We start from the raw sequence: 72089 nt of genomic DNA on the forward strand, positions 1-72089 counted from the left end.
TGATACCTGATATAAGGTCTGATTGCACAAACGAAGCGTTATCGCAAATCTTGTCGAGTTTGCGTGCTAATGGGAAGATCACACAAGCAAAAATAACGGAATGAATCCTTTGTATATCATCATTTAATCAATAATTTAATATAAAGGTCTAGTATGCTGTATTACAAACCTTACCACGGACCAGCAGCTTCTTAAGCAGGTGTGACCTTGTGGGCCTGTATTTGTTATGTTTTATGCGCACCTCAAAAATATAAGTCGGTCCAAACCAACATTGTACGTAAAATCAGTCGGACAAATAAATACACATAAGACATGAACATCATTGGATATAACAAAACACTATTTAGTTAATGCAAAACTGTTCATGATTGACGATAAGGTGTGAAATATGTTGCGCTTCAAAAATATCCACAAAGCATACGCATACATTGCAAAGGTTTAACACATAAACTACGCGTAAACAAGATTTATTTCAGTATGTATAAGATTAAATCTTAAATTGTTCAAAATTCCTTGAATAAAATATATATTTATAACCACTATTTTAAATTTGTACTAGGTTCAATACCTAAAAAGGCATTTTTAGTTCATTATTTTTAATAAATAATAGAGAAGATCGAGATATGGTAACCTAATCCGTTGTTCTTCTTTACCTATACATAAACTGTTTATTAATAGATATTTTAGCCAGGTTATCTACAGGCTAACCCCATACCAAATGGTAAGATGGTTTTACCTTTGCCTGTCCATACAGCGTTACTCCTTTAACCTACGACCTCATGAACAGTATAACTCATGTCGTTTGGGGTGCATAACATGAATATATGCTATTATTTAAAAAAACGGTTAACACACAATAAGTAAAAGGCAGTTGTTTTCACTAGTGCTCCTATATAATTACATAAACAAATGTATAAACGTAAAGATTATATAAGATTAAACCTTCAACACCGAATGTGCGCTAAATTCTCTGTGCTGGATAACCTTTTTACCAAACAATTCATATTTTGACACGAACCTCGCACTTAATAGCTACAGATATTGATATCGCACAGATGTAATCTCACTGAGCAATATGAATGCTATTGTATATCATGGCTTAGATCCAGTCCATGTGCAAATGAAATAAGCTTTACATCAAGTTATAAAACAAGTTTTACAAACAATATCCTTTAAAATAAAGAAGTGAAACTATAAACCTTATCAAAACGGCGTTTCGATTGTCAAATATCAACTGTAAGAAATAAATGTGGCGACAACTTAAATTATAATAACAAATGCGTATCACTGAAAAGATTGGCAATGATAGCATATTGTATTGTTATTGGTGTCTTCTTAAATTGCCTAATCTGGTATTCAGCAATTTAATAACGGTATACGCAAGTCAATAATTGGATGATTTGATTAAATTTCAATCATTTTACCAACACTAGGAGTTTGACAAACATTCTTTGATGAAGTGATTTTCAATTAAATGGTATTTTATATCACAATACACGTATCGCAATATATTCCTTGAGGATGGTAGTTATCCAGTATTGTTATTTGTTGTTACGAAAATAGAACGTGGAAAGTTGAAATACTTTGTTAATCTTGTTTAACACAACAGTGGCTTAATGTATATACAAGGTCAACACATTTTCCCATCTTAAGGGACTTGCTCATACATTTCCATTTGTTTTTATTGTCATTGAATATGTTAGCAAACACATATTTAACTTCTAACATATTTGTGAATGCTTTCGTGAAATATTTACTCTATCTTAGAACTCAACTTTTTTCCAAATTATCAAGCAAAAGCGTTTCAAACGCTCTATTTGTTAACGATTCCGAATGATGACCAACCATTCATTAACCAATTATTTCAAGATTTCACTTAGTCAATAGGGTGTGCTTGTTTAAACATTATATGCAAACTCTTGTTTGAATTTATGACATTTTTATTTGTAATCGTCATTTTACCTAACTTTGAACAGGTCCCTTTAAACCATGGTGTTCGAAATTTTAAACACGTTCGTTATATGCTCGTCATATCAATTTTTCTGGGCAAGACAAGTGTTAGACATGCCGTAACTAATAATAGCCCCGCTTGAACTAGATCAAGTGGATGAATGGCCGTAGAAATAATTGTATGATAAACTCCCACACATACTTAGAGATCTGGCTAAAAATCGCCCTAATGATATGCATAGTACGTTACGCATCTACCAACTTAGCTAGCGGAGTCCAGTGAATAAATACAGCATAATAATTGTTACAATAAGTCTTTACATTTGGACGAGCTGACTAATATCGGCTACGAGCGATTTGCAATAGATGATTCATTACCGGTATCAAGTGACTGCTTACACTGCTCTATGACTCAAATTATCAGTAGGGTTTATAAGGAAAAGTGGTTTGAAGAAATGCTCAGATGGATGCTTCCATTTGAATTATTTTATTGTTGACAAGCGCCTATGCATTGCATTTGTTTGATCATTCTAAACGCCTAAGCGTTGTTGATGCATGGTGTTGTTACATAATGGCTAATCTGTGCGTGACGTTGCACAATTGGCATTACATAACATTCACTGGGTGGACATCCAATATTCTGTTAACTTAGGATTTCTTGGAGTGTTGCTATTAATATATTGGATGGTATGATTTAGTCAATAAAATATAAAATAAAAAGGGGTTTATCACGGATTTCAGAACTTGACATTCTATGATTTTTCTTTATATGTCAGAGGAGACCTCTAATAACGACCGTTTAAATACCATCCTCCAGCGAAGATATTTCATATGAAGGGTATGTTTTAAGAAATGAGAATTTAAAACGCACTGTCAATGCACAGTTTTAAGTGTTTTGGAAGATAAGTATTTGAATATTTGCGTTAGAATTTGATTTTTGTTGTGTTCTTTCATTTCTCGAGGGAGAGTTGTCAACACATTAGAATTAATAAACACGCATATATCTTATTATCCAAATCACCTGAACGATCCGTTAGTGGCATTTTCTTTGTCTTGTGTTTTGTTTTTTTAACTCACAACCATGGAAACGACAGTATTTATTAAACCAACAGGACGCATGAACCTTTAATCTTATACATTTGGTAACGATGTATCATTCTTCAATGTCAGTGCTTGCAAATCATTCATGCAAATCTGCTTTAAAGTAACGTGTGCAGGTTTCGTAATGCAGGGCAGCAATTTCGAGGTCATTGGAAATGAACTTAGTGTAGTTCGTATTTTATACTATTCATATGCAAATACAAGATGCTAATTTAACCCGGAATAGGAAATTGGATCCAGAAACATGAAGACTTATGTGGCTTTAAACGTAAGATAGTTTTATAATGATTGTTTTATTATACACCCACGGTAGATTTGCGGCTTAATTGGAGACCCTCTTCCCCCTTAGACCGTATATAAAATAACTGTTTATCACTGTAACCCCCATCCCACAATAACAATTAAGACACAATAATGCATATTATTGCAAACAAAATGTTTGTCTACCCTATACATGAATCTCCACCATGTACTTAACGATTTCCAAAAACATTGCCCACGTATATACGTTGTTTTGTTACGCATGTAGTTGCCATATAATTCATTGTCAACATATGGATTTTTTATCTGCAAATTGACTTTACATGAGATTGTTGTTAAAACATTAACTTCGTATAAAATTGTTTCTCCATCAGACGGAGACAAACGCTTAATAATCACGCGTGTGCAATCTCGGACAAGCTTTGTTGGATCACAATACAGCATGTTTTATTAAAATAATCATGTGTTTCGCTCTATTTTCCGACCATGTTTTGACGGATCTTAAAAAAAACTTACCTTAAAAGGTCATTAAATAAGGCGGCGTGAAGCGCGTGATAAAAGTAAGAATATTGCTTTCTTGAATGAAGAAAGCCTTATTTAAAGATGATTGTAAAATCAAAAACATAAACGTTAATGCAATTTTGTCAAATTAACGCACGTCCGCGCCATAACTGATCATGCATTCAAGTAGTTCAACATATTCTGGCAGGTATCCAATATAAGTCGGCGTGCTGCTTGCACAAACCATGTGGCTACCTTCAATGTCATGGTCAAACTTTCATGTCAAGTAAGGCACTCTAGTGTTAAAAACTTTGCAATAATGTTCACATATATGAGACGGTGTGAATCGAATAAGAACCATATGCCTAAATCTAAGCTCAAATATTAAGGAAATGTTAAAATACAGCAGATTGTGTCAAAATGAGGATAATTCAGTGTATTTGACTTTGATTTGATTTAAATAGAATATGCCCAGATATTCTTAATGTATGTTGCGCACACGAATAATGGAGTTTCCTTGAATGAAATATGCCAACGTTGATGCCATTGTTCACCCACGGAAACCCGATATGCTGTGAGAAGTAAGATGTGCTAGGAGAAGTTGCCGATAGATTTCGATGAATTTCGGTAGGGTACGTAAATCCAGCTCTATAATTGCATTTTTGACTTAAAATATATTTTGGTGTATGCAAAGGAGGTATTACCATGTATGTTAGAAAAATCCTGGTTATTCAGGATTTATTGAAATATGGCTATTTAAAGTCGACAATGCAGGGATTTGTTCCATATTTAACACTTTATTTACGAATTTCTTTAAATGTATGCCAGTGAGAAAGTTTTTGCACCTACCATTATATTAACCAATGTCCCCGAGTAACATATCCGCCAATGTTTTTTAAAAAAAATTCGTATTGGTGGAAACATTTGACTTTACATTCAACATGTTGATGAAAAAATGATATGACATGGTGCTGTACAAAGATGTCGAGATATGACATGAGTGCAGTTCATTTATAAACTTAAAAGCTCACTATTACAGCTGATTTATGCCAACTCTGATGCATTGAAGATCATTTTCATTGAACTTTGAGGTTTTATAATTACATTGTTGAAATGTTCATATTTTATTTGTAACCGGATGGTGAATTGCCGTTTTTACATACGTATATCCTTTGAAATGAACTTTGGTTTGAATCAAATAAGCCTTTAAGCATCTATACCTGACCTCTACAAATGATACCCCACCTAATGAAGCAATTAGCAACCCAATGCATCACACTATCATGTGTTCATAATAATTTTCCCCCAAATGTAGACGCTGATGTTAATTGACATTTTATTATTACAAAATGTTTCTAATATTATTATTTGTGTACTTTTCTTACACGAAATATAAATGAATATAAACCTTGTTTATTTATTGACTTGTAGATATGAACGAAAGGCTGGACACATTTGAGAACCTCACGAACATTGAGGTTGTAAGAAGATATCGGTTAGATAATGATGGCATCGATCGCCTTAATCAAGAATATGGTGAACGTTTATCACCTAAAACACTTGGGCCAAGGAATGTCTCTTCTTTAGAAAAAGTCATTATAACCCTACGCTATTTGCGTCCGGTGATTTCCATGTATTCTTTATACATATAGAAGCCTAACTGCCTACATTCATACATAGTTATCCAAATTTCATTATGCACCCATGTGTTTGTATACAGGATTTCATTTAAAAACTATGATTATGTTTATCTTATGTAAATGATGCATTTGACATTGACGTACATAGTTCCAATGGTAAACAAGAGCTGTCTCCAGAGGATGACATATGCCTCCAGCAAAACGCTTTTATATAAGTTATTAGCATTTTTCGAGACCTAAACGCAGATTTCGAAACCTAAACGCGGACCCTAATTTCAAGGTCAAAGGAGTCAAAATATTGTGCCTATATGATCACTCGTGAAATAAAATCGATATTCCATCTAATCCAACAAATATCCTCTATATATTGTGAAATAAAACAATAACATGTAATGGTGATTGTTTTGTATGTATGTTTACAACTCAAACCATGGCAAAATATAAGACTTTTAGTTAATGAGGTAATTCAATACAAGAAATAATAAATACAGTATTTATATAGTGCAATAATATCACACAATGATTGTAATTTAAAAATTATAATCAGAAAAATGAGACGCGTTCTGAGAAAACTGGGCTTAATGCCTGTGTGTAAAGTGTCATCTCAGATTAGCCTGTGCAGTCCGCACAGGCTAATCAGGGACGACACTTTCCGCCTTAACTGAATTTTCGTGTAGAAAATCGAGTAGACATCCTTCAAAGTAACAATACCATAAAAGCGGAAAGTGTCATCCCTGATTAGCCTGTGCGGACTGCACAGGCTAATCTTGGATGACACTTTACGCACATGCATTAAGCCCAGTTTTCTCAGAATGCGTCTCAAATAATTTTGCTGGATTTTATTAAATGTATATTTGATATCACAGAGCTCACAAAATAACAAGATCAAAAGTCGAAAGGGGAATAGGCCAACTGAACAAGACGGGGAGTGCTGCATGGCGATATTCGTTTGAAACCTGTAAAAGCTTTCCAGTTAGTAATTAATTTATTTCCAAAAAACAAAACATTATTTTTAGTTTCAAGGAAGTCCCTCATTACCGAAAATCAAGTTAAGGCGGAAACTGTTTGTCCCTGATTAGTCTGTGCGGACTGCACAGGCTAATCTGGGACGACACTTTACGTTCATGCATTATGCCCAGTTTTCTCAGAACAAAACACATATAATTGTATGTGTTAGGAAGTGTTTTCAAACAAAATGCATATATTTCATGTTAACAAAATTGATTTCATTGTAAAAAATGCATTAAATTTTCATTACAACAAATGCCATTTTGAAAAGTTTTGAATTTTTCTATAGACTAAGGATTTTGATATTAACTAAAATAACAGCTTACTATCAAAATGAAAATTACACATGTATGGTGATTGTAGCTTTTTTCAACAATCGATTTTCAAGCATTATCTTCTTTCTCTTCAGCTCTGCTAATGACATCACCTCGAGTTGGTCATTGTCGTGACAGCTGCAGTGACACCTGACAAAGGCAATTCATTTGTCATACTTTAACATATGTACAAAACTGAGCAAATAAATGTACTTTGGATTATAGAGTTAATTTATTATCAATAAGCGGAAAAGTGTTAATCTTTTTGATAGCCTTTGTTGTATAAAAATATTTTGTACAAAGTAACAATGGTATTTACTCTTTTTTTTATCAATGAGTTATTCTTTTGTTTGATTGGTAGGGGTGGAGTGGGAACGGGTACCTGTAAGACTGGTTGGCGTACAGTAGGGTCTCAGTACTTGTAATTGCTGGTTGGGGTAGAGTTGGGTCTTAGTACCTGTAAGTGCTGGTTGGGGTATAGTAGGGTCTTAGCACCTGTAAGTGCTGGTTGGGGTATAGTAGGGTCTTAGTATCTGTAAGTGCTGGTTGTGGTATAGTGGGGTCTCAGTATCTTAAAGACTGGTTGGGGTCGAGTGGGGTTGACTTAAATAATGTTTGTTTAATTATAATATCATTCACATATTGAAAGGCATTGTCAAAAACTACTTGACTGCAAACGAGAATTTATATACACCAAACATATGATGATATTATGTATTTATCTGTTTTGTTTTTGTTGTCTTTCATTATGAAAATAATAATAATACCATAATCCACCGATTCACTTGGCCCTGCAACCACTTAATGAATAGTGTATAGGAAGGTATTGCTCTGAAAATAGTTTGTTTCAAGAAGCGTATATTTAAGCAAACAAATAATTTTGGTACTAAAAAAATCAATGAAGCATTTTAGATAATTTTTGGTTATGCAGTTCTGCATGATTGTTTGCACTTATTTTCGTATGATGTTTTTAATCAGGAAATAGATGCAACTGAACTTGTTGTATGATTGTGCTTGTGTTTTCGGTAGTTTGTCTTGAATATTACATTAATGCATATAAACATTAAATGCCTCATCAGATATAAAAAAAAGATAAAACAGTAATATACCGCTGATCAACATTCAAATTAAAAGATGATAAATAAGTGTCTTACACAGCTGAAAGCGACTCAACTTGAGTGAAGCTCGTGTCAAGTGCAGCTGTCGCAGCCCCAGCGATTGAAGTCGACTCTGTACTGACCACATTCATGACAGTCTCTGTCAAAATGTGTTGATTTTTGTTTAAACAACCTCCTCCTAAAATAAACATTTTCATTATGTATAAGACTAAATGGATGTGTGGTTAAAATTATGTAACCACATTAATGAATTCTTTTTCAAACATAAATGAGTTTTACTTTTGATTTATTTTAAACTTGTTACCCTAGTGTAATGACTTCATTCAAACAACTGAATTTTTTAAGGTGTATTGTTACACCATTGCAAATAGGTTTTTACTTGACAACAAAATTAAACAAAAGCAACATTGTTAAAAATGACTTGATAGTCTCAATTTTTTTGATACTTTACATAAAAGGACTTGCATTTTCAAAGCGATATATCAGGCATATGAACAAAAAAAAAGAGTACATATTTTAGAGGTATTAAAGCATTAAAATTTATAATATTCTTTTCCTTATTATATATATTTTTTTATTTCTATTCTCATTTTGCAATTAATTGATGACTACCTGAGGCCGTTTGCTATAAACATTGTGTATGTTTTATGCAATGAAGAATATGGTATGGTATGGTACCTGTCAATGCACGGTCTCTTATGTAATCTGTTTAAATGAGACGTTGCTTGGCTACCATGTTAAGCTACTTTTTTTCAAGCTTTTCTGCCGTCCTGTTTTTAGTTGCTTTTTGATTAAACTTTGTTTCAACTCTCGCCCACATCTGCTTGTTTGTTTGACTTGTTATTCCTGTTATTAAATACATAACTTGTGTTACGATTTCAATAGTTGTTTTATTATTATATTTATAATTCAAAAAAATATATATGATGAGATTATCATGCATTTTTATCAGATGTGTTCATACAGAGACTCAATGAGAGTATGGGAACAAGCATATTTTCGCATCAAACTATACTTTCCATTACTCCAACAAACTCATGTTTTTTAAGATCTTTTAGCTTTGTTCTTTTGAATGCGTAATAGCTTTTATGAGTAGACATACAGCTCAGGCTCAGAAGCTGGGAGTTTGATTATTGCAAATTCTTTTACCTAGGATGAAATATTTTTATACAGTTTAGTGTCAAAAAATGTACAGAAACAACTGTATGTTCAATCATCAATGGTGAAATTGCAACGTCTGCTAGACACAAAACAACATTCACTATAATTTGGTAACCTTCAGTGAATCTATGTCGCATCAGATCATAGTTACTCAATCCATGCAAAAAAGCAACACCACAGTCTTCCCCCATTAAATTGCATAAGATAATGCAGTTGTCTAGCGAAAAATTATGTTCCCTCTCATTCTTATTTGACGCCATTTTATTTGTCTAACACGTCGCCTGTTTACATTCCGTGGGAAATTTTCTATTTTTAGAAACGGGAATTCCTATTCTTGACGAAGGTGAATGGTTACAAAATGACATAATTATGAAATAAATATAGAATCACATTATTCCAAACATACCATTATGCAACCATCCGTTTTCTGTTCAGACTTGACACATTTTATTGCTTTCGATTGAAGATTGTTTAGACACGTAAAATTCTAACAATCGTTCCACATTCGCGCAAATATAATTTGTTGCACATTATAACTGTTACTCTACTCTGAACGTTTGAGCGATTTCATTATTATCGGCTTTAACGCAAAGTAGATGGAATTACGTCCTATATACAATTAAAATAATGTGTTTGAAGCCTTAAAACACATTACACTCGCGTATTTGAATGACACACTTTGTTCATCGAAGTTGCCAGATTGTTTTGCTTTGCAGTATTAACGCGCATGCGCACAACTGTCGATAATACATTTTTTTACGAACGAAAATAGTTTTATTTTCTAAGAACGTTTTTTCTCTAAGAGTGGTCTTAGAAAAATTCTAAGATGAAAATCTTAGATAAAAAACTTTCTTAGTGAAAAACATTAAGAATTAGAAAATTCTATGTAAAATATCTAAGAAATGTTCAGAATACCGCCCCTGGACATCGTTCGTCCAAAAGCGAGGTTATCAAGTCAAATTTTGAAAGCAACAGCATTTTACTCATTCTGGAACCACATTTGTATTCTCACTCTCTATGGAACTTCAAAATAATCTTACTATTAGATTTATTAAAAATGTCCTGGTATGTTTCGAACCTTAGGCAGATGGATCGAAGTAATAGGTCTACAAGATGAAATCTTGCAGAAAAACAACTGCCATTCTAGAAGACACATTTTCACATTAAATCCGATGAAACCTAGTCATAATGGTTACTTTGACGATTTCAAGATTGCATTCAAATTTTTGTTTAATTATAATGGTGTTTGCTAATGTATGCCGATATGGCCTGACTTTCTAATTGTGCAACTGTTATAAGCTAACGTATTGTGTTGATTCGAGCTATTGATCCCTTGTTATTTCATATGCAGCATACACGGTTGGAAAATGAGTGTTATTTTTTTTTTTTTTTTATTCAATATAATACATACAATGTATACATGTATATGATCATACAACATAGTGATTGTACAAAGCAATAAATTCAGACATGTTATACAAGATATGCTAATATATATATTTTTTTTAAAGAGAAAAGAAAAGAACAACTGAAGAATAGTTATGAAAAATGATGAGTTGTATAAAGTCGGAAGAAAGCATACTGGACTTGTGTGTTTTGTTGAACATTCACAATGATCTTATAAGATTGAAAATATATATATATATATATATATATATATATATATATATATATATATATATATATATATATATATATATATATATATGTGTGTGTTTTAGAAAGATAAACTAACATTAAGAGTGAAATGTATGTAAGTGGACAAACATTATGAGAATCAATCCGATTCCATTTTTGTTCAAAGATTTGTAATCTGTCATTACTGAGGGCTATTTCTTTCTCAATTTGGAATTTCAGTTTAAGACTATGGACAAAACAGTTAAAAGTTGGTACTTGTTTTTTGTACTTCATAATAAAGATAAAATATTTCATCATTATAAGAATAAAATTCACAATATTATTACAGTCTATTGATTTCAATGAGTTAATTCCGAAACTTACATTTAAGAAAGATAGTTTAACGTTTAGTTGCTGATGTTCAAGAAAAGATGCTAATTGATTCCAAATAGGCTGGATGTGTTTGCACTCCCCAAAAAGATGTTCTATAGTTTCGATGTATCACTGCAGAAATCACACAGATTTGAATTATATAATTTGCATTTAAAGAGATATTTATTTGTAGCTATAATTATATGGATGTATTTATATTGAAAATTTCTCAGTGTGCTTTCAACAGTTGCTTTATATGGCATGGTAAATATGTGTTTCCAATTAAGTTCATGTTCTCCGAAAAGGACTTGCCATTTATTTTGGATTTTGGAGTTTTCTGTAGGGTTTTTAATTTGTAGTGTGTACAATATTTTATTTGTTGTGTTTTTTCTTCCAAGTATGTTTTCTACGAATTTTGTTTGAGTACATGGTGTATTATTTGTATTGATTTCAGATTTAATATGTATGGGTATGCTTTTGATTAGTGTGTAATACTTCAGGAAATTATTTGAAGGTATTCCGTATATGTAGCATATATCATCAAAAGAGTAAAAATCCTTAATTCTGAAGTCATATAATTGGTCGACATATTTAATGCTTCGTTCAAACCAATCTTTATAGGAAAACGTCTTATTGTTTGAAGTTATATCTTAATTGTTCCATAAAATAGGTTTACTGCTGGTTTTGGTTTCTAGTTTATGAGTGCCATCACTCCATGCTGATAGAACATCAGACAGAAATATGTTTTCGTTTGCAATTTCATGTAAGATAGTATTGCTGATGTTACATTCAAAGAGTAAGGAGTCACCATATTTTTTTAGGATTTTCTGGTAGAATAATTTCCATTTACTCGTATTGGTATTATCTAGGTATCTTTTAACCCAGCTGCATTTGATTGCCTTCAAGAATGAGTCAATGTTCGTTAATTGGATACCTCCATTTTCTACGGATTGAATTAACTGAGTTCGTTTTATTTTATCAGGCCTACCGTCCCATATGAAATTAAATATTACTGATTTTATATCGTTAATAACATCATTTGGTGGATTTGGGAGAACTGTTAATACATAAATTAATTTAGGAAGTGCAAACGTTTTCAATACTGTGTTTTTTCCGATTAGTTTAAGTTTACGGTGATGCCATGATTTTAAGCAGTTTTTAAAATTCTGTAATTTAGGAAGTATGTTTTTAAGAACTGTATCATTTTCATTATTTGTGAAAGTAATTCCTAACGGTGTGGCTTCATCGGATGTCCAATTAAATTTCATTTCTTTTTTATATTGGACATTACTTTGTTTTAATTTACCTATTCGTAGCACAGTACATTTACTTTTGTTTAGTTTAAGACCCGATGTCACACCGTAAAGGGTTAACGACTCTATTAGGTTATGGAAAGAATCGTAATTGTCGTTTAAAAAATAAGTTGCATCGTCAGCAAATTGGGACTGTTTGATTTCTTCGTCAGGTTCTAGTGATATGCCTTTTATGTGTTTATTTGATTGAATGTGATGTGATAGATACTCGATGAAAATAATAAATAGAGATGATGAGAGTGGACATCCTTGTAGAACCCCTCGTTCGATGTTAAAACTGTTTGAAAAGGAGCCATTGTTAATGATTATACTGTTAATATCGGTATAGAATAGTTTGACCCATTGAATGAGACTTTCACCAAAGTTCATATTTTCTAAGCAAGAGAACATAAATGAGTGATCAAACGAATCGAATGCCTTTTCAAAGTCTGCAAAGAATATTAGACCAGGATTATTTGAATTGTTGAAATAGTTTATGCATTCTTGGATAAGACGAACGTTTTCACCAATGTAACGTCCTTTTATGAAACCAGATTGAGATTTTGAAATGATTGATGGTAATATTTTTTTAATTCTGTTTGCTATACTTTTAGTTGCAATTTTATAATCATTGTTTAGTAAACTAATTGGGCGCCAGTTCGATAAGGATTCTATGTTTTTTCCAGGTTTTGGAATGAGTGATATTATACCTTGTTTTTGAAGCGTAGTTAAGTTTTCATTATTATATGAATAGTTTAGTGATTTAATTAAATGTGTTTTGATATCATTCCAAAATATTTTATAAAACTCAATGGTGATACCATCAGAACCTGGACTTTTGTTATTTTGCATTTCTTTTAGTGCTAATCCACATTCATATTCATTTAGTAATCCGTCACACAAAAGTTTTTCTTCTTGATTTAAAGCGTGTTGTGTATTTTTAAAAAGGGTGCTATTTTCAACATTTTTTCGTTTATAGAGGGTTTCGAAAAATAAACGTTGTTCTTCTAGTATTTCAGTTCTGTTTGTTATATCTTTGCCATTGACTACTAATTTGTGTACAGTTTTTTGTTCACTTCTACGTTTTTCAATGTTTGCGAAGTATTTTTTTTTTTTTTCATTGTGTTCAACATGCTGTGCACGCGCTCTTAGTAGTATTCCATTGAGTTGTGTATGATATATTCCATCTAATATTTGTGTTTTTAATGTTATTTCATTTTCAATGTCGGTGGTATCATTTGTGTTTGTTTGATGCAATTGTTTTTCAAGTGTTTCAATGGTTTTGATGGTTTCAGTTTCAAGTTTATGTGTTTCTTTTTGTTTAAATGATGTGTATCTAATTGTTGTGTTACGTATATTTCCTTTAATTACTTCCCATAAGGTGTTTGGGTTTGCATCTTTATTTTTTTTAACTGTATTTAATATTTCCTGTTTTATTCGTGTTTGATATTGTGTGTCTAATAAGATGCTGTTGTTAATTTTAAAGTATCCTGGGCCTCTTTCAGGTTGTATATTGTGCAGTTTAAGTTCAACTAGAGAGTGGTCAGTCATAAATCCTGGTTTTATGTTACATGTGTCAATAATGTTGCAAAGAGACTCAGAAGTTAAACAATAGTCTAATCTACAAAATATTGTTGGTTTTGTGTTTGAGTGCCAGGTGAATTTGCTTTCGTTTGGATATACTGTGCGCCAGATGTCTATCATATTGTAGTTTTCAATTATGTTATTTAAAATGATTCTATTTTTAGGATGGGTATAAAGGTTTCCTTTCTTGTTATCTAATAATGGGTTCAGGACAGTATTGAAATCACCACCGATTATAATATTTTTATCTTGGTTATTAATTATAAAGGATTGTAATGTTTCGTAAAATGTGGAATCATCTATGTTAGGACCATAGATGTTGATTAATGTTAATTGTGTTTCATGTATTTTGATATCTATACTTGCTAGTCTGCCAATTATTATTTCGTTAAAATTATCGACTGTGATCCATATATTGTTTTTAATTAGAACGGCAATGCCTTGTTTATTAGTATGTTGTCCACTGAGATAGATATCTCCGTCCCATTCATCTTTTAAGGTTTGTGCTAAAGTATGTGTCAAGTGACATTCTTGTAGTAGGCATACACTATATTTGTTTCGTCTAACCATTTGAATATTTTTATTCGTTTATTTGTGTTATTACGCCCCTTTACATTCAAAGTACATATTTTTATCATTTTAAGAGGTGGTGGGTGATTTAAATGATAGTGTATGTGTGATTGTCCAGTTAGTTTCTATTTTTAAATATGTCCAGTTGCTTTCCATTATAAGACATAAGATGTACATACATACAAGCAGAAAAAGAAAACAAAAAATATGGAAACATGAAGATGAATGTTCCATAGAAATGAAGAAGTATGAAAAATAATGGCAAAAGTGAGAGAGAAAAAAAAAATAAACAACTAGTCCCAAATGAGTGTTAATATTGGTTCGATATAAGGCCAAAGTATAACATTCAAACGGCAGAATCGCAACAAAATTTATTGTGTTTGCTGCGTGCAATCCAGTAAGTTTGTGCCTGTTTATGTCGCTCCTAACTTTTAAATATAAATCATTCGCATTTCATTGTAATCCTTTGTATTTCATTGAAGTAGCATTTCGGCTGTACCTAGTCGTGTGTCAATGGTATTTATGTTTATTAAAGTTGTCAACAATTAACTATTCCGCCCGCTTTAACCCGATATCCTTTTTACCTCGCCTCATTAGCTGAGCGAAAACTAAAAAGTGACATAAAATAAAGCATATTAAATTAACCGCATACCAGATGTAATCGACCTCGTTTTATGTTGTGATTGCACTATTAATACGTAATGCGAGCAATTATTACTAACGGCTTTAATTACGAGCGTGCATAGAGGTATTAATGGCATAATGAGACATACTAACCATTTATTAAAATTCTTAAGTATTCAATCACTTCTGTTTACAAATACATAATTAATTCATTGCTATAAAATTATGCGTTATTGAAATTAAATACAGGTAAATAGCGCGTCATGGGTAATACTTATTTGATTGAGCTTTTGTTGTAAATAATTTGTTGTAAAAATAATAAAACTTTCACATTTAGCCAAATAACTCTTAACTAAAAATGTAATTACCATTGGAATCAATTATTTACATATTTTAATTTAAAAAAACAACACAAAAATATGTGTTTTCCTTACATCTGATTCGCAAGTACTTAAATGATTGATTCGATACTTGTGCATGCCTCTCATTAGCATGAATACACTTCCTGTAATAACGAATTTGCTTGTACATGTAATGAGCCACTTGCAAATGAAAGATATTTCGTCATTTACCTTATGATTCAATGAGTGTTTGATAATAACATACACTTAAATAGGTTAATTGAAACACAAGATAAAATATTAATTTTGCAGTGTTAAAGATCGTGCCAAGGTAATACACATGTATGTCAACGTCTTTTAATGGATATAGGTATTAGTTGAAAATGAAGTGCTCTCGGCTTATTAACTTATAAATGGCAATATCGACATAACTTAACTAAGTATTAAATATTATACACGTTTATTTCCTTGTACAAATAATAATTTTGGTAATTTGAATGTATTTCTTTATTTAAATTATTTTCACAAAATGTCTAAATTTCATCTACACCCTTAAAAATTTCATGTTCCTGTTTCAATTGTTTAATTCTATGATTTTGTAAAGACGATGCAAATGCTAGTTTCATTTGTTATATTCTCAAAGGCCTTTCTTAATAACTACCAGTTTCTATCATATTGATACAAATTGATTTGTAAAATATCCGACAATTATATGGATAATATTAATAATTTGAATCATCTGCAATACACAATAATTCATAAGACAATGTACTTGAATCGTTTCCCATTTTGATATATAATCAGACAAAAATATCATGATATAACGATTATAAATACATATTTGAAGTGAACGGTATGTAAAAATATCTGAGGTTTAGGTAAATGTATTCTTTAAATTTCAAAAAGGTGTTATTTCGACACACTAGCGACATGATTAGAATCGGCAGGTGACCTTTTATTTTGACATCGAAGACAAATGTGACGTTTCAAATTTATACATCTAGGAGATAAAGAGATGCGTACTTGTTTTACGCAAACCTTAACCGAAATTTTCAAAGACCAATGGGGTATGCATCTATAAAATTTCAAGTAAACGTCATTGTGCATTTATGGTCAGTAATCCACACATACTGACCACAAGGACAAGTGTTAAGTTTCAATTGAATAGTATTAGACATTGAAGAAATACGAAGAGGTTAAGATAAATTTTGTTTAAATTTACGTCGCATGATAGGTCTCGGTTAGTGACTGTCATGACAATGACATTATATTTAAAGTTTAGGTCATGCATCTGTATGTTTCATCATAATCATCATCACTCCCCTGACACGTCTGGCCGTTGGTTGGGAGGGGATAAATGGGGGACGAATAAATATATCGTCCGAATTCAGGCCTGTTTTAGGCTGCAAAGAGTACACCATCCATGGAGAGTGACGTCAACTCATAGATTGAGTCCATCGATTGTCTTCTGATTGCCTCGAGCGCGACCTCCCTCTAGCGTGCCCGAGAGCACAATAAAGCACAGAAATTCGTGCTTGGTGACTTGTCCAAACCACGCAAGCTTTCTTCGTTTGAACATAAGACGTGATTATCATAAACATAACCTAGACACAACATGTACAGCCAACGGTGATTGCGACACGACAATAAATCCTAACACCGTGAACTGGAAACGTTGGATCCAAAACATGCACCTGTAAATCAGGCTACATCAAGCAAGGAATGGAGTGCAAAGCGAGCAAGAAGATTAAGTCATACGCATATTGACAATTATATACTTGTTTCGAATAATCCGGATTTAAAAGTGATCTACGTCGTGATTTGATATTATAATTATAATTATGTTGTCAACATTTTTATATCACCGCAAACCCACGTTATGGTCAACGCTCAGCATATGCACGGTGTATAACCGTATCGGTCCCCGCAAACCCATGTTATAGTCAACGCTCAGCATATAGTCACAATACGGAAATGGTCATAAAGTAGTTGTAAATCCCCTCAAACAAATGTTATGGTCAACGCTCAGTATATAATCACAATACGGGCTTGACCATCTATTAGTTGTGTATCCCCGCAACATCATGTTATTTTCAACACTAAGCGTTTAGTCACCATACGGGCGTGATCATCTAGTAGTTTGATACCACATCAACCCCATATTATGGTCAACACTAAGCATTTAGTCACAATACGGATATCATTATCGAGTAGTTGTTTATCCCCACAAAAGCATGCTATTGTCAACACTAAGAATATAGTCACTGTACTGGCATATTTATTTAGTAGTTAGATACATCCATACACCCGTGTTATTGTCAACGCTAAGCAAGTAGCCCATATACGGACATGATAATCTAGTACTAAGCCCCCCCCCCCCCCGCAACACCATGTTATTGTCAACGCTACATATGTATTCAATATACGGACATGGTCATTCAGCAGTTAGATCCCGCCGCATCCCGTGTTATTATCAACGAATTACATGCAGTCACTGTATGCGCATGTTCAAAATAGTGAAATACCGGCGCAGCCCCATTTTTTTTGTCAAGCTATGCATGTAGTAACTATACGGGCATCATCAGTTTAAGTTGGGTACTCACCTAAATGACCTACCAGGTGTGTGTTTCGTTCCTGTCCGTTGATTTTTGGTGAAATTATGGGCCTTGGGTTTAACAATTTTATTTAAAATAGCTGCGGTGCGGCTTCAAAATGCAAACGGGGGCATTGTGTTTCACAAACACCGGTCTTGTGGGCCGTGCACATTTTAATCAACCTCACTGTATATGTTTTGTTTCGTGTGTTTTCTTTCATGGCTATATCACACAACACATAAGTTTTTATTTGTGAGCGAAGCTCACAAATAATGCAGACATAATTTTGCAAATCAGTATGCCTTAGCTACTTTTTCTTATTTTAACATATTACTGCCTGTGTGGATAACTCCAGTCAAATTGAGTAGACAATAAATGCCAGCAGACGACAGCCTATACTTATGTAAACAATAGGTTTAAGAGCTTGTTTGACATATTGGCAAGTGGCCAGTCTACTGTTTAAAACAGCTTGTGCGATGACATTGGTAAGTTTATCATTGAAATCTGTACATATTGGCTGGGGCTTAATGCTGCATTTAAAGTCTGTCATGTGGGCAAAATTGTTTCTCAATAATTTAAAGAAAATAGATAAAGTATTAGATTACACAACATGTACATGCTTATAGGCTTGTTATTCTTTAGCAAGGCAACCACTGAATTCTGAAGATGGTTGCCAGTGCAGCGACCAATTGTGAAAAAAGACATATCGTTGTTATTTTGTCTCTATAACATAAATATGTGGATAAACAGGCACACACATCTCGACTTGTGCTTTAATACACACTCTTTAACATTTAAATGGGTTTTGTTCATTTCAAACTTGCGATATAAAAAGCTTTAACATAAGTTTGAAAACTGAGTTCCTTCTAAAATTATGCAATAGCGAACAAAGTCATTGCCTTCAGCGCTTTCATTAACGCTTGCACTCGACAAGTTGCAAAACATGTATATTGCTTATAAAGCATTAAAGATTTGAAGCCTGAATACCGCAACAGTAATTGTTTTACATTTAAATCCCAAAGGTCCAGGATTCCAAACCCAGCAAAAGCTTTGCGTTTTGTTTCCAATATTATCTTTATTTAATATTATTTCAAATACTACAGATTTAGATATAAAATGCATTATATAGACACTGTTAATGCAGACAGGTATGAACACGTTTATTAGTATACATTTTACATTTAAATGCTCTCATTTCTTGTCAACGAATCAAAGTGAAACGCATTTGACTAGTGCAAAGCATGTTTTTTTAAATACGTTTACAATTAATTTGCTTACGGGAACGTGTACACAATACGAATTATTTGACATTTCATTACATTATTTATAAGAAAACAGCTAAACTAGAAGCATGGGACCATAAACACTAATTAAAGGGAGGGCAATTTAGAATTTCAGTGATTATTCAATATCCAAATTGCGTCCCATAAACTGCATACATATTAAAGGGATATAACTCCCACCTGCTTCATCGGCGTACACATAGTACAACTTGCAGATTATTTTGATCTCGTGAACATTTCTTATGGTAACAGAAGTGTAGAATAGGATTCGATTAATCAACAAAAGCAACATATATTGTCTATTTATTTCCAAATAAAAACATCATTATTATTAAAAGAGAATAGCATAAGCAAGCAGCTTAATTAGAACTACACATGCCTAATTAAGGTAGATGAGTATTGTATTTCAATGTTTAATCAGTAATCAGATTGTGTCCTCTTTACTTCAAACGTATTGAAGGGAAATATGTAGTGCGTTCCTAATGTACGAACATTTATGTTATGGCATTTACATTAGGTATTGCTATTTACAACGTTTAAAGTCCAAGGATGTGACGAATGGTCGCGTTCTGTCAATAATAACACACCCCGATACAAAGAACTAGAGCGTTGCCGCAGACGTGACGAATACCCCCACATGCCGCATTGACCCATAATATTTTGCATGTCGTCTTCAAAAAAAACAGCGGACACCATGCTCAATTTTTAAAACGCACTAAGTGACCCATTGACCTAGTTTTTGACCCAGAAATGTTCTAACTTGGCCTTAAGATCATCTCCATAAAACTTCTGACCAAGTTTGGTGAAGATCAGATGTAAACTACATGAATTAGAGAGCGGACACCATGCTGAATGTTAAAAAACGCACTAAGTGACCCCGTGACCTAGTTTTAGGCCCGGAATGGCCCATGTTCAAACTTGTCCTAGATATCATTTAGATAACACTTGTGACCAAGTTTGGTGAGGATTGGATGAAAACTACTTGAATTAGAGAGCGGACAACATGGTGATGTTTAAAACGCACTAAGATACCCCGTGACCTAGTTTTTCACCCGGCATGACCCATATTAAAACTTGACCTAGACATCATCTAGATACAACTTCTGACCAAGTTTGGTGAAGATTGGATGAAAACTACTTGAATTAGAGAGCGGACAACATTGTGATGTTTAAAACGCACTAAGTGACCCCGTGACCTTGTTTTTGACCCGGCATGACCCATATTCAAACTCGCCCTAGACATTATAAAGATACAACTTCTGACCAATTTTGGTGAAGATTGGATAAAAACTACTCGAATTAGAGAGCGGACAACATGGTGAGGTTTAAAACACACTAAGTGACCCCGTGACCTAGTTTTGGACCCGGCATGGCCCATGTTCGAACTTGACCTACACATCATCATCTAGTTACAACTTCTGACCAAGTGTGGTGAAGATCGGATTTAAACTACTTGAAATAGAGAGCGGACACCATGCTCAATGTGTAAAACGTATAAAGTGACCCTGTGACCTAGTTTTTGATCCGGCATGGCCCATGTTCGAACTTGGCCTTCAGATCATCTAGATAATTCTTCTGACCAAGTTGGGTAAAGATTGGATGAAAACTACTTGAATAAGAGAGAGGACACCATGCTGAATGTTTAAAAACCCACTAAATGACCCCGTTACCTAGTTTTTAACCCGACAAGGCCCATGTTCGAACATTGTCCTTTAGATTATCTGGATACAACTTCTGACCAAGTTTGGTGAAGATCGGATGAAAACAACTTGAATTAGAGAGCGGACAACATGCTGAATGTTTAAAACGCACTAAGTGACCCCCGTGACCTAGTTTTTGACCCGGCAAGGCCCATGTTCGAACTTGTCCTAGACATCATGTAGATACAACTTCTTACCAAGTTTGGTGAAGATCGGATGAAAACTACTTGAATTAGAGAGCGGACACTTAATACGGACCGACAGACGGACCGACCGACCGACCAACAAGTTCACTCCTATATACCCCCCTAAACTTCGTTTGTGGGGGTATAATAACAAGTGTTTAGTATTTGAATGTATATTAATACCAAACAAATAATCTGTGATTTTCATAGATTGCGGTACCGTTTACTGGCAAAAACAATAAGGTTTAATTATTAAAAAATAAACTCGGTTATGTTGTTGACATTTCTACATAATGTTTGGTCTTTATCGTTATGATGCCGATTGGTATCACCAATATGTTTGGTTATTGTGGTGTTTCGTTGGGCGCATTGTAGCAGTTTCTAGACTGTGCCACAATAGCATTTCGATATAAACGCATTTTCTTAGATACGAATATGCACCATTCAATTTAACTGAGCATCCGGTTTCATTTATCTTTCCGCAGCTTTTCTCGCATAAGACAAGTACGTTAATTTGCCCACTCACCACACCCTGAGGAATAGCCCTATTATTGTTGTTGCTTGTTCTGCCTCTCATGTACATTTCAAGTGCCAAAACATATTATGGAGCATATATACTGTTGCTTGATCTGCCTCTCATGTATATTTCAAATGCCAAACCATTTTATGGAGCTTCACTGACAGTGTGCACCATGCTTGCGAAGTACCAGGTCCTTGCCATGCCATCTTCCAGGAAAACTGGGACCAACTGTGCCTGCGGAGCTTTTCGAGCCATTAGCCAGGCTGAATTTTCTCCGAACTGTTGGTCAAACCATTGGTAATTTATTAACATAGTGAAAATGAAACTGATGTGGGAATTTCAAAATAACACTGTGCAAGTATTGTTTTACGTGAACATGTACACGAGGTTTTTAAGTGCATTTAAATCATAACATTATTAATATTGACTGAACGGTTGTTATATTGCGGGACCTGGAGACTATGTACTTATTATAATTGCATGGCATTGGATAAGTTTTTTTTTTGTTATTTTGTTTAACTAATAGCATTTACATGCATATATTTATTATAGCAGCTTTTTAATATCGCAACATCACTTTTAAGTCGTAGTTTAATCGTCTGCAGAAACATTTGCATTGAGGAAAAATTCAAGTAGCTGGCAGTTTGTTTTTATAGGCACATTAATTTTAACGTACAAATTATTTAATAATCTAGGAGTACTACTTTGTATGGCCGGCTCTCTTGTGATGGATGGTGTTATCCGTATCGGGAAGTTACCATCTGGATTACAAAAAAGAAGTTTTATATTTTCGGATTTGCTGGATTTGCTCATTATTGCGGATTTGCTGGATTTGCTCATTATTGCGGATTTGCTGGATTTGCTCATTATTGCGGATTTGCTTGATTTGCTCATTATTGCGGATTTGCTCATTATTGCGGATTTTCTCATTATTGCGAATTTGCTGGATTTGCTCATTATTGCGGATTTTCTCATTATTGCGAATTTGCTGGATTAGCTCATTATTGCGGATTTGCTGGATTTGCTCATTATTGCGCAGCATAAACGTTTGCATTAGATTTGCTTATTATTGCGACTCATTAAATTTCGCATAGACTGTCAGCTAATTAAGATCATGGTAGGCCATTTGGAGGCATCCTTCCTTGATATTTAATATTTCTCATATTCTAAGTAGGCCAATAAGGAGTTATCCTACATAGAATGGTGATGTTGTGGATCAATCTCTCCAACTTGTTTTCATTTGTATGTTTTAGTTTAGGCATAATATTAATACTTTTATTGAGCAAAACTTGTTTATTGTTGGTTTGCCGTTTCATGATGCAAATTGATTATTAAAGTTTATCGTTAGTTCAAAAGATTAAATAAATGAAAAACAATTTTCATAGTTATTGGTGGTTATTTGAAATTCATACCAAAATAATGACTACAATTCCAATCGGTTACAAGCACTTAAGTTTGACATTGTTACAGCATCTCGATTGTTAGCCATTGTATTTACTATTTTAGCCAAGACAAACTTATTGCATATCGAAGGGCGGAGCATCAGTGCGACACTATACCACGCTTATCTCACTCAAAATCATGCATTGACAAGTCAAAACAAGTTATGACATTTTATCTTACTTCAAGTACCGTATTCACGAATACAAGTCGCAGTTATGTCGTCGGTAGACACGAACGGATCTTATTGAAGGTTTATTTGTGTCATTACATGTACAACATGTACTTAATATTTCCCATCATCGTTCCGTATTATAGGTATAATATTGAAACATGATCAGAAGTAGTGACATTGTAGGCATTTCAAGTAAATCAAAACACACGGAATGCAAATTCAGAAACGTTCACTTTCTTGGAAAACCATAATTGTATATATATGTTATAAAAGCACAGCTGCAAATAATATTTGGAATTTCTCACTCTAGGCCGTTTCTATGATTGTGGGAAATAAACTCTGATGAACTTTGTTATACTCATTAACAACGTATGTGTTTAAATATTGTCAACAAAAAAACTACTCATAAACAGTGCAAAAACGAAGTCCCAAAGACGTGGACTATTGTTCGCAGTTCAATTCGAACGTATAAACCAAATCATACCTAATCAAAATGTGTCCTTCTGTGCAATATATTTTCTGGGCGTGCTTAAAAATAAATTTCCAAAGTAGATCTTCTTCTTGAAGTTAAATTTATCGGATTAAGTTGCCTCTACATGTTTTCCACAGAGAGTTATAACAAGTATACATTCCTAACAAGCTTTTTATGACATTTAACAATACATGACAAGTGAAAATGACATTAAAAGCATTAGTATCTGAATACAGCAGGTCATTAAATAAGGAGGCGTGAAGCGCGTGATAAAAGTAAGCATATTGATTCCTTGAATGAAGCAGGCCTAATTCGAAGATGAATGTTAAAAAAAAACATAAACGTTAATGCAATCATGTCAAAATAACGTACGTCCGCTCAATAACTGATCATGCATTCAAGTAGTTCAACATAATTTGGCAGGTATCCAATATACGACGGCGTGCTGCTTGCACAAACCATGTGGCTACCTTCAATGTCACAGTAAACCTTTCATGTCAAGTAAGGCACTTAAGTGTTAAAGAAGAATTGTTCGTTCATGAACCTCGAGTAAGCAGTTGATATTTAGCATTTACCTTTTCGGAGTTTTACGTGCGCCAGAACCACGTGCACTTTTTAAAGGTCGAAGTAACACGTTGAGGTCAAAAAGTCAAAATACCGTACGCTATTTCCCGCTTAATAAATTTACGGAGCAATCGAGGAATTAACAATAACTCTGCAATAATATTCACATATATGAGAAAGTGTGAATCAGATAAGAACCATATTTCTAAATCTTAGCGCAAATATTGAGGGAAATATTAAAATACAGCATATTGTTTCAAAATAAGGCTAAGACGGTGTATTATATGACTTTGATTTAAATTAAATATATGTGCCCAGATATTCACAACTTATGTTGCGCACAGGTATAATGCATTTTTCTTCAATGAAATGGGCCAACGTTGATGATATTGTTCAAAACACGGCATCTTACACAATAGAGATTGTCCGTTGTATAAATGTAACATGAACTGTGGGGTTATAATAATTATATAGTATATGTTTCTCTATACCAGATGTTGTGAGGCACTTAAAACAAAAGTGGCTACCTTAAAGAGACTTTCAACCACGACGACAAAGAAAAGAAAAGTTGTAAAATACCGTATTTCTTTACAATTAATAGTTTATATTGATTTAAATATCACGAATGGTATATTACATTACTTGAAACAAGTAGTTAAGTTTTCATATTTTCAGTATATTCGGTAATAAATTTTACTGGGTATGTCTACCAGGTAACTACCAGTTAACAATAAATAACGCCAGTTGATTGATCATCATCGTCACGTGGTAAACCCAGGAATACAAATGGTGCATGCGTAGTGAATTGTATATATTTTATACTGTATATAAAATGACCTTGCGTTATTTATTGTGTGTATATCGTTATGTCACTTATGTTCGCGATGCACTTTCGATTTCAGATCGCGAAATTTTATTACCGAATATACTGAAATATGAATTTTTGTCAAGTAATGCAATATACAAGTCGTACAATTTTAATCAATATAAACTAATAATTTAAAAAAATACGGTATTTTAGAGATTTTTGTTTTACGTCATTTGTGGTTGACAGTCCCTTTAATGGTAAATGTTAAAATAGAAGATCAAAATAATGAATTATCTAATAGGGCTTGTCTGCCCTAAGATTTGATGAGCTTAGATGTGCTTTCATATGTTAATGTTTTACTAGAATATTGGACAATTGTATTGCAAAGGATGTGATAGGGTAAAGAACGTAAAGTGCATGCATACGATTGACCACTAGACTATAGAACGTAAGAAACTCACAAAAAAAAGATGAATTATAGACTAATATGTGTTTTAGTTTTAAGTGTGAACACACATATTTAACAATTGCTGTATTTTCTTTTCATGTTTAGAATTTAATAGTTATTTAAAATTGTTGAGTGGGTGTAAAAATGGAGAAAGAAACAAAATAGTTTTCATAAAATAAGAAACTCGTATCAAGGCATATCTGTCTACAGTTTGGGAAAATAACTGTATATGATTTACTGCAAAGTATAAACTAAACATGTAACCAATTTCATTTTTTGTCGCGTAATCAAAATGTTGTTTTTAATTTATCAAACTATAGCATTCGTCACAAATTAAAACTGTGTTTCTGATAAGCACATTGCAATTGCTCTTCTTTGTTTAAGGTGACGTCCATATAAATGCATATGTGAACCTTGCAGTCGCTGCAATACACCAGTATATTACAACACCAGAATATAGGCGTTTGTATTTATGAACGGACTAACGGTCATGTCAGTTTTATTACATATACAGTTCACGTTTCGTGGCCGTATTTAATGGTTGTCTTATCTTTTGATGTATCGCTGGTTATTGTGCATATGTGTTATTTAACAGTTATGTGGATATTTGTTTGCACGTGAACCCAATAATGGGGATGTCCGTAGAAAAGTCATTTTTAAGATCGAAACACCTGCAAAGTCGATTGAAAAAAAGTAGTGCTAATGCATGAGAAAGTATTCAATATTTGTTTGAATATAGATGTACACAACTGAGCAGTTAACCGGCGTTTGAAGCTCATTTCCGGCTCCGGTTTGGTAAAAACGTTTATCAGATCTGAGTTCTTAATTTGATGTTTAAGAAGTGTTTGTGTGGAATAAACGGATAATATTTGGATAACTGTTATAACTGTGAGTTGATAAACAGTTTTACAAAGTTTCATAACTTTTAATCAAAGAAATATTGACTTAGCAGATACCTCATTGTATTCATTGTTTAAAAGCAAATATATTTGCGAGGTCAAAGTTGAACATTATATTGTGAGCGACGTAAACGCTTCGGTCGGCCAAAACTTCGTCACGCTTGATTAGCCGCTAGACTGGATTAGCGAGGATAAATGAAGAGACCGTATAACGGAATATAGGATAATGGATAACGGCTCACCTGGTCAGGTGGTCATAAACGGGTCCTCACGAAGAGGTGACCCTAATGACGACGAAGGGACACTTAACATCGACGATCTCGAAGCTGACGACATCCGGGCATTTGAGCAGTTTCTGAAACTTTCACAGTTTTTTTCACGAGCTTCCTACAGATATGTGTGTTTTGCAAATTGTGGGATAATTTTCTTCTAGTGAATTTGACCTTGAACGGATACGCAATTTATACTTTGAACACTTAAAGCAAACGTTTAGCGATGATGTTGTGCTCAATAAAAGAATGTTTACACGGAACGGCGAGCCACTTCCGGTTCGGCTCGCACAAGGTATTTACGCTATTATTGAGGTTGCTGAAGATGGAGACACGTACATGCTGAAGTCGATGATCAGCACGGCAAAGGCTAGGAAAACAACAGTAGCGCGGGAGTATCCCGTTATAGAGACTGAAAATCAGCTTGGTAATGGTCGAAAACCTGGGAAGTGTATGTGTTCTAGTGATATCTGTATACTGAAAGACCAGATGTCTACCCTTCAGGCGGATCATCTGATTCTCAAACAGGCTATGTATGCAAGTAACGAGCTGTGCACGAAGGAAACGCAAGCTACAAAGGACTCACTTCGGTCAATCAAGGTACAAATTTGTATGTGTAATGAGGCTATAAAAGACTGTTCCGACAGCACTGTATCAACCATAATGTTATAGAATGGTAAAAAAACCTAGAGTTATTGCTATGTATACCGCGTGAGAAATTATGTGTAAATACAGTTGATAAAGAAATCTCGAAAATGGACATTGAAGTTGAACTTCTCGAATTGATCACACGAGGAAGCAAGAATAAATATGAAAGATTTACTTGTATATGTGCGGTCGCAAATCATGCAGAACGATTTAATCTGTCATTCCAAAAAGTACCAGACGGGAATAAACCTATTACTTTACTTTTAAACCATTAATTTATTTTGATAACGACGCATATATATCGGATAGGCAAATAAGCCGTGTTTACATGTATACGATCCATTATAAAAATGGTACTGAATTTCTCTGTTTATCTACACTTATTTCAAATTTAGGCAGCACTTTTTTACCCGTGTTAAGTAAAGAAACGGGGCATTTTTGTATAACTACTATTACGCAAGAACAGAACAAGAGACCAGATAACAGGCAGGTGATGCATATTTGTAAGTTTAATTGCATTCATTCAATCATGATATAGTGTCATTTAGTCATTCGAAGAGTCAATTATATTTAGAAGAATGCAGATATGAATATTCTTAGTTTATATCAAGTCCAAAAAGTAACGTAGTAGACTGTGGAAGCCAACTGCTCAGCTTTTAAACATGATTTGAAGTAATATAGCAAGGGACTTTACCTAACACTTGAGTAGTTCATTTATTAGATTTGGGTGACCTACCCTAGCAGATGTATTCTGGCGTTAAATTCCTTTTAAAGGATCACGTCAGTTAAAAGGGCCTCAAAGGGGCAACTTCGTAGGAATGAGTACAATATTTTAATATTGTTTAATCTGTTCAATCATTGAACTCGTGTTAAGTTTCCGTGATCAGCAGCTTTAGACGCAATTCAACTAATTTGAAACGGCTCTTAAACTAGTGCTAACATTTCACCGTATGGTTAATTATATTAATTGTATAAAAGCAAAAAAGTAAACGACACGCTCACCGTAATGAAAACTTTAATCCGATGCTTAGTACTAAAACACGATATGCACTTCCATAGTCCGTTGTTCCATCCTTTCTAATAATCCAATTTTATTTTTAACCACACTATTTTATTGAAACATTTGTATCGAAACTATATACTAACACTTTCTGCCCAACTGTTTACGAAATCGAATGACCGGTCGGAGCGATTTATTGTATTCCTATTGCTGCATGCAAGTATACATGACAAACACACACACTCAGAAATACGTTTTGGATGCTTTAAAAAAAACATTTTATTGTTAAATTAACCAACACGCCCGACTTGTCGTCCTTAAAATCCGAAGAGTCATGCTTAAAAAGGTGGGTTTCGTCACTGAAATAACGTCACACCAAAAACGTCATATATTGCGTCATCAATTGAATGAAAATAAAAGAACGGAAAGCTGGTTTGTGAATAATTTTAAGTTAAGGAGAAAAATAGTATGATATTTTATATAAACGATAACACACGACAGAGCTGGACCGGACGTGTATAGTCGGCTCAAGCCGCATAATGGTCGTTATTTTAGAGATTTATTCATGTAACGTTCAGAAACACTACATTTTAACAAATTATGAACAATTCTCGCGATTTTAATGCGTTAAATCGTGTTTGAAAAAAATCATATAGGATTTTTCCCTTGGGATTTTATTCCAGTGGGATTTTTTTCCATGGGATTTTTTTCCAATGAAATTTTTTAAAAATAAATTCGGATACGAGTTAGCAAAAATCTATAAAACTAATAACAACAATAATTATAATAATAATAATAATAATAATAACACTAATAATAATAATAATAATAATAAAATAATAATAATAATGATAGTAATAATAATAATAATAATAATAATAATAATAACAAGAGATTGCCAAGCACTGCCGGTGAAACTCCACCATTGTCAGTAAAAAAAAATGTTTTAAATAAATTTGTTGCCATAGCAATCAGAATTATTGACGTAGGAACAAAATAAAATGACCTGCATAATCTCCATATTGCCATCTATTCATGATTCAAGTTTGATATAAAAATATGAAGAACTTTTAAAGTTATCGCAGGGTCCAGAAAAGTGTGACGGACAGAGAGACAGACAGACTGGCAGACTGGCAGACTGACAGACTGACAGACTGGCAAACTGGCAAACTGACAGACGGAGCGCAAACCATAAGACCCCTCTGGTTTCACCGGTAGGTAGGGGACAATATTACTAATCATAATTACAACAAAAATAACTCGTGCTCAATATGATAAATTTGTACTTTTAAGCAACTGACATTTTTATTCTAGCCGATCGTCGAGTCCGGTTGGTGAGTATGATATAAATTTACCAGTACAAATGAATCGCACTTGTGTAGAGAACGCTGCCGTACTATACACATAATCTTGATAACATATCATTTCTCGACAGAAAATTAAAACAGTATGGGTATTGATGTCAGAAATGTCCTCTGCTATGAATACATTGATAATGTGGAACACCTTGACAATAATTCCGTGTCGAACACATTTTTGATTATAGCAATCAAATTCATATAAGCATTGATAAGATAATATGCGAAAATGGGTCTTATGTCATATACGGCCAGCGTAGCTCCAGTCTGTAATGCGCATTCGCATTATCCGGTATAAAGTCACGCCAAGTTTCGTGGTCAAATTATAGCATTATAATTATTTTACTGTTCGCGAATCATATGATTTGCCTATATATATTGTATTGAAATTTATGTTCCACTATTGTGCAATGAAAAAATTTATTTGGATTTTTCAAATCACGCTTTCCTGATTGTGTTAATATAAGCTATGCATTACCGAATGCAGTTGACGGCTAACAACGATCAAAACAGAATGATATAACCTTTTATGACAGAACACACACAATGCAAGAGCGCCCAATATATATACATCGGCCATCTTCATATGCTTTCACAGTTTTTTTTACAGACGTCATCGTATTCAATTTTGCGTCAACTTCACGAACTAAGAGAATGTTAAGGTGTATATTGGTAGACGGTTTTATTCCACACGTAATACACAGTTGCAGTATTTCATTGTCTGGTGAATGCAATTTGTCCTCTCAATATTTAAATCACATATGCTGTCGATTTGATTTCAGCAGAATAAGCCAGCGAAAACTCAGAAAAACCCTGAAACAGTGCAAATAATCCACCAAACTAGAATGTTTAAAAACAATGTGTACACTCCTAAAGAAACCCAACTGGGTAAGATAATTATAAAATCATGAGATTTTGTGCATATACTTCTGACACCGATTTTGCACTGTACGACCATAAATCGTCTTCTTTAACAGCGACTGCTTATAAAGACTGCACTGAAGATGGCACGTGGTGGGTAAACCCAGAGGCAAACTCAGAGTGGAAGAATTACTAAACTTGTGTACAGAAACAGGTGATTTTAAGATATACATTAATGCATTGTTGTATTTTTTTTAATAATTAAAGTATAAACAAGCATTACAATTTTAAATGACCGTCGTGAAGGATATAACGACATACATGTTTGAAATCACAACGCAATTTATAATTTGGATTCAATTACTTGCTATATCGACGGAGCAGAAATCCCGTTATGTTTTCGACTTAATCGAAATGTGTCCGTTTTTAACTTAACTTGTAGCCATTTAAATACCTTCGTCAGACCGTTTACGTCTGAAACGGCCACCGGAAAAACTTTGCGAAACCAAAATTTAGGAAAAATTAATAACCCTTTTTAAAGTGTGGCTTCTTTTGTGATAAAGTATGATAATAACCGTAAAATAATGATCGCTTGGTCAGCAATTCACTTGTAGATCTTAAAAGATTTTGTTTAAATATTGTGATAACAACAAGAAAACATTCAGTGATTTTATTATGTTCATTGTGAAATGAGAAATAATTATTATTCCAGGCGAAACAGTACACGACATATACATTACACAATTGCTGCAGTTAACAATAGTTCGTAAACATAATTAATACCATGCGAAAATATAAAATAATTTAACATTTTGCATTTTATATCGTTCATATATGTATATCTAATAAGTGTGCACAGTGAATGTTGTAAGATTTTTGCTACAAAAAAGGTGTATTATTTTCAAGATTTGCACTAACCTTAAAGAGATTAAATTCAATGCAATTCAATAAACGATGACAAATTAAATAGTGATACGTCTGGATAACAACTTAATCGAATTAACAAATCGAATATCTTGGTTAACAAATGTGTCTTTTTTGCAAATACGCGTTTATATTTAACCCATATTATATTTACAGCCACCAATAACCTCTTCCAGACGCGGCACGTCTACGGTACATATTTCACGGCTTGACACTGTGAATATGATGATAATGCACTCATTTATCGAAGTACCTGCCCAGGCATGAGAATAATTACACCAAAAATGTATCCACAATGGAGACACTACAATCATTAAAATAAAAAAGTGACTATCTATAAAACCGTTTGTGTATCCCACTTGTTTTCTCAAACTTGCCAAACATGTTCGGATTTTAACGACATCTCTTCAACTGCATATTTTGCCTTTAAAAAGACTTCATATATAATCATATACAATCTATAGATACACAATAATGGTTATATTAATAGTATGTTCAGTATATTTATAGAGTATTGTTTTTTGTGTCTATACAAATGATTCAGGTGTGTCATTATTTGGAAACAGTGGCTATTAAGTCACGCAAGTCTCATGAACGGACATGGTAGCTCCTGCGCCGGATGTGCTAGAGCTACGCTGGGCGTAGATGACATAAGACTCAGTTTCGCATTACGCGGCTCATCTGACTTCTGCCATTAATATGTTGTTAACAATTGTATTACACTACAAGGAAGTCGATACAATTGCTATGAGTGATATGATTTTTCGAAACACCTGTTTCTGTTTGTGTGAATATAGCTACGATTTACAAAGTGCGTTAAACGGTTTTAACAAATTAAAACAAAATGTAATAACTACTGTTGCATACAGATGACATATCACATATTTTATTTAGCATGCTCTATAACTTGTACACGCGAAAGCAATTAAGTACGCAGTCGAAAGTTATGACGTTCGCACGCTATATCTATTGCTTGCGCATGCGATAGCTACGACCTACGCACACGATATCTATGGCGTGCTCACGCGATTGCTATGACGTTCGCAGGTGATTGCTATACAGTGCGAACGGGATAGCTATGACGTACGAATGCGCTATCGCAGACTATGACGCAATTTTCTTGACTGACTATTATTTAATTGGGATAACAGCTAAATTCGATGCACTGTTCGATTGGCATAAAACTGAAGATAATTCGTGTTTACCAAATATCAGCAGTTTTTGAAGAATAGAGTGCGGCGACACTTTTCTAAATATCAAACCTGGATATTGAACGCAAAAGCTAGTGAAATATGAATATAATGATCACAAATCGTCTTAAAAGCGGAACTTAAGTTTTTTAATAGTTTCAATTATATTCAATGAAGTGATGTGTTAACATTTGTTTTCTCCCCAAAATAAGTATGAATATATAAGTCTTAAAGGTCAATTTTACTTACACTCGCACTTAATTACATTGAAATAAGATTTCAGCTATAATTAGTTGTGTTCGTGTATTTTTACAAGATTAACAAACATGCAATCGTCATTTATTCCAAAATAGGTGTTATGAGATAAACTTAAACAGTCGCTCGAGTCCCAAGCGGATCATATGTAGTATACACATATATCCATGCGTTACATCAACAATTGCTTGATCGAGTCTATAGGGCCACGATTAACGACCTCCTTTACAAACGCGAAACATATATTAAGATAAAATTTCAAAAATGAGTTCCTTCTCAATTTATTGTAAACGCAAACTCCTTAAATAAAAAAAAACACTGTATACGATTATGAGAAAAACGGTAAATAATATAATTGCCCTGTTAAACGTGTGTGTCTTACCTTATTAAAACAAAAGAAGGGTCTTGAAAAATAAATTTAAATGGCAAACTTAACTATTTCATCTGTTACAAGTATACACGCAAGACTATGCCCATTCATCTATTTTAAAATGTCTTTCTGACGAAGTATTTACGTGGACTATGTCTGTTTGATCGCCTAAGGTACAGCTGTTCATCAATGGTCATCCATCACTAGCTTGGCCCAGTTGAAATTATTTTTTTCTATCTGATACGTTTTCACCTAGGTCATTGGTAATAGGTCGCGTGCGCGCGTCATTGTTTTCGCGATTTAACGTCATTAATATCACCTGCGTACGTCATAGCTATCAGGTAGTGCAGGTCATATAAACCGCTAAATAACATATTTCCTATGCCCCTTTTATGTCATCGTACATAACCGTTGATGACGGAACATATTAAATGCAGGAGTCTTCAATATGTGAAATTGTGGAACTCCGCGCGGTTATATCTGACTTATCCCGTCACCGTCGTACACAATCGTTCATGACGGAACATATTAAATATATATATATATATATATATTTAAACGATAAAACACACTTTCTTTTCAATTAATTAGGGTGAGTTTTTCGAAAACAAAATACAACAAGCGTGCCATAACGTTATTTGATGACATTATCGCTAGTGCTATCGCTAGTGCTGTTTCGCAGAATTAGCGTTATAATTGATTTTACGTCAGCAATTTTAAACGAAATAAAGGAATATAATAGGTATACAATGTACCACAATTGTAGCGCATCGTAACGGAGAGCTTTGATCTTTGTGATCGTGTTGATCGTTGACTTTCAGTGACCGCATTGACATGTGTTCGTGTGCGATTGCAAACCAGCGGGAACATAGAATAAGCAAATGAAAAAACCCATGTTTCTCAATCGAAACGCTCTTAACGGACCTATGTAATCGTAAACGGGTGACGCATGGACTTTTGTATCGGGAATAGATCACAAACAAGCGCAAAACTATTTGTATTCACGGATGGACTGACATCACATCGTATCAAAGTCTAAACCATCAAATATAGTCCACGATCATGTGCCGTTCGTAAAATATATTACGACAGTAGAAACATAGCACTTTAAAGAGATCACAATCTGGTACATTTGATCAATCGTTGCGTCCTTGGGGGACAAAAGATTTTGAAAAAAAAGCATGAAACAAAAAAACACAAAGTTCTACAAAGACGCGTTTCAATCTCAAATACACATTATCGACAGTCGTTCCAGTCAAAGACAATACTTCAGTCAGCACACTAAAGATCAATATTGAGGATATTACAATTTATTCACGGATGTCAATTATATCAAGTTTACAATCTGGAATATTAAGCCGGGAGTCTGAGGAAGTAGGTCCCTTACAGGGATAAAGGAATCCCCCGCCCGAACCGTGGCTTATTGTTTTATTGTAGTCTTCTAGTTGCGATTCCTGGTGAGTACATGCGGAATATAATAAACCAGACCATCCGTAATACCGCATGTGCATATGTCATTCTATAACAAAATGTACAATGTAATAAAGAACGTAATCAAATGTCAATTTAATACCATTTTAACTTTTATTCTGATTTGAAAGAAAAACATGATAGTATTTCTTTGGTTTCTAGTTTAAGTTAGTGTCATCCTAACGTTGTTTACATTGTTGAAATGTTCATATTTTATTTGTAACCAGATGGTGAATTGCCGTTTTTACATACGTATATCCTTTGAAATGAACTTTGGTTTGAATCAAATAAGCCTTTAAGCATCTATACCTGACCTCTACAAATGATACCCCACCTAATGAAGCAATTAGCAACCCAATGCATCACACTATCATGTGTTCATAATAATTTTTCCCCCAAATGTAGACGCTGATGTTAATTGACATTTTATTATTACAAAATGTTTCTAATATTATTATTTGTGTACTTTTCTTACACGAAATATAAATGAATATAAACCTTGTTTATTTATTGACTTGTAGATATGAACGAAAGGCTGGACACATTTGAGAACCTCACGAACATTGAGGTTGTAAGAAGATATCGGTTAGATAATGATGGCATCGATCGCCTTAATCAAGAATATGGTGAACGTTTATCACCTAAAACACTTGGGCCAAGGAATGTCTCTTCTTTAGAAAAAGTCATTATAACCCTACGCTATTTTGCGTCCGGTGATTTCCATGTATTCTTTATACATATAGAAGCCTAACTGCCTACATTCATACATAGTTATCCAAATTTCATTATGCACCCATGTGTTTGTATACAGGATTTCATTTAAAAACTATGATTATGTTTATCTTATGTAAATGATGCATTTGACATTGACGTACATAGTTCCAATGGTAAACAAGAGCTGTCTCCAGAGGATGACATATGCCTCCAGCAAAACGCTTTTATATAAGTTATTAGCATTTTTCAAAACCTAAACGCAGATTTCGAAACCTAAACGCGGACCCTAATTTCAAGGTCAAAGGAGTCAAAATATTTGTGCCTATATGATCACTCGTGAAATAAAATCGATATTCCATCTAATCCAACAAATATCCTCTATATATTGTGAAATAAAACAATAACATGTAATGGTGATTGTTTTTGTATGTATGTTTACAACTCAAACCATGGCAAAATATAAGACTTTTAGTTAATGAGGTAATTCAATACAAGAAATAATAAATACAGTATTTATATAGTGCAATAATATCACACAATGATTGTAATTTAAAAAATATAATCAGAAAAATGAGACGCGTTCTGAGAAAACTGGGCTTAATGCCTGTGTGTAAAGTGTCATCTCAGATTAGCCTGTGCAGTCCGCACAGGCTAATCAGGGACGACACTTTCCGCCTTAACTGAATTTTCGTGTAGAAAATCGAGTAGACTTCCTTCAAACGAACAATACCATAAAAGCGGAAAGTGTCATCCCTGATTAGCCTGTGCGGACTGCACAGGCTAATCTTGGATGACACTTTACGCACATGCATTAAGCCCAGTTTTCTCAGAATGCGTCTCAAATAATTTTGCTGGATTTTATTAAATGTATATTTGATATCACAGAGCTCACAAAATAACAAGATCAAAAGTCGAAAGGGGAATAGGCCAACTGAACAAGACGGGGAGTGCTGCATGGCGATATTCGTTTGAAACCTGTAAAAGCTTTCCAGTTAGTAATTAATTTATTTCCAAAAAACAAAACATTATTTTTAGTTTCAAGGAAGTCCCTCATTACCGAAAATCAAGTTAAGGCGAAAACTGTTGTCCCTGATTAGTCTGTGCGGACTGCACAGGCTAATCTGGGACGACACTTTACGTTCATGCATTATGCCCAGTTTTCTCAGAACAAAACACATATAATTGTATGTGTTAGGAAGTGTTTTCAAACAAAATGCATATATTTCATGTTAACAAAATTGTTTTCATTGTAAAAAATGCATTAAATTTTCATTACAACAAATGCCATTTTGAAAAGTTTTGAATTTTTCTATAGACTAAGGATTTTGATATTAACTAAAATAACAGCTTACTATCAAAATGAAAATTACACATGTATGGTGATTGTAGCTTTTTTCAACAATCGATTTTCAAGCATTATCTTCTTTCTCTTCAGCTCTGCTAATGACATCACCTCGAGTTGGTCATTGTCGTGACAGCTGCAGTGACACCTGACAAAGGCAATTCATTTGTCATACTTTAACATATGTACAAAACTGAGCAAATAAATGTACTTTGGATTATAGAGTTAATTTATTATCAATAAGCGGAAAAGTGTTAATCTTTTTGATAGCCTTTGTTGTATAAAAATATTTTGTACAAAGTAACAATGGTATTTACTCTTTTTTTTATCAATGAGTTATTCTTTTGTTTGATTGGTAGGGGTAGAGTGGGAACGGGTACCTGTAAGACTGGTTGGCGTACAGTAGGGTCTCAGTACTTGTAATTGCTGGTTGGGGTAGAGTTGGGTCTTAGTACCTGTAAGTGCTGGTTGGGGTATAGTAGGGTCTTAGCACCTGTAAGTGCTGGTTGGGGTATAGTAGGGTCTTAGTATCTGTAAGTGCTGGTTGTGGTATAGTGGGGTCTCAGTATCTTAAAGACTGGTTGGGGTCGAGTGGGGTTGACTTAAATAATGTTTGTTTAATTATAATATCATTCACATATTGAAAGGCATTGTCAAAAACTACTTGACTGCAAACGAGAATTTATATACACCAAACATATGATGATATTATGTATTTATCTGTTTTGTTTTTGTTGTCTTTCATTATGAAAATAATAATAATACCATAATCCACCGATTCACTTGGCCCTGCAACCACTTAATGAATAGTGTATAGGAAGGTATTGCTCTGAAAATAGTTTGTTTCAAGAAGCGTATATTTAAGCAAACAAATAATTTTGGTACTAAAAAAATCAATGAAGCATTTTAGATAATTTTTGGTTATGCAGTTCTGCATGATTGTTTGCACTTATTTTCGTATGATGTTTTTAATCAGGAAATAGATGCAACTGAACTTGTTGTATGATTGTGCTTGTGTTTTCGGTAGTTTGTCTTGAATATTACATTAATGCATATAAACATTAAATGCCTCATCAGATATAAAAAAAAGATAAAACAGTAATATACCGCTGATCAACATTCAAATTAAAAGATGATAAATAAGTGTCTTACACAGCTGAAAGCGAGTCAACTTGAGTGAAGCTCGTGTCAAGTGCAGCTGTCGCAGCCCCAGCGATTGAAGTCGACTCTGTACTGACCACATTCATGACAGTCTCTGTCAAAATGTGTTGATTTTTGTTTAAACAACCTCCTCCTAAAATAAACATTTTCATTATGTATAAGACTAAATGGATGTGTGGTTAAAATTATGTAACCACATTAATGAATTCTTTTCAAACATAAATGAGTTTTACTTTTGATTTATTTTAAACTTGTTACCCTAGTGTAATGACTTCATTCAAACAACTGAATTTTTTAAGGTGTATTGTTACACCATTGCAAATAGGTTTTTACTTGACAACAAAATTAAACAAAAGCAACATTGTTAAAAATGACTTGATAGTCTCAATTTTTTTGATACTTTACATAAAAGGACTTGCATTTTCAAAGCGATATATCAGGCATATGAACAAAAAAAAGAGTACATATTTTAGAGGTATTAAAGCATTAAAATTTATAATATTCTTTTCCTTATTATATATATTTTTTTTATTTCTATTCTCATTTTGCAATTAATTGATGACTACCTGAGGCCGTTTGCTATAAACATTGTGTATGTTTTATGCAATGAAGAATATGGTATGGTATGGTACCTGTCAATGCACGGTCTCTTATGTAATCTGTATAAATGAGACGTTGCTTGGCTACCATGTTAAGCTACTTTTTTTCAAGCTTTTCTGCCGTCCTGTTTTTAGTTGCTTTTTGATTAAACTTTGTTTCAACTCTCGCCCACATCTGCTTGTTTGTTTGACTTGTTATTCCTGTTATTAAATACATAACTTGTGTTACGATTTCAATAGTTGTTTTATTATTATATTTATAATTCAAAAAAATATATATGATGAGATTATCATGCATTTTTATCAGATGTGTTCATACAGAGACTCAATGAGAGTATGGGAACAAGCATATTTTCGCATCAAACTATACTTTCCATTACTCCAACAAACTCATGTTTTTTAAGATCTTTTAGCTTTGTTCTTTTGAATGCGTAATAGCTTTTATGAGTAGACATACAGCTCAGGCTCAGAAGCTGGGAGTTTGATTATTGCAAATTCTTTTACCTAGGATGAAATATTTTTATACAGTTTAGTGTCAAAAAATGTACAGAAACAACTGTATGTTCAATCATCAATGGTGAAATTGCAACGTCTGCTAGACACAAAACAACATTCACTATAATTTGGTAACCTTCAGTGAATCTATGTCGCATCAGATCATAGTTACTCAATCCATGCAAAAAAGCAACACCACAGTCTTCCCCCATTAAATTGCATAAGATAATGCAGTTGTCTAGCGAAAAATTATGTTCCCTCTCCTTCTTATTTGACGCCATTTTATTTGTCTAACACGTCGCCTGTTTACATTCCGTGGGAAATTTTCTATTTTTAGAAACGGGAATTCCTATTCTTGACGAAGGTGAATGGTTACAAAATGACATAATTATGAAATAAATATAGAATAACTTTTATGACAGAACACACACAATGCAAGAGCGCCCAATATATATACATCGGCCATCTTCATATGCTTTCACAGTTTTTTTTTACAGACGTCATCGTATTCAATTTTGCGTCAACTTCACGAACTAAGAGAATGTTAAGGTGTATATTGGTAGACGGTTTTATTCCACACGTAACTACACAGTTGCAGTATTTCATTGTCTGGTGAATGCAATTTTTCCTCTCAATATTTAAATCACATATGCTGTCGATTTGATTTCAGCAGAATAAGCCAGCGAAAACTCAGAAAAACCCTGAAACAGTGCAAATAATCCACCAAACTAGAATGTTTAAAAACAATGTGTACACTCCTAAAGAAACCCAACTGGGTAAGATAATTATAAAATCATGAGATTTTGTGCATATACTTCTGACACCGATTTTGCACTGTACGACCATAACTCGTCTTCTTTAACAGCGACTGCTTATAAAGACTGCACTGAAGATGGCACGTGGTGGGTAAACCCAGAGACAAACTCAGAGTGGAAGAATTACTAAACTTGTGTACAGAAACAGGTGATTTTAAGATATACATTAATGCATTGTTGTATTTTTTTTTTAATAATTAAAGTATAAACAAGCATTACAATTTTAAATGACCGTCGTGAAGGATATAACGACATACATGTTTGAAATCACAACGCAATTTATAATTTGGATTCAATTACTTGCTATATCGACGGAGCAGAAATCCCGTTATGTTTTCGACTTAATCGAAATGTGTCCGTTTTTAACTTAACTTGTAGCCATTTAAATACCTTCGTCAGACCGTTTACGTCTGAAACGGCCACCGGAAAAACTTTGCGAAACCAAAATTTAGGAAAAATTAATAACCCTTTTTAAAGTGTGGCTTCTTTTGTGATAAAGTATGATAATAACCGTAAAATAATGATCGCTTGGTCAGCAATTCACTTGTAGATCTTAAAAGATTTTGTTTAAATATTGTGATAACAACAAGAAAACATTCAGTGATTTTATTATGTTCATTGTGAAATGAGAAATAATTATTATTCCAGGCGAAACAGTACACGACATATACATTACACAATTGCTGCAGTTAACAATAGTTCGTAAACATAATTAATACCATGCGAAAATATAAATAATTTAACATTTTGCATTTTATATCGTTCATATATGTATATCTAATAAGTGTGCACAGTGAATGTTGTAAGATTTTTGCTACAAAAAAAGGTGTATTATTTTCAAGATTTGCACTAACCTTAAAGAGATTAAATTCAATGCAATTCAATAAACGATGACAAATTAAATAGTGATACGTCTGGATAACAACTTAATCGAATTAACAAATCGAATATCTTGGTTAACAAATGTGTCTTTTTTGCAAATACGCGTTTATATTTAACCCATATTATATTTACAGCCACCAATAACCTCTTCCAGACGCGGCACGTCTACGGTACATATTTCACGGCTTGACACTGTGAATATGATGATAATGCACTCATTTATCGAAGTACCTGCCCAGGCATGAGAATAATTACACCAAAAATGTATCCACAATGGAGACACTACAATCATTAAAATAAAAAAGTGACTATCTATAAAACCGTTTGTGTATCCCACTTGTTTTCTCAAACTTGCCAAACATGTTCGGATTTTAACGACATCTCTTCAACTGCATATTTTGCCTTTAAAAAGACTTCATATATAATCATATACAATCTATAGATACACAATAATGGTTATATTAATAGTATGTTCAGTATATTTATAGAGTATTGTTTTTTGTGTCTATACAAATGATTCAGGTGTGTCATTATTTGGAAACAGTGGCTATTAAGTCACGCAAGTCTCATGAACGGACATGGTAGCTCCTGCCCAAACCGTGCGGTTGCGCCGGATGTGCTAGAGCTACGCTGGGCGTAGATGACATAAGACTCAGTTTCGCATTACGCGGCTCATCTGACTTCTGCCATTAATATGTTGTTAACAATTGTATTACACTACAACGAAGTCGATACAATTGCTATGAGTGATATGATTTTTCGAAACACCTGTTTCTGTTTGTGTGAATATAGCTACGATTTACAAAGTGCGTTAAACGGTTTTAACAAATTAAAACAAAATGTAATAACTACTGTTGCATACAGATGACATATCACATATTTTATTTAGCATGCTCTATAACTTGTACACGCGAAAGCAATTAAGTACGCAGTCGAAAGTTATGACGTTCGCACGCTATATCTATTGCTTGCGCATGCGATAGCTACGACCTACGCACACGATATCTATGGCGTGCTCACGCGATTGCTATGACGTTCGCAGGTGATTGCTATACAGTGCGAACGGGATAGCTATGACGTACGAATGCGCTATCGCAGACTATGACGCAATTTTCTTGACTGACTATTATTTAATTGGGATAACAGCTAAATTCGATGCACTGTTCGATTGGCATAAAACTGAAGATAATTCGTGTTTACCAAATATCAGCAGTTTTTGAAGAATAGAGTGCGGCGACACTTTTCTAAATATCAAACCTGGATATTGAACGCAAAAGCTAGTGAAATATGAATGTAATGATCACAAATCGTCTTAAGAGCGGAACTTAAGTTTTTCAATAGTTTCAATTATATTCAATGAAGTGATGTGTTAACATTTGTTTTCTCCCCAAAATAAGTATGAATATATAAGTCTTAAAGGTCAATTTTACTTACACTCGCACTTAATTACATTGAAATAAGATTTCAGCTATAATTAGTTGTGTTCGTGTATTTTTACAAGATTAACAAACATGCAATCGTCATTTATTCCAAAATAGGTGTTATGAGATAAACTTAAACAGTCGCTCGAGTCCCAAGCGGATCATATGTAGTATACACATATATCCATGCGTTACATCAACAATTGCTTGATCGAGTCTATAGGGCCACGATTAACGACCTCCTTTACAAACGCGAAACATATATTAAGATAAAATTTCAAAAATGAGTTCCTTCTCAATTTATTGTAAACGCAAACTCCTTAAATAAAAAAAAACACTGTATACGATTATGAGAAAAACGGTAAATAATATAATTGCCCTGTTAAACGTGTGTGTCTTACCTTATTAAAACAAAAGAAGGGTCTTGAAAAATAAATTTAAATGGCAAACTTAACTATTTCATCTGTTACAAGTATACACGCAAGACTATGCCCATTCATCTATTTTAAAATGTCTTTCTGACGAAGTATTTACGTGGACTATGTCTGTTTGATCGCCTAAGGTACAGCTGTTCATCAATGGTCATCCATCACTAGCTTGGCCCAGTTGAAATTATTTTTTTCTATCTGATACGTTTTCACCTAGGTCATTGGTAATAGGTCGCGTGCGCGCGTCATTGTTTTCGCGATTTAACGTCATTAATATCACCTGCGTACGTCATAGCTATCAGGTAGTGCAGGTCATATAAACCGCTAAATAACATATTTCCTATGCCCCTTTTATGTCATCGTACATAACCGTTGATGACGGAACATATTAAATGCAGGAGTCTTCAATATGTGAAATTGTGGAACTCCGCGCGGTTATATCTGACTTATCCCGTCACCGTCGTACACAATCGTTCATGACGGAACATATTTAATATATATATATATATATTTAAACGATAAAACACACTTTCTTTTCAATTAATTAGGGTGAGTTTTTCGAAAACAAAATACAACAAGCGTGCCATAACGTTATTTGATGACATTATCGCTAGTGCTATCGCTAGTGCTGTTTCGCAGAATTAGCGTTATAATTGATTTTACGTCAGCAATTTTAAACGAAATAAAGGAATATAATAGGTATACAATGTACCACAATTGTAGCGCATCGTAACGGAGAGCTTTGATCTTTGTGATCGTGTTGATCGTTGACTTTCAGTGACCGCATTGACATGTGTTCGTGTGCGATTGCAAACCAGCGGGAACATAGAATAAGCAAATGAAAAAACCCATGTTTCTCAATCGAAACGCTCTTAACGGACCTATGTAATCGTAAACGGGTGACGCATGGACTTTTGTATCGGGAATAGATCACAAACAAGCGCAAAACTATTTGTATTCACGGATGGACTGACATCACATCGTATCAAAGTCTAAACCATCAAATATAGTCCACGATCATGTGCCGTTCGTAAAATATATTACGACAGTAGAAACATAGCACTTTAAAGAGATCACAATCTGGTACATTTGATCAATCGTTGCGTCCTTGGGGGACAAAAGATTTTGAAAAAAAAGCATGAAACAAAAAAACACAAAGTTCTACAAAGACGTGTTTCAATCTCAAATACACATTATCGACAGTCGTTCCAGTCAAAGACAATACTTCAGTCAGCACACTAAAGATCAATATTGAGGATATTACAATTTATTCACGGATGTCAATTATATCAAGTTTACAATCTGGAATATTAAGCCGGGAGTCTGAGGAAGTAGGTCCCTTACAGGGTTAAAGGAATCCCCCGCCCGAACCGTGGCTTATTGTTTTATTGTAGTCTTCTAGTTGCGATTCCTGGTGAGTACATGCGGAATATAATAAACCAGACCATCCGTAATACCGCATGTGCATATGTCATTCTATAACAAAATGTACAATGTAATAAAGAACGTTGAAAATAAATTTGATCGACGAACCATATCGTATCGGAAAATGAATGTCCGAAAACATATTGAGATACGTCTTTTGCACATGAAATGAAATATGCATTTCGTTTGACTTCAGAAAATTAAAACAAGTCACCAATAATCTAGCAAATGAGCAATCAATATATAATATGGTTAACATAATTTTTTTTTACAAAACGCTATTGCAGTGATTTGATTTGCCAATCGATCATTTTAATTTTCAAGATGGCGGATATTTGCAATTGTAAGAATTTGGAAAGTAGCGAAGAGGTTTCGCCAGTTTATGTTACTGTCCGTGCCGGACGCTAACTTATCAGAAATGATTGAGGTAAGACCAGGAAAAATCGGTATCAACATCATTTCTTCTCAAATGATCGCGCACTCAAACGAATTTGTCACTACGCCCCAACCCCCTTTAAAATCTCATCGGATTTACATTGATCTCAAAATCGATCTTGGATGGCTCAAATCCGATTTCCGGAATAATTTTGACTATTGACACCCCTGTAATTATAATAATGATCTTTCGGATAAAAAACCCCGCTATATTGTTACAATAAAATAACAGTTTAAAATAGTTAAAAAAAGTTTTCCTTTAATAAAATTATTAAGTCATATTCGTTATTTCTGCGACTGACATCGGCAGCGGCCGGACGTAGATAAATACACTTTGCCGCTACCGTGTATATTAAATATCCTGAAAAAATAGTTATTTCAAAGCGTGAAATTATATTTAATTTTAATTATGTTTAATTTTTTCATGTTTATCGTATTGCTCAGATGTAAATTGTTTCTTTGCAAAACACCAACGTCGGAAAATTGCAGAAGAACTAAGGTTAAGACTCTCTCAATGAGCTTTATAAACACCGGTCGTGGTAAATAAAATATTTCTTTCAAAAAGTTAAGTAATACTTGACGTTAATGTTTAAGTAATATTTTGTTGTTGTTTCTCATATAAATATGGTGCTTGTTATCTGCTATTGGCTCCTATGTAGATTGCATACAGCTTACTTAAAAAATATGTGAATGACTAACACTAAAACTAAAACTTAAACTTAAACTGAAACTAAACTTATAGCGGGCATTTCGGTAAAAATAAATTCTACATTCGCCCGCCGGAATCCCCCTAAAAGGGTCAATATGTCATCGGTATGATTGGTTTTTGGCTTCGCATTAATGTTAAGGTGCAATAAATAATATCAATGTTAATTATTAAGCACTCTTGACAGCATTAAGTTGCCTCTCAGTGGGGATTTCGGTAATTCTACAGAAGAACTTAAACGCGCGCCGGTACCGACATCCACGCTGTACAAACCTTCAAGTGTGAACACAATTATTATAGTGCTTTTTGAATTAGCAATCAGGAAAACGTTCAATCTCACATTCGGTTACCTCTTTTGGAAAATAATGGACGGGGATTTCGGTACATTCGTCCGTCCAGTGCCGAAACCCCCCATATTAACACCTTAAAGGTTCAATATGTCATTATGTTTGGGTTTTGGCTTCGCGTGAATGTAAATGTGCACACAATCGTATTAGTGCTAATCATTAAAGCACTCTTATCAAAATATCCTGTCCATTATTAAATAGTTTATTAATGTGTAAAATGTGTATACGAATGTAAAAAAAGTAAACTGTATATTTAAAACATTGGTTACAAAAAAGTATATGTAAATACAACATGACATAGTCATAATAAGTCTTCATAAAGTATTTTCCAAACAAATCAGATGAAACAAAAAATATCGTTCTACCTTATTTACAATATGCTATACACTTTTGAAATTTAGTTATCAATATTAAAAGCATAAATAAGCATACGTTGCCTCTCAGCCGGGATTTCGATAATTCTTCGCAAGAACATAAACGCGCGCCGGTACCGAAATCCCCGCTGTACAAACATTCAAGTGTCAACAAAATACTTATTTGAGTTGTAATAAAGAGCACAATAGTATTTTTTGGCCACCGAAAAGCACTCCCACGTCCGCAAAACGATTGAAATTATGTCAGAAACCCAGCTTTTTATTATATTTTACAATACATCATTAGCGGCCGAGCGTAGAATACTGCGCTTGGCTGCTAAAAAAATGTGGATTGCATCAAATAGAGTCAAATTCCGATTGTATTACAAAAAAAAACGTTATTTTATAAATATGTCAAGCATTCACACTTAACCAAAAAATTCGATATATCTTTATGTAATGTAGAATTTTGCAAAAGTAAAGCGCTTTATATATAACAATGTTTTGTTATGTCTTTCTGGTTGAGTAAAAACACAAAACAAAACCATGTATAACATATAATATTTGTACATAATTTATAAAAAGATATATAATGATGCACGTGATGTTTTATATTTTGTATTAGTGCTCGTGTCATTGAACGTTGAGTTAAGCGAGAGATGCGAATTAAATTACACATAATTAAAAACTGATACTATACTATACTATACTGTCAGCTTGATTTATAAATGATGTTCCATCGCGCCAATATATTCATTGTTCTATGAAATTGTGTATAAAAGCAAAACGATTGAAAATATGTCAGAAATCCTGCTTTTTACATTAAATGACCTTTAACATAATACCAGCATGAACCAAATGAATGCACTAAATTTATTCCAATCAGGTAAATAACAAATACAATCAAAGCGCTGAAGGCACTGAAGTTGTTCGCTATTGCATAATTTCAGACGCAATTCATTTTCAAAATTAATTGCTAGTTTAAAATGAACACACGCCATTCAAATTTTTAAAGAGTGTGTCATAATGCACAGGTCGATCTTTGTGTGCATTTTTTATAATCCTATTTATTTCATACAGATAACTTAGACAAAATAACAACAGCATGGACCTTTTGGGACGTTCTGAAAGCATAGAAGTATGATGAAAATGGTAGTGAGAACTGACTATAAAGACAATATGCAATCAACATCATAATAAATGAATATTGTTGGAACATCGAATACCGATCTCACTGAGAATAAAATTTCATGATGAAAACTCCCTGTACAAAACTTTTGATTTTTGACACCATATACAAATTCAAAATATACAATAAGATCATTGATGAAAATAAATAATAAATAAATCTGCGAGCAATACTTTTTACTCACGAATTAGGTTGTCATCAAGACAGCCCTGTTGACCCGTACATTGTTGTTTATGCATTACTTGTTACCCTAGCAGTTCACATGGTGTCAACAACTCTGACCTAAACATAGGTATAGTGCACTATTGCGCTTTTCGGCATAGCTGTTTTACTCAGCTTTTCATCTTAATGACTTTTACATAACGCCAACAGACACGCATGAATACTTTCGAATATTTCATAGACTGATTCGAGATAAAACCTCTGAACTTTGGCTACATCACTGTGTCTGTGCTCAGCGCAAAGGATGTAGCACTAATCAGTGTAAGGAATTCCGGACTACTCTCTGTATGTTTAAGCGACACAAATTGTGGCCCAGCTACAATTACGCGTTAAAATCGATTTCGGAGAATTTCAGTTTTGCTTTCAAGATGAGAAAAAAGTCATTACCGAAATAATATAGTGTCACGATAAGAGGAAAATCGTTTAATTATCCAACCACAATGTTTGCCGTACTCGGTCGGCACGTCTGGAAATCGTTCCTGAACGCCTTGATAGGCTGTCCTTATTTACAAGTTTGCTTTTTTGAATTCAATTTTTTTATCGAAAAGCATTGTGCTTAAATGTGCCATTTACAATTCGCAATGAGATTTTTAATGACCCTCGTCATGCGAAAGTGGGTCTTATCCCATATGCGCCCATCATATATATATAAAGCCCACTCAGCCTGAGCATCTCTCAGTCTGGTCAGGAGATACATAATGAGACCATAACATATTGAGTGATTTTACAGCGAACAGCATCGCCTCTGACCTGACTGCGCAAATGCACATGTTGGGTTTAAGAAACGCGGGTCGAAACGCATAAGACCCATTTTCGCATGACGGCTATGAAAGTGTGATTTAAATGTGTCGAAAGAAAACTGCGTTTAAATCAAATATTAACATACGATATAATTCGATAGTGAAGAAATATAATCATAATAAGGCAAGTGAGGACACATATGATGAGCACTCCCGTAGTATTTTTTGATCTTCTTACACTAATGTGTGATTTGACAATGATAACACACATTTCATGCGGTGAATATGCAATTTACAAGTGAAAAAACCCCACAATACTTAAACTTTTGTTTTCATTTTATTTATTTATTTACAAACTTTATTTTTAAGTCAGCGTTTACGCCGACTACATTTTTAAACAGATATTTAGTTGTTTTCGGTTTTGGCGATTATAAAGCATTTTTGAGGTAGTCTTTAGTATACCTGTGTTGGCGAACTCATGTCCAACGTTTTATAAATTGAGAACTGTGAATATAAACAAGCTTAACTTTCTACTATTGCGTTGTTAACACCCGTAAATACAAAAGATTGCCGCTATCTGTTGAGAGAACGTTTCCCAGAAATCCCCGCTGTAGAAGCATGAACGAGGTTACGAAACAGATCATTCGTTTTATATTTCATTGTTTGTTATATTCGGAATCAAACAGTGTGTCCGCAATTTTGTTTCTATTGACAGCAAGTAATCTTTTGAATTTCATGTGCAAAACAAATGAAAACAAGTTTTCCGCGGTCGGAGACATATGGTCCTTCAAACATGGCTTTGTCCTAGTGACCCCAATTTTGATAGGGGTCATCTACTGTCCAAGGCCAATGCTCATGTTAAGTATCAAGCCAATCGGTCGATTAGTTGATGAGTTATTGATCAGAAACGCTTTTCCCACTTATTGTGCCAGTGACCATGACCTTTGACCTAGTGACCCATAGTTCAATAGGGGTCATCTACTTCCAAGGCCAATGCACATGTGAAGTATCAAGCCAATCGGTAAAATGGTTGACGAGTTATTGATCGGACACGATTTTCACACTTAATGCGATAGTGACATTGGCGTTTGACCTAGTGACCCATATTTCAATAGGGGTCATGTACTGTCCAAGGCCAATACACATGTGAAGTATCAAACCAATCGGTCAATACGTTGACGACTTATTGATCGGAAACAATTGTCACACTTAGTGTGAAAGTGACCTTGACCTTTGACATATTGACCCCAATTTGTATAGGAATCATCAACTGTCCAAGGCCAATGTACATGATAAGTATCAAGCCAATCGGTCAATTCGTTGACGAGTTGTATATCGGGAATGATTTTCACACTTAGTGTGATTGTGACCTTGACCTTTGTCTTAGTGACCCCAATTTCAACAGGGGTCATTTACTATCCAAGGCAAATGCACATGTGAAGTATCAAGCCAATCGGTCAATCCGTTGCAGAGTTATTGATCGGAAACGATTTTCAAACTTAGTTTGATAATGAACTTGACCTTTGACCTAGTGACTCAACTTTCTATAGGAGTCATCCACTGTCTAAGGCCAATGCACATGTGAAGTATCAAGCCATTCGGTCAATTCGTTGACGAGATTTTGATCGGAAACAATTTTCACACTTAATGTGATAGTGACCTTGACCTTTGACCTAGTGACCCCAATTTCAAAAGGGGTCATTAACTGTTAAATGTCAATGCACATGTGAAGTATCATGCCAATCGGTCAAATGTTTGACGAGTTATTAATCGGATACGATTTTCACACTTAGTGTGATAGTGACCTTGACCTTTGACCTAGTGACCCCAATTTCAATAGGGGTCATCTACTGTCCAAGGCAAATGTACCTGTGAAGTATTAAGCTTATTGGTCAATTCGTTGACGAGTTATTGATCGGAAACGAACTGGTCTACCGACATTCAGACTCGCCTACTGACAGTCTACCAACAGACAGCCAGCAAAACAATATACCCTTTCTTCTTCGAAGAGGGGCATAACAATGGTAAAGTTAGCTTTTTTACTGAAAATAGTTATGGGATTAATTTGTAACAATTAATGATCAGAAAACATGCATGACATTTCTCAAAAAGAAAAACAATAATTTCGAAAAATTGTAACCACCAGTACATTCTAGCTTTAAATAAAATTGGCGGGCCAAATTGACAATTGTTAATGGAAGTTTTGATATCTTCCATTCAGCCAAAATGAGCTTAGAAAACTAACATAAAATGACAGGAAATGGATTATAAATTGCATACAGGATGGTATCTATGGATTTATATAAGAAAAGGCCCAACATGTGGAGGACATATGAACGGATGTGGCGGATATACATGTATACGGCATGGGCCAGGTTACCTATAGCTTGACCAGATATATATGGTCGCTGCGCTGCAATCGTAAATATTACACTTGAGAAGGCATTCAGACCGGCTTGAACAGGATCAGTTTCATCAGTGAGGTGATACTTGGTATCAAACATGGCGATCTGTAATATAACTCATAGTCCGGACAGATTAAAAGGGCAGTGCAGGGCCTTGGAAAGGCAGGCTAGGTCATCGGAAGGGCAGGGCAGAGCGCCCTTCCATTTACTTAATATGGTGTGGTGGCAAGAATAATGATATTAATCCAAGTTATAAACATATTAACGGTTCTCGAAAATGTATTAAGTTTTTGCAATTGAAAACACAGTGTATTCCAAATAAGAAAATATGCTAATTCATGCACCGTCTTACTCTGGAAACCTTGGCAAGATAGATCAGGTGTCTAATCAACCAATCGTGCTATACCCACTATCTCCGGTACCTCCATAAGATATAGTGAATCGTTAATTCAAAACATTGGATTTGGTTTTGATAGTTTTTTTAGCTAAGTGCCCACAAAACCCACGCACATTGATATAATTGGTAACAGGTATTGTGTTTGGGTTGGATGTTTTAGGTTGATTGAAATCAGAATTAGATTTTACAGACAGCGTTTTTTTGTTAACATTTAATTTGGCTGTATCAGGAAGAACTATGAGCTGTGTTTATGTACTGATAAAAGCTAAAAGAAATCAATAAGGACTACACTTTATTATAATGTCCTTATTTTTATTACAAAAGATGGCTATCAAATAAGTGTTGTGTTTTTAATCCGGTTAGCTTTCGGTTCGGGGACAGTACTGGTAGTCTACACAGAAATATATAACAAAGGGTGACTTACAATAATACGTTTCCCGGCTTCTTTAATGATCACAACAGTTCCACACGTCCGCTCGCATCAACGTCTAGTCTAGGAAGGGATGTCTGGCTGCACTCTCACATACACGAGATTCACGGACCTGCTTCTCGAGGAGCTCGGCTAACATCCACTAACATCCAAGTGTAGTCCAATAGAAGTTGGTTCCTTTGCACACAAACGACTGGTTCCCGGCACTACATAAGCTTTTGTCCGTAAATTAGGTAGCACTTATTATCATATTATGGTATAAAAAATTACAAATACACCTTAGCTGTTTACATCCATAATTCATTTTAATTATTTTGCTTTATCTCTGCAGTATTGTATAGGTCTTCTTCTTGTAGAAATGTGGCAAAGTAGGAACTAATGGCGAAAGTTTAACTAGGGGAAGTAACGCGAAGAAAGTAAAAGTTTGAACAAGGTTACAACATACCATGTATATACAATCTCCTGTTTCATAGTAAGATCATGTATGCTATATTGAATATCATACACAGTTGTCTGAAATATGAAAAAGTTATATTTGAGTACGGATGAATTTGAATCATATCCGGTTGTCGTTTAGCATGTGGTTATGGGTGTGTTAATGCCGGTAATGCACGTAGGCGTCAGTTTAGTGTGTGCGGGTGTGCGCTCGTGCGTGTGCCCGCGAATGTGTGTGTGTTGGTGGTACGGAGCGTATTTGCGTGCGTGTTTGTGAGTTGAACATTTCTTTTAACAGTGAATAAACCAAAAATTTCAGCTTACGCAAGATTATGAGACCATATATGTACTGCTGTTAAACCGAAAATTGGATATTGCCGTCAGCTTAATGGTTGCTCTTAAATTCCTTTCTGTAAACGTCCTTTCTGTCTGTACATTAAGGGCAATCAGCTGTGAAGGTTTTGGTACAATCAACAGTTACAACGATATTGCATCCACAACCTCGGCATGTACACAGGACTACATAGGCAGAGGAGAGAGCGGACACCAAAACGTTCGGACCAAAACGTGCGGATGAACAGACGGATGGACAGCAATTGAGGAAAAAATTATGTCTCCCTCTGGGGTCAACAACCAGCAAGAACAACATACTTTTTAAGATTGCATGTAACTTGGTAAGAACGAAATTAAGATAGGTGAATATGTTTAGGAACTTTTCCATACACTTCAACCGTCTACCATATTGTATGCCCAGCAAACAACGAAATGCATTTTTGTTTAATGGCACCATATCTTATCATGGCTAACTATAACCATACTTTGTAAAACTAAAAGCCAAAGACCCAAGGCCATTCACACAAGACCCATAAAACAGAAATGTTCTGAGACGTGTGTGAATTTTTTGTTGTTAACATTTTACGAATCAGACAGCATATCCTTAAAACAAATGTTTTAAGCGAGTTCCTTCTTAAAGGAGAAAACAAAAGCTGTCACAAGTCTTGATATTATTCCGCTGTGATAGCCTAGTGTACATCGTCAGTCATCCGATATTTTGACCTCTAAGACATATTTAAAGTTGCATATAAATATTGCTAATTTTTTATTCGTTATATGGCGTAAATAAAATCAAAGGTGATTTTAATTTATCAATTAAAAAAATTAATTTGACCATGCCAATGAACTTGAGATTCAACTTTGTGCTGATAAATCATGTTGCATTTAAAAGCTACCTTCATACGAAATTACCACAATTCGTCCCTCCAATATATATTATTGAGCGGAAACCATTTTTGTATATTCAGCATTTGTGGCCTTGATAGCGCTAGTCCCAAATGCATCACCATCTAGCTTTGTATGTAGGCTACCTACAATCAAAATTACAGCACAGTACCTCCATTTATACACAAATTATTGTGTGGAAGTTTAGTACAAGTGACCATGATTTCTTGGCACGAAAAGCACTACTTTCATTAAATATCATTTAACCATACTACACAACATTTATGCACAAAATATCATTCCGTATGAAATTATTGAGCCTTTCCACAAACACTGCAACTATCTGGCCACTGTCCCGTGTGAATCTGCATATGCTTATTGAAGTTGGAACTGTAGATAAATCCCATTCCACAAACACTGCAACTACGGGTCAGATCTCCGGTGTGAATCCTCATATGGTCAGTGAGATGATAACTGGTGGCAAATCACTTTCCACAAACACCGCAACTGTGTGGCCTCTCTCCGGTGTTGATCTTCATATGCCGAGTGATTGGCCGCTCTCCTGTATGAATTATAACGATGTGTATTTTTTTTTACTAGCAACTTGCCTCCTAATACAATCACCAAATCAACAATAATAATTTTAATTTGATGCGAACGTAGGGAAAACGAAAACAATTATTATACAGAAGTCCATGTGCTAGATTGTAAAACAGACAACTGTTTTTCGCAATAATGAACTATTTTTGCGAACATAACGGAAATAAACTAAAAAAATATCAAAGCAAGACGCGTACAAAGGGTCAACATACCTAGTGTAGTGTCTTCTAATGGTATCATCTCATTTCTACCAGTTACAGGTTCCTGTTAACTCAAAGTACCTGCATGTAAAGTGTGGCTGGCATAGGTGACAATGTTGTCTGCGATGGAATCAACACTGTGATCCGCAACATGCCGTCTTAAGCTAATCAGATCCGCAGACCACGACCGCAGAGGTCGCACCAAAACTGCTCCTTTACTTTGCTATAAAAGCTGTCAAGTGATTCACAGTAGTTATTTGTTTATGCTGGCATTGCTCTTTCGTCAAAAGGGTTCGCATTTGTCAATATCTCCTGACCGATGAAAAGGTTCGCAGTTTAGTTTATTAGTTTATTAAAGTCTCATCAGCATACATGTATATATAATTACAACATACAATAAAACATATTCATAATAATACAATGCTGCCACTCAAAAGTATCGAGTTATTGGAGACTAGAGTATTATATCAACACAAGAATCATCATATAATTATAGTGAAATGAAAGGGAGCTAACCCAAGAATGTAAATTACAGAAAACTTTAACATGAACTACAGAGTTAACTCTCTTCCAAATACCATAAATTATATAGTCTCTTATATAGTTAAAACATCAATTAAAATAGCTTTGTGCAATCTTAGAGTTATTAGACTAAGTCACATATGGCACAGTACAGTTAAAAACTATATTACATAATGCAATTTTCAATGCCCCCACTGACCTCACCTTAAAATTTTCCATAAGAAATTAACCATACAATACTGAAGGCGAAAATAAAGCACCATGTTTTACAAAGTCATATATCGCCTATGGTCAGACGATCTACGAACGGGTCAGTGGTGACACACAAACACAGGAATAAAACATTAATTATCAATTTTAAAAGGTACTGTTAAGTCATTTATACAATAAAAGTCTTAAGTGTTAAAACAGTTTTCAATCTAGGTCGGAAATGACAAACAAACCAATTTATTAATAATATCTGAATAATGGTTCATTGCATTAATATGATAGATACAAAAAAAATTACAGGGATTTGGTGAATACACTAAAAACTTTAAACTTAAGAGTGAGCGCGTCAACTTGAAAGGTGTGTAATCATCTCCCACCGAGAACATTAATTTACATTAAAGCACACTAAAAGAAATGCTAAGGTATGCATTTGCTATTTATACAGAATATTATAGAGGAGTTGAAGAATATTGTAACAGGTTTTGACTGTAAGTTTAACAATATCATTGATGGAGAGAATATATATAAGCTTATCCTCATCACCTAAATTCACAAATTCTGGCATCAGACTACTTGCTTTCTCCACCAATGGAGATCTAATAAGTTCATACGCATTGCATGATAGTAATACATGTTTTTCACATTCAACTGCAGTTTTACATATTGGACAAATTCTTCTGTCAACAGAAATATTTTCATATCTTCCAGTTTCAAGCTGTATTGGTGCTACTCCAATTCTGAATTTAGCTAGTGCAGACTTATGCTTACGGCGCAAACATAGTTTACAATAGTGCTCTGTTTTGTAGTCGTTTTTCAGCAATTTATATGTTCTTAATTTAATACCACTTTTTCCATTTCGACCAACATTTCTATCAAGTTTAGCTCTTCATTCATCCACATACATTGACATAGATTTAAGAACAACTTGTTCACAAAATGACTTTGACGATACTGTTACACAGTTACGTGCATATTCTACTAAGTCTTATTTTTTCATATATGTATTAAACATGAATTGCCAATTCTTGCAACTAGTGTTACTTTTCATCAAACATGCAGAAAATACCTTATAATTGACTCTGTTAACTAACATCCATTCTAATAAATCTATGCCACTGTAGGCATGCAGATCCCCACTGTTTTACATGTGGTAGTTACCATGCTAACTCTCCATATAGAGCTGCCATACGTGGGTTTGCATATGTGTTAATGGATAAGGGTCATTGCATTGTCTGGCCGCTGAGGTCTCAATCTCTCAATCACAATGCAGTGGGAACTGTGCATTGTTTTCATTGGATTTCATTTCCTTTTTAATACATTGGCAAACCTGTAATACATCAAATCAAGTGTTCATTTTATTAGCACCAATACTTAGCAACACGTACTTCCTCCAAATGTAACAAGGTACATAGATCATTGCATTATTAACTTTATAAAGTCACAGACACAGAAGCTCCCATGGCACATATTTGGAAACAGACAAACCCACAGTCATTACGCACTTACTTTCGCATAAGATCGTCTAAATGTCAGTCACCTTTAAATTAACGTAATTTAGCTGAGAAAATTGTAGCCGAATCCACCATACAAAGAGGAGATGAATCCATATAATTGTGTTGACTTAATACAATCGGAGACTTATCTAACGTAACGCTTTTCAAACATAAATATCTCAGTAATAACTAAAGATTTTTATTTAAAACTACATGTGATCATTTGAAAACCTTCTGTGCAAGCTCACAATACAAGTATTCTTCTGTGACGATCAGCCGCTTTAGCGTGTAGGGTAGGTATGGTATCGTTTTGGTACGTTGAAATGGTGAAAGGCGGTATAATTATAATTTTATTTAAATTACATCATTCTATGTGGGTTCTTTACCATAGAAACACATAAACTTAGTTTTAAAAACAATATGGCTGGTATGAATATTCAGGAGAGCAACCGCGCGCAATTGGCATGTTGCAGGCTACCAATCCCACTTGCTAAAGATTCCGATCGTCTAGGGTGACTAATTTTATCGTGAGCTTGCACACACGTTAGAAAAATGATCACAAAAAAACTTAAATAAAAATCTTTTCTAATCACTGACACAATCATGTTTGAAAAGTGCACCTAAAAGTCTCTGAGTACATAATGCGTGAGAAAAGTCTCAAATTGTATACCAAATTGTGTAACAAAACAACGGGCTATCCTTTTGACGAAATTATCCCACGCTAACATTCATACCAAAATAATAATAATAAAAATTAGTGTCGTTTAACCGAGATAGTTTGTTCAAAAGCATAATAGCGCTGAGAGCGGGTAATAACTCTCGCGACTGTAATTACTTTGATTTTGTATAAAAACAGACAAAGGGTAATATTTTACAAAACTTGTCTCAGCCGCAATTCATTCCTTTACAATCACGAAACATTAAGTTCGTTCAGCTGTAAATGTTTTATGAGAAATTATGTGAACTTAAGTGCATACGATTTTTTACGACCATCTATTTTATGTTGTTAATTGAAAACCGGTATTTATGCCGCAAGTAAAATGATCGAAGCCAAACTTCGTTCATTTACGAAATTTGTATACATAACGTTAAATCAGCTGAGAAGTTTTGGGAAAAATCAACCTAGCATTTTCATAGAATTTGCATCCACAACATGAGAATGTACCTACGGATGTACAATCTTAATATTCATACGGACTTGTGATATATTGCAGTAGCATTCCAAACAAAAGTGTTCTTTACACTTTATGAGGTAGTTTAAATTGGGGTAAAACTAGGTCAAAAAGTGAACAGACATATTAAACGAAACAATCAAAGAAACAAACGGGTCATAAAGGACTAGAGCTTTTACATGATAATGGTATGAATAACATTATAATAGGGATGGGAATACATGTATTCGAATATTCCGATATTCAAAAAAAGGCTTAAATTCCGATTCGAATATTTACGTGTCGTAAAAAATAAGTTTGGTCTTCAAAAAACAATGTAGGTGTTTTCAACTGCACATATATTTAAGCTTTTTTGCACACGAACTTTGTGTACTTTTTATAGCAACTGTCGTGAATTAACAAGATGATGTTTTGATAATTGCCATAAAGCGTATCTGGTCTTTGGCGCATTAAATGTTGGTCAGTAAGCATATCATCGCAACTCATTGTGGCAAAATCGATGGGAGTTACCATGACGCCACAATTGACTACCCAGATTTAAATTCATAATTAACAGACCAGCACAATGGTGGAAAGTTTTCCTTCTTTATCTATATTGTTGCGCAAGTATTTTATGCGCTACATTTAAGCGCCGATATCAATAGTCAATATCAACGGATTGCATATCTGTGTAGATAATTCATTTCTCGATAATGTTCCGTAAAAATTATGTAATGGCACTTTGAATTTTGCACGCCAGAGCAATTTAAACCCAGCCACTATTCAAATTGTCAATATCTCTCGATTCGATCGCTGTGTAGATATTTATCGATAACGCAGCCTGTAGCGCCGTTAAATGTCGCATCGCCGTTATATGTCGCAGGCTACGAGATATGTCGCAACCTTGACGATCAATGTCGCAAGGAAAGATACATGTCGGAAATCCTACTGACGATATATGTCGCATTTTCAACGATAAATGTCGCAAAAATTTCAAATGCCGATATATGTCGCAACATTAACGTTAAATGTTGCACACCTTTGTAAGTCATGTTAAAAATGTAAAGTTGAAGTAAAAATTACTAAAATTTAAGGTTAGATCTAGATTACCAGACGAGATTCTTTGGGTCGACTTCCATCACAATCGTCAGTTTTTAGTTAGTATTTAAATAAATTTCCATTAAGTCTAATGCCCAGGGTTGCAAGAGAATTTACATATTTTACTTGTATACATAACGTTAACCATTGAATTTGATGTAGTGTCATTTTAATATTCATGGTTGCTCATGCATTGGCGTTTAGTTATTAAACCGAGATTTAAAGTGGTTTTGGAAAGTATCTTTATATCTTTAGGAAATATAGATTTGTTATGAGTTTTCACAAAATTAACTCTTATAAGCAAGTCGAAATATTTAGCTTACCAGGATCAGATTTGTTTAATTTTATGAAAACTGATGTACAATATATTTTTCTTAATAAAAGAAAGAAAATAACTCCCAATGTTGTGCTATATATATATATATATATATATATATATATATATGTATATAGAGATATAGATATAAAGTCTATGATTTTTTGTCTATGATTTTTTGTTCGATTATTTATACGTGAAAAAACGAATGGGACATGATACACGTATTACCATGCGCTATTTATAGAAATCGTAACTACTTGATTTACAAAATCCGAGTTTTTGAGAACGTACAATACAAGTTTTACAAAGAAATTCAATAAATAAACACCACACGTTAGCCTATGTAGTTATATGCATCTCGGGACTTTTACTGAATGTCGATGTCAGAGCTGGCTCGACATTTGCCCCAGCTCGATATTCGGGACATTTGCCGAATGTCGATGTCAGAGCTGGCTCTACATTCGTCCCAGCTCAATATTCGGGACATTTGCCGAATGTTGATGTCAGAGCTGGCTCGACATTCGTCCCAGCTCGATTTTCGGGACTTTTGCCGAGTGTCAATGTCAGAGCTGGCTCGACATTCGCCCAAGCTCGATATTCAGGACTTTTGCCGAATGTCAATGTCAGAGCTTGCTCGACCTTCGCCCCAGCTTGATATTCGGGACATTTGCCGGATGTCGATGTCATAGCTTGTTCGACATTCGCCCCAGCTCGATATTCGTTTATTTTGTCGAATGTCGCTGTCAGAGCTGACTCGACATTCGTCCCAGCTAGATATCGGAATGTCGAATGTCGATTGCCGATGTCAGTGCCAACTTCACGCACCTTTTTCATTTCACCTTTATTGCACGACAATTTGATTGTATTGTTTTTTAACTGGCGCCGCACTTAGACGTTGTTTTATATTTTGTTTGATAGGTGGATTTTCATGTACCTTTCGCTTTCTTGAGCGCCACACACATAGTAACGCACATAAGCTTGGTATGGAAACGTGACGCTTGCATGTATGTGAAGTTACCCCTGATTGAGGAAATACACCTTTATTGAACATGTCTCTTTTAATCGGGAAAATGTTCAACTGATTCGGCCGATTGACCATATTTTGCTAAAATACCAATTTAAATTATTTAGATACAGATCACACATCCAATGTAGGTGGTCAAACATTCACTCTGTCGCTTTTATTAATTTGTTCAATGTCCTGCGCCCATAGTTCAGAAGTCAAAAGCCCGAATCAAGATTTTTCTCAACAATTGACTATCAGGTTTTTGTAGAGAACACACACAACCACCACGTTGATAGTGACGTGCCGTCTGAATTCGTCACATGCACTTGACCATTAATGCACGTTAAACTTCCTTTTTTAATGTTAACGTTTAGTGCCAATGTTTCAGTTGCCAAAAGTTTCATACAAGAGTTTTCCAACCATCAGCTTATACGTGCTAGTAGAACACATTACAGCCACGTGACTTGATCACCATGAAAGCTGTTTGTCCCATCTACACGTAATTTTGTTAGTGTCGTTTGGTTATTGAAACAAAGTGTACGTGAAAAGTCATCCGTCTACACTTTTTTTATCTAGTGTTTAATGTACATCTTGCCCATGCGTCTGAGAGATCCTGGACTAAAGACTAACACAAGTCCCTGCAAAGTTGGTGTACGTGACAGACCATTAAGCCAATTTGCTTACAGCGCAATTATTTATATGGTAACGTACAGCGACCAAATTGTAGAATCCGTAGTCCCAATTAAGAGATTTCCCGGTCTATGGATGAACACATAATTGAAGAGAACACAAACACCTATAAAGCTGATATAGGCACACGCCATCTGAATTCGTCACGTCTACATGATCATTAATCCAATTCAGCGATTTCGTTCTTGTTTTTAACGTTCAGCGATTATTTTAAGTGGCCAAAAAGAAGCAACCGAGAGTTTCCGGACCATGGCCATTTATTTGCTTGTACACTTCCAGAACATAATCGTTTCAACTCAAATTCCTTACCAGCGAGTGTTTACTGATCCATGGCTAACTCCCTACGGCTACTAACGATAACTACTGCCATCACAAGAAAATGCTTCCAGATCTGGGAGTATTTTTTTGTTTAAGTATTTACTATAAAAAGTAGTATTATATACTTTTATATTTTGAAAATAATGTATAAGTTTAGGTCATTACAAAGAAATACCTTAATTTAAAGAAAAGTAGAAATAACAACTGATGTGTCGTTGATACTGTAAGACGCAAATATTGTACCACATGGCTCGGCTATCATCACGTGGCTGGTTATAACGGCCAGATTTGATATACAGCTATGATCGGAACCAGTCAAATCTCCGCGCGGAGGTTGGATCCGCGGGGCTAACATTTGCAGTTCTTACTTTCGATAAAATTAGTTTTGGTTTGATATATTCGAAAAATAAACGTTACGCGTGAGGCAATTACGCGAGGAAGATATTACTCAAATACACATGATTTAAAGTTTAACGTGGTAAAAATACCAAGGTAAAATAATTAAATTAAACAACAAAACATATATCATATTGCATTATTTTGTAAGTAATTTTAATCTACCAGAGACATTATTTTAATCAATATAATAAAATAGTATCATTGTTACCAGGCATCTTGAAAGTGTTCTAGATTTGGGATACCTATTTATCCGCTTAATGTCGGCTTTGAGTTGAATAAATGTTAATTATATTTTCTGTAACCTCACTAGTCAGTAATTATATCTGCCTATAAAACACAAATTGCGCAAAGCACTTCACTTTATGGCATGTTGATTGGTTCGGGATAGGTGGGTTTGTTACGTGGGAATGTTTAATTGTATGTTTTTTCAGTTGATATGTTTGGATTTCAGGTATTTTGTAACCTTTAAGGCGCTGAGCTTGTCAATATAATTACGATAGCATCTTTAAATGCGTCCCATGTAATAAAATAACCACAAATTTGCCATGTTTATTTGAAGCTTATAGGAATGATTAATGCGTGTCTGAATTAATCAGTTTTAAAATCAGCAATAATTCAGGTCATCAAAATGTAATGTATGTACTTTCTTGCATGTTTAATATTTTCTTTGGGTAAAACTACTGTGGGAAAGAAAACACATTTTTGCATTGCCTTTTAGAAAATGTGAATATTCATAAAATCCTACTAAGAAGTTAATAGAACATTTAACAGTGTTTATCACTGCTCCTATATGTACATGCATGTCCTTATCACCCGATTTTTTTCATGACTGTTAATGATGTATTTGCGATTTTAAAATAACCTGACACAAATTATTACCATGCGGAGACAACTTGTCGCAAAAAACACCCGTGCCTTAAGCTCCTATGGTCAAGATGAAAAATAAAGATCAAAGCGAAAGAATGGCAATTCCACTAAAGGGTTCAATCTCGTGACGAGTACGAGTTCAAATTCCAAAAGGATCGGGAATCTAATAAAGCAAAATTACTGTGTACGGATGATGATCATTGACACTGTTACTCACCAAATACTTTTATATTCACGAAAGTAAAGGAAATAACTAACAGAAGGCTAAGTTCACTGATAAGCGGTGATGAGGTTTTTTTCATTAGATTTATACTCTGCATCGAGTCAGTAAATCGGCGACATAGAATACCGCTGCCTATATGTTAAGCATACCTTGAAGGCAACGATATTAAAAAAATAAAAAGAACAAATCAGTCTTTAGTCAGTTCATTAGTATGCTAGTACAAACTACGGCATATGCCAATGCGTCTGCAAAATAGTAATACATTAACTAAGATAATGATACATGTACTACAGTAAAGTAACTAACATACAATATTCAATACAATTTTATCGTAATTGTGTTGCTGCAATAATGTTACAGTTTTATCACATCTTACAACCTTGGCCAATCTTGATCACAGCAGTCCATTTAGCACAGGGAAATCAACAACTGTCTACTTGAGCCAAGAAATATAAGAATTGATTTGGTCAATATCGACCACAATTAACCATTTCGGACAATACTGACCTCAACTGACATTTATGGAAAATACTGACCACAACTGACCATTTCGAACAGTACTTACTAAAATCTGACCATTCTGGTGGAACCTCGTCGGATAATCTAGAGCTAACCTTAAAGTTTGTGTCATTTTACTACAACTATTCATTTTTTACATGACTTAAAAAGGTGTGCGACATTTATCGTTAATGTTGCGACATATATCGGCAGTTTGCGTGTTTGCGACATTTTTCGTTAAAGTTGCGACATATATCGTCAGTAGGATTTGCGACAAGTATCGTTCCTTGCGACATTTATCGTCAACTTTGCGACAAATCTCGTGATAGCGACATATAACGGCGTTGCGACATTTAACGGCGCTACACAGCTTCTATGTAAACCATATGGTTTAAATGTGAAGAATGTGAAAAATAAAGGGCGGAAAACACAGTTTGCGTTCGTCTGTTGTGAGCGGAGAGCGTTATATAGTAAAGCGATGCAATTATACTTTTCTGGATTAATCGAGCGTTGTTTTTTTCTAAAATTACAATTAAAAATTTGCAAGTTCTGAAATAAATAACATCTTTTATTTTTATAAAGTATAAAAATAATAGTGATACAGATCGTACAGTATACCGTGATATGTAACGTAGAATGGTGACAGACATTCTGTATCTCGAAAAATTAACGAAAGAAATTCCGAAATTTTAAAAGTTTTTCTTTCATTGAAAACATAACGTCTATGGACGTTGATAAATTGGCTGCAAAGATTGCAAAACTTTCCAAAAGGCTTGATTCAGGCAACGTATCATGGAACGTTATGTTCAGTTAACCTGTGTCGGTATTCTAGAATCTAAGAGAAAATCTTTAATAAATTCTTAAAAGCAAAAATTGTAAGTAAATTTCGGTTTAAGATTTTTCTTGGATGCTTCCAGAATACCAGTCCAGGAATGAAGGAACACGTTATTGAACCTCTTTTGTACGTGGGGTTTGTGTTACTTGTTTTTTTTAGTATTTAATGAATTCGTTTTGGTTGCATATTCAAAGAACAACGTTTTTTGACTTATTTAGTATAAGTACTTAATTTCTAAATCTCTTACTTAATTTCCACAATGCAACACATATTTGACATTTTATTGTGTGAACCGTCTTTATTTGTGTCTTTCCTTATGTATTTTCGTGTTGGTGCGTGCGTGCGTGTACATGTGTGTGTGCGCGTGCGCGTTTGTGTGTGAACACAACTATACGACGAATATTTACAGAATAGCTAGTGTAATACCGATTTTAATTAGGTTTAATAGTTGAGTTTTTATCAATAAAAATAGCGCTCCGTTGTTTTTTATACAAAGAAATGTGGTCTTCATGGTACTGCACAATTTATTCATTAAATGTCTATTAAATTGTTTAATTCGTGAATGGGGTTTGACCTTAACCCAGCAGTTTATAGAATTGTATCTATCGTATGAGGATGTGCGCTCAAGTGACGTAATACGAGTGAACCTTTTTATGCCAAAGTCATATTATTAATAATAAGAAAAATATATACGATCAGAGCTTGCGTCCAAAACATGAAGCCAAATGCTTGCTTCTAATACATTAAGCCACAGCTTGCGTACAAAACCTAAAGACAGCGATAGCGCCCAATACTTAAAGAATGCGTCCAGTACATAAAGCCTTGCGTGTCCAGAATATACAGGTAGAGCTTGTGTCAAAAACCTACAGGTACAGCTTGCATCAGATACCTTAAGGTAGAGCTTGCGTCAGATACCTACAGGTAGAGCTTGCGTCAAATACCTACAGATAGAGCTTGCGTAGAATACCTTCAGGTAGAGCTGGCGTAAAAAAAAAACTACAGGTAGAGCTTGCGTAAAATACCTACAGTCTTGCGTCCAATAACTAGAGCAAAAGAACATGTATTAATTCCATGGTTCTTTCAAGCACACAATAATTGTTTTGGACAAATATTAAATCGATGTGCACAGAATGTGACGTCATACAAATTATTGACGTTTCCATTATGAACAAACCGCAACATTTTGAAAGAATAGCTTGTTATTATCAATAACAAAGAATATTCATTTCGAAATCGACATTTTAAATATTTTGTACTTGTTCACAGAGTTTGTAACGTTTTTAAGTTCGCTAGTATACTTTAAATGAAAACATCAGAATTAAAGAGCTACAGTTTAAATACAAAATTGACTTTAGGAAATTCCGAATATTAAATCGGTCGGATTTTGTAGCCCTTTACAATTGTATAAGTTTTTATTAATTACTCAAAACGAAATTGTATTTTCAGTGTTTTCGTCATTAGTTCGTCATTTGTTTAAATGTGTTAAGACAAAGGTACACATTTTTTATTTCGCAAATCTGTGATTAAGTCCCTTTAATAATACCATATAGTTAAGTCTAAACTGGTTTCTTTTCAATTAGCTTATTTAAATAACTTCCAATTGAACGTTGAAACATAGTGAAACAGTTCATGTTGTTTTAAGAGATAAAATAGTACAGTATTGCACATAGCTCGGTCTGTAGTTTCCGTTTCGATCCATTTGAGCTCGCATGAACAAAACAATTCGATAGATTGATAGTGTATGTATACTTTCCAAGTTTAGAATTATCATACTTGTCTTTCGCATTCATATAACCATAAGTTCTCATTGATATAACATTCTAACGTTTCATCGTATGCAAAACATTACCTGTTTGACCATTTGAAATCAACGCTTTAAAGAAACAAGCATCCTCATTTTATGTTCAGACTCCACAATATCTAAGCATCGGGATCATATATAAAATGTTACAATCTTCATTTTCAACTGCTCATACGTATTTCCACATTATAATGTCTGTACTATGAAATACGTGTATATTTATATCAAGACCCAATATCATCTGCTGATCTTATGATTTTCATTGCCTTATACTTAAGTTTTAGATATAATTAAAGTGGATATTGGCAGACCTTTTGATAAATTGTTCTTTCAATTTGCTAACAAGAACACATATTAACAAACACAATATTGCCAGAACACTTACCAAACTTTTAGTGAAATGTTTTTCTTTGTCATTCAATATGTTTCCACCAATTAATGTTCTTATCATAACTAGTTTGCACTTTAAACTTAAGCTTTCAAGCGCAATGAGTGTTATTAAATAATGATTACACTAAACCCACAAAAACTAATATTTTGAATTTAAGATTTTTCGTTAATATTTCAACAGTTCATATACAATATCCAGATGAGTTAAAATACGAAGCCTATACGTTTAAGATAAATATTACAGCTGTTTCATTCACTTATAAAACATAATATTAACGAAAAATCTAAAATTTTAGCGGGACATGCATTCCTTTTCAATAACAGCGCAACTCTAATGGTTATAATCATTATTGAAACATTTAAATGTAGCACTACGATATCCTTTGTTCATTTGAATAAATAACATAACGTGCATATTTGTACGTACCAATAAACTATAATATATGATAACAATCGTATATTAGATAATTTTACCTTGCATAAAGTCATTATAGAACTACAAATATAGAGCAATTATTGGGTAAACCGCATTCGTCGATTTTAATCATATTCGCGCATTTGAAATCAGCATTTATTTTTATATGAAAATTGCCACTTGAAACAGTGACATTTCAGACAATTTTTACTGCATTCATAGCATTCAGTATATTAAAAAAAATGCAACATTTTTGATTTAAATAAAAATATAACAAGGGAAAAGTAACATCATTAATTAGTTGGGTTCTGGCGATAATCGGTCCAAAAATACTTTACTATTTTCTAAAGCATATTGTATATCTAAATTCTAAAGTTTTGAGACGACATCAAGAATATTAATACATGCAGTATATTATATAAACATCATGTAGACTTATACAACAAAACATGTGTGGTGTCGGTGTGGTAATATTGTTGGTGGTTTGTAGCCCTAAAACAATCTTCTGGCACTTCGTCATGTTCACGGATATGAATTTAGAGTTGGAAGAATGATAACGTCTATAAAATTGTTCTATTTTGAGACAATGCTAACATATTTAACACATATTGTGCATTTTTCATTAAACATTGAAATAAAAAATGCAGAAAAAGTGTCGATATTGCATATATTCGTCCATATCCGCCTTTTTCGGTCATACCCGCTTATATGAGTCAAATACGCATTTTAGACGGACCACTATTTACCCGATACCTCATTGTGTACACACCGGCCTTACTGACCTGGCGGCCGTTACATAAACGATCGTACGACAATTTTAACTTACAAGAGAATTTTGTAATCGAAATAAGTAGACGAACTAACTCGCAATGCTCATCAATAGTATACGTCGTTAGTGGTGCCAATGAAAATTATAATAATGTTTTGAAAATGTATAATTATATTATATGGACTTAGCAATTATGCATCTTTGTAAAATGTATCGTATCGATTTACGTACTACGATGTTTATTGAAACGGTCCCCTGTGTACTAACTCGAAGGGAATTGTGGGTAGCACTTCTTTAACGAGTGAAAAGTGCAAGCGAAAGTAGGTCAGGCAATCGTGCTTCTGATAATCGCTATCAGTCTTAATAGAGACTCAAAATCAAATTTAAACATAATTAAATAACATTTCTTTAAACAACATTCCGTTGTAAACACACAATAAAAAACGATTTTTCTTTCACTATTAACATTTTCATTCCTACGCAGAACTACTTTGGTGGAAGAATAATTCCCCAAACCAGGGGAATGTTATGCGTCTTAGTATAGATATGACAATAACGTAGTGACGTCACCATCTATGTATAGAATGCCCGATATCTACCCAAATGGGTGAGAACTCCCTTAGTTTCGAAAACAGAGAATATTTGGCAGCTTCGGAAGCACATCGAAATCGTCATGAATACTTCGCTCTTACGACGCTTTCCGAAGCCAGTCTCGCGTTCGCTCGTAAATGTTCATATATGGTGGCGGGAAATTAGGACGGAATATATTGTCGAATACAAAATAAAAACGAGCTATTTTATCTCGTTAAATCTATGAAACCATATCACATATAACGTTAAAAATCTTGGCTATTGATATAAGGAATACGGATTTGTTCTGGGCTAAGTTTATTTCGCACAATACTTGTTGTATTTAATTGCTACCCAACAAACATGCCAATATCGGCCCGATATTGGCTAGATGATGGCATATCGGCAGAGGTTTGCCGATGTTGTGCCGATACCGGACCGACGTTTATGTAAAACAAAAATTATTTTGTTAGAAGATAAGACCCTTTTTGTAATGTGCAGTTTTAGCGAATCCATATGGTTTAATAACGTTTGAATAGGTAGCCTATTATAAAATTTATATTTATTGGACAATGTCGGCCCGTTGTTATAAACATACTTATAACTCGACAGTTTAAAGTATGATACCGGCACACGTTGGCCCGATATCATAATTAACACTTAAGAGGAAATGTAATTTTGATTATTTTCTTTTTAATTTCTTGTTGCATTAAATTAATTTGTATATGTCTCTTTTAGAACGCGTGAATGATACTTGGTATAACATAAAAATAAAATGGTGTGACCAGGAAGAGTAACAGTTGTGAAAAGAAATAAACGTGGTTGTTTCCCTTGGCATTTTACATTTGCAGTGAAGATCCGACACGACATTGGAAGTATCCAAAATAAAGTAAGTAAACCATCTAAATTTATATAATATAATATTAGAAAATACCTTTCATTTAATTAATATATTTTTCAGTTTATTATTTCTTTAAATATGCGTTTAAAATATTTTACTTTAAAATATTGAACTCTATTCAGTCCTGTATGATCATATGTACAGATATGCCGGAGATAGCTGCATTGAATTATTTCGAAATAAGCAAGATAAAAACATTCTGCCTTGAACATGTTTAGCTATTCAGGTAAGGAATACATTTTAATTGTTTATCCACAAAATTTGACAATGTTTGTTTAAGCTGTTTTTATGAAATTGTTATCTATCATTTAATGTCACATGTTTTCGCGACTGTCTAATGTTTGTTTTATCTCATTGCATGTCAAATGAGGTCGCCAAGCAGTATAACCGGAATGGAAATAAACAAAAGGCAGCTTTTGGAGAATGTCGATTGTCTGTTGCTGTGCACAGTAAGTTGTCAATATGTGTACAAAAAACTATGTAACAGTTCAAAATATCTATATATATATATACACAATAATACCCGGCTTGTTTCCTTTTTTTTCAGAAATAGTCTTTATTGTAATATAAAAAGTGTTAAGAAATGCTATTGGTTAAACTGCCCAGTGTGTTTAATCTTGCAACTCTGTTTGAACATAGAATGAATATCCTAATAATATGAGCCTACGTTGCATAACCATTTTGAGAAGCTGTCATGGGTTCTATCGAGGGGGAGATGAACTATGTAAAACAGTTTTATTCAGGATCGCATTTGTTTAAACTTAAGCTTCTTTGATGTATTTACATGAGACTCGTTCTGAGAAAACTGGGCATAATGCATGTTCGAAAAGTGTCGTTCCAGATTAGCCTGTGCAGTCCGCACAGGCCAATCAGGGACGACACTGTCCGCTTTTATAACATTTTTCGTTCAACGGAAGTCCCTTCTTACCGAAAATCTTGTTTATGCGGAAAGTGTCGTCCCTGATTAGCCTGTGCGGACTGAACAGGCTAATCTGGTAAGACACATTACGCACATGCATTATGCCCAATTTTCTCAGAATGCGACTCACATAGATTTGAAATATCTGTTCTGTTATATAAAGGTAATTACTTGTTTAATTTATAAACAGATTGGTAAACATAAAATATACGGCTAATTATTATGTTTTTAATCGTTCTAACAGAAGCATATAAATAAAATCGCATTCGTCTTCTAGACCAACGGCATAACAACAGAAACAATAAAGTTCATTTCGTGGAATGTTTTTTCTAATATGTGAATACTCTCAACCTTACAACAGTTAATCGCAGAGTTTGAAATGAATATTACCATTACCATGTACATAGTTTTGAAGCAAACAATTAGCTGACATATCAGATACATAACTACCGTAGATGGACAAGGCACATTGTTACCGGATAATATTCAACTGTATGTCTGGACTGAGAGTGTTATGCTTCGAAATGCACTGTCGGTAAAATGCAAAGAACGTCCCTGGAAGTGAACCCCATGGTTCTATGATGGAGTAGTTATGACCGTCATCCGCCGTCATACGGTCTACGTCACTGTTTCCTTCGGATACGTACATGGACCGGAATGTGAAAAACGGATAGAGATTTCCGGGTCGGACAAACGTCGCGTTAGAGATAAGCAGACGGGTTTCTTGGAACAACGACACGATCTTCATGGTGACGACGCCACCGTCGGCGTAGTGCAACGTCAGTTGTAGCGTGTCCGTGTTAATGTCCACGTGATCGATGGGTGCGCACGGACGGACGTCGGCGGGATTAGTCTGGCCGATTATGACGGAAGAACCGAATGGAATCCAGTCGAGGCCGTGCGGAGTGATAGGGAGGATACGGATGTTGCCATCTTGGTACATGACGAAAACTTGGCACCAGCTGTCCGACGACCACGGCACGCGCTGGTACACCCGAAAATAGTGGACGCCGTGGTCGGTGCGGTCCGCGTTGCTAATGGTTACCGCCATGGTCTGGTTAACTCTCCACCAAAGGTCGACCTTTACCACTTCGATCGCAGTCTTACCGTCGTTGTATACCTCCTTTGCTACGTCTTGTTGGAAGATACGTTTTATCGCATATATCTTGCCTATATGTAGCGATTCTTGATTCTTTTGTGTTGAATAGAATGTTATCCTTATTTCATTTGAGCTGCCTTCGCGTAAACTAAAATCTGTTGAATTAAACTCGAGAAGCTGTTCATAGTCGACCACAGTTGCGTGCTGCGAAGAAGACCATTGCCCATAACGAGTGAAATAGTCGAACTGGATTAAAAGCGTGCCACTGTAGTGAACGTCATGTAAAACAAAGCGTAAACCAGTTTCTGATTCCATTTCTCCTTTCGTAGGACCACTGAGTGGGAACGTGATAACTAATCTACCGACTTGATTGGAGCCCACCTCCCCGATCACTGGATATAAATTCAAATAAAAAGCCGAACTATCTTTAGCAGTGAATGATCTATTTAGATTTCCAATCCCTGAAAAAGAAAACAACTTTTCCGCCATCTCACAGTTTGTAAAATCTGCGCCTCTGTTGTTTGCAAATGTCGTGTATTTCGGAAGACTCGCGGTTACTGTGAATATTCTCGTGGACTCATGGAATACCGGAATGTTCACGTTGTCTTCCTCCGCGCATTTCGTTAGCCGGGTCTTCTGAACCGCTAGACCTTTCGCGGCGTGTTGATCCTCTGTGACATCAGGGTGATACCGGGTGTTGTCGAAACAGAACACCTCACATACAAACGAGTCGTGCGACTGAGAGGAATTGATATCCACTGTAACCATGTCTATTTCCACGCCATACTGGTCAGTTTTCTCGGCGAAAATTGTCAGTAAATGTGTGCCCTGTGAGAAAATGAGAGCGGCGTTCTCCATACTTTCAGATCGAAACGTGTTCCACCCGAGTCCGTTGTTCGCGAAAACCACCGTATCAAATGAAGTTATTTCTCTTTTATCCACACTTACACGTATCCGATCACTTCCGCCGTCGTTCGAATAAAGAAGCCTTACTAGTTTTAAAGGCGAGGGCGCCATGAGACAGAATTCATAACTAAGCATGTCGCCTTGATGAAGAAGAACAGACATATTGTTTGACGCGTTAGCCCTTGACATTATCTGACCGGATGGTCTGATCATGTTTTCTGCTTCTATTATAAATTCCGATCCACGAATATTCACCGCGAACACTACCATTGCGACCAGCACTAACGTATGCAATTTCAACATTGTTTTACACGTAAGATGAGAAGAAGCAACTTTGGTGAAATGACAAAGCGATCTGTGAATCAGTTGTATTATATGCAACAATAAACCGGTGTTTTTACACCTACGTTTTGAAGACTTCACGAATGGATGCATTGCGGCTGCATTTATTTCAAACTTGATTTTTTTAATGTTTCGTTACGCCTCAAAAAGCAATAAGTCTTACGTCTTAAGTAGGATATGGTCTTCATAAGCAGACGACATTTTTCTATTGATGTGGTAAACACGCCCTGTGAAGGCGTTACGTCAGTTATTTTTTTAAGCGTTAACGTAAATAAATACGTCGGCATAGTACCACATAGGCCGTTTACCGAGAAGGCCTTCCCAAAAAGGCCGCACCAAAAAGGCCACATAAGTGAACCAAAAAGGCCTCATGATATACCAGAAAGGCCATACACTATTTGCTAATATCATCGAGTAGTTATGCTGAATATAATTATCATATCTATTAAATAATTATATTCATTCTGGTTTTGACTTTTTTTATTAAAGCCGTTCATTTTAT

The 72089-nt window shown here is 34.4% G+C and overlaps 1 long non-coding RNA gene across 1 annotated transcript; it reads right to left on the reverse strand.

Annotated features, from left to right (window-relative positions):
• Positions 1-36425: 36425 nt before the first annotated feature.
• Positions 36426-51756, reverse strand: LOC127871269 (uncharacterized). Its single transcript, XR_008045247.1, has 3 exons — positions 51388-51756; positions 38096-38237; positions 36426-37091 (listed from the first exon to the last, which is right to left on the reverse strand). It is a non-coding gene; the product is annotated as an uncharacterized LOC127871269 (long non-coding RNA).
• Between the last annotated feature and the right edge of the window lie 20333 nt (positions 51757-72089).

This window comes from Dreissena polymorpha, chromosome 3 (assembly GCF_020536995.1).
Source record: "Dreissena polymorpha isolate Duluth1 chromosome 3, UMN_Dpol_1.0, whole genome shotgun sequence".
NCBI lineage: Eukaryota > Metazoa > Mollusca > Bivalvia > Myida > Dreissenidae > Dreissena > Dreissena polymorpha.